This window comes from Eublepharis macularius, chromosome 5 (genome assembly GCF_028583425.1).
Source record: "Eublepharis macularius isolate TG4126 chromosome 5, MPM_Emac_v1.0, whole genome shotgun sequence".
Lineage (NCBI taxonomy): Eukaryota > Metazoa > Chordata > Lepidosauria > Squamata > Eublepharidae > Eublepharis > Eublepharis macularius.
This window is the reverse complement of record NC_072794.1, coordinates 20,946,686-21,017,678: the sequence shown is the minus strand read 5'-3', so window position 1 is coordinate 21,017,678 and position 70,993 is coordinate 20,946,686. Positions and strand designations below refer to the sequence as shown.

Here is a 70,993-nt window from a genome sequence, read left to right as displayed (position 1 = left end):
TTCTTCCAAGTTAATGAACGATGGATTACGGTGCTCCCATAAACTGCCAGCATGGCAAATTCCTTGCCAGACTTCTTGATTCAACAGTTCTTGATTTCTCGGTGCTGCAGCCTAATTGAGAGCCACCCTCCAAGCTCTAAATCTGCCCCCAGCTTTTCCAAAGGGGTAGTAGGTACCTGCATTCAGTCACTATATCTGGTGCAGCTACGGTTGCCAAGTCCAGGTTGGGAAATTCCTGGAGATTCGGAGGGTGGGGCTTGAAAAGAGTGGAGTTTGGGGAGGGGCAGGGCCTCAATGGGGTATAATGCCATAGAGTCTACTCTCCAAAGCAGCCATTTTCTCCAGGGGAACTGATCTCAGTGGCCTGGAGATCAGTTGTAATTCTGGGAGAGCTCCAGCCACCACCTGGAGGCTGGCAACCCTCAGTGCAGCTGCCAAAGTGCTACCTCAGCAGCTGTCAAGGGACAGCCAGTGTGGCTTAGTGGTTTAAGTGTTAGACACTCACTGTGAACCTTATTGGGTGATCTTGGGCCAGATCTTCCCACTCAGCCTAACCTACCTCTCAGGGTTGTTGTGAGGATACAGTGGAGGAGAGGCAAGAACCCCTGAGCGCCTTGGAAAGAGGGGATAAAAAAATAAATAAGATCAAAGTTTTCCCTCTTCTCTGGGGTCCTTCTCCAGAGAGGCAAACACTTATCTGGGGGTGGAGGAAAGAGTCTTTCTCTTTGTGGTGGAGATTGTGTCCCTCCTGCCCCATTTTATTCACCCACACAATTAAAGGAGTTATGGTGACTAAGGGTTAATCTCCCCCATTCCTCCTCCCCATATACGGGAAACTGGATATTCTCATAGTTACCTGCGTCCGTGAGCAGTGAACCGAGGGAAGGTATTCATTCCAGAGGAATTCAAACCAAGAACAACTAAAACCGAGAACAATGGTGTGAGCTTGTACACATGGCGACATGCCAGTGTTTCGGGATGCATCCTGTGCTGCGCTGTGAGAAAGGGCTTATGGAGATTAACTTCTCCCGCCAGTCCTATGTGAGGAAAGCAACCTGTAGATGAGGTCTTCTATTCCAGCGGTGCACTGGAGAGGCAATGGTGTCTCAAGAGGACTCGTGGTGGCTGCCTTCACATCAGCACTTGCCATCCACAGCATCTTTCAGTGTACAAAATGAAAGGCAAGAGCCAAAGGGCTCACAACCTGAGGCCCTGAGGGAACCAGTCCAGTGGATCCAGGATCAGCCCAAGGGGTTGGATCTCCAGTGCAATCCTAAGAACACTGTCCAGAAAGTAAACCCCACTGAGGAGACCTCAGGAGGATCCTGAGTAGACCTGCTTAGGAATGCATTATAAACGGGAAATTTTCACCAATTCTCCCCTTCCATGTCATTCCTCAGAGCCTCCTCAGAGCTCACTGGCTGCAGTAGGAAGGGAGGGCAGGAAACCGCCCTCCCACTGATGGAAAATGTAGTCTAGATCCAATCCAGTAGTTGGGAGACATGCTGCACATATTTTTCTTTGTTTATCCTATTTATAACATTCTGGCTTTTCATAAGTTGCTTTCGGTCCTCAGTGGAGAGAAAAGCAGGATAGTAAATAAATACGAATAAAGTTACTGGAGTGGGGGGAGCTGTGGCTCAGGGGTAGAGCACTGGCTTAGCATGCATGTTAGGTTATAGACAGGATGGCCAAATCTCCCACTATAACAGCAGACTTCTGCCCCTGGACCCCTGATTATTTGCTGCCACTAAACAGGGCAGTGGAAGTGGGGGAATGGGAGGATTTGACATTGTGCCGAAACCATGATGTGACTTCAGGTGTGAAATGGAAGTGACATCATGAGGTCAACATGACACTCTAGGACTCACCAAAAACTCTATGGTGGAGTTGAACTGTCGAGTTTGGGCGAATCCTAGAGCATTGTGCCAATATGATGACATTGCTTCCAGTTTGTGCCAAAAGTGGCGTCACAGCATCTGTATGTCACTGATCAAGTAGGTCCCCAACCCTGCAATCTCCCACCAGGTGCCAGCACTGGGCTGCCACCCTAGTAGTAGGTGATGAGAAAGATCTCTGTCTGAGACCCTGCAGAGCCAATGACAGTCAGAGTAGACAGTCCTTAACTTGACAGACCAAGGATCTGACTCTGTATATGTAACGCCAGTTAGATAGGTCTCATTAAGCAAGGCACTGTGGCTTGTTCAAGGCCATCTAGTAGTTAAGCAGGTATTTGGATTGGTTCTGTTTTTCTATGTATTGCCCCACTCCCAATGGGTTCTGTCCATGCAGGAGTAGAGCAGGAAGTTAAAATGGCCCAGAAGGAAGCCAGAATTAGCGGTCCCTGTGGCATAACAAGCTGGCAGTGGTCGGTGAAGCCAGTTATGGATATCAGTTCAGCCATTGCTTCCCCTTGCTGCTCTGTTAGTTGAACTGAGTAGACCCCGCACCACTACTGGCAGAGCTACGGTGGCTTAGTCCTTGGCTACCAGCCAGCCACCAGGGCAGTGTCCCATTGGGAACATTCCCTGTAAGTGAAACAGCCAACCTAGTCTAATGCCTTGAGAACATCTTTATGACTGCATATCCTTTATAGGTCCTTCTTCCTTCTTTGGTCTTTTAAGGTTATTTTTCCCCCTATGACTTTCAGAGGCAGGCCAAGAACATCACTAGCAATTGGCAAAGATGGAAACAATATAGAAACTAGCATCCACAATCAATACACGGTTTGGAGCACTCTGCGATCCCTCTGAGATTTGTTTCTTATTCGGCAACTACCTTTTCTGCAATCTTCAGAATAACATGAGACAGCAGAACTTGGAAAGCTAAGGCTTTGGCAGAAGAAAGCATACAATGGAAGAACACTTAAGTACGTGTTTCTATTTTTTTCTGCAAGTTTCCCAAAAATAGAGGCTGGTGGCTATTTAAGTCAACGGTGCCGGACAAAAGCAGACATAATAAGACAATTAGCAGTCTCTTCCCTTCCATCACCCCCCAACCCTTACTTTCTCGGACTTCTGTGCAGGATGCTGCAAAAAACGGTCTGACAGCTGTTGCAAAGATTGTCAGCTTCCTGTTCCATTCTTTCCGCTCATTATCTTTCTGTTTCCAACCTACACCCTGAGCAGCAGACTGAAAACAGAGGTTTTGTGGCAATTCTGGTTGCTATAAACATTCAGTCTTCAAAGCCCAAAAGTTTATAGCAACCAGAATTGCCACAAAATCCCTGAGGCAGTGACATGGCCAGAGTTTCCTACTCAGGCTCATGTGCCTGGTGTGATCTGTAAGTCTTTGCTTGGTAACGATATGCTGTGTTTGGGCTGTCGCTTCCTTCTGTGGCCCAGAGGAAGATCTCAGGGCTGAACTAGGCCTGGTGGGAGCTCCAGGCGTATTTTATGGTGCAATCCTATGCAGAATTATTCCAACTGGCTTAGTGGAGAGGTTAAAATGTTGAACTAGTTTATGAGAGATCCAGGTTTGAATTTGTGAAGTTTGATGAGAGATCATGGGACAGTCACCCTCAGCCTAACCTACCTCACAGGGTTGTTGTGAGGATAAACTTGGAGGGGGGGGTCTGATGTACATTGCCCTGAGCTCATTAGAGGAAGGAGAATGTAGATGATACCAGGGGTCATTTCGTAGAAAAAGAGCTGGAGGAACTCATTAGCATAATTCATTCACATATGCCACGCCCCTTTACATCACCAGAAGTGTGTCATTAGCATAGCTGATTTGCATATGCCACACCCCTTGACATCACCTATCCTGGCTGTTTTGGACCCAATCATGGCCATTCAGGGCCGAAATTGGGCCCAAAATGACAAAACGGGGCTGAAAATGGCTGAAAAGGGGCCCCAAATGGTCAGGATCGGGCCACTGCTGAGTGGGAGAGTGATCTACCACTTGTCAGAGGCCTGATCCGGGCCGTTTCAGCCCCAATCAAGGACGAAACAGGCCCAAAATGGCTGAGAATCAGGTGGGCGGGGCCACCTGACATGTGACCTCTTTGGAGAACTGCCAGAACTGCGTTCCTGTGCATTCCCCTTTGAAATGAGCCCTGGATTATACTAATTACAGAGGAATTAACTCTGTATAGGACTGCACTGTTATTCATTTGTCATGTATGAAGCAGGAAAAGCACATGGGAGGGAGGAGCTAAATCATCCCATTTTCCCTCCTAACACTCAAGCATTTGAGGCACTTTTTTGTGCAAACAGGCTAAGTTTTAATTAAACAATACATCCTATGCTTTCTGTGTGGACTCTTTGTTCAGCTGCCAACTTACTAAAATAAGACCCATCCAAAGAACATTTCACTATTGCCTGGTTTTAGTAACAGGCAAATTGATTTATTCTGTTAATGCATTGTCAAAACTTGAGGAGGCTGAAGGTTACACACAGTCCACAGATGGTTCCAAAACCCCAAAAGCACAATATGTGTTATTAAGACCAAGCAAAATATCACAAAATAGTGTTGCAAGTACTGGAATTCTCTAGAATTTTTCATAAGGCTGGGCGGCTGGAACAAAAGAAGGGAGGATTGAGGAGAGAGAAAATAAGTTGTTGGAAGGACCGTGGCAAAGCCCAACGTCTCCAGTTGCAGTCTTAAAAACGGAAAACAGGATGTGCTGAAGACTTGAGTTGGATTAGTTTCCAACGGTGCAGAGCGCAAAACGGGTTTTTAAATTACACAAAGTTACCAGAACAAAGGAGAAAGGGGAGAAATGGCATTCGCCGTTAGTGAATAATGAATGCCAACAGCTTATTGAATGTCTCTGTAGCCTTAAAGATCCCTTGTAAGATAAGAGAAAAAGAAAAACTGGGTGACTCTTATATCAACCAAGCTGGAGATTATTTTAAGGTATTGTACTAGCTAAAGAGGCATGAGGGCTTATAGGGGCCGCTTGGCTTCCATCAGCTAGATAGTACTACCAGTGTGTATAGTGGTTAGAGCATTAGACTAGGATCTGGGAAATCCAGGTTTGCATCCCCATGGCTGGGTGACCTTGGGCCAGGCACACACTCTCAGCCTAACCTGCCTCAAAGGGTTGTTGTGAGGATAAAATGGAGAAGGGGAAGTTATTGAAAAATGGTCTGTGTTATTATAACATCAAAGGGTCTTCAGTACAGAATTGAGACCTCCCCAAAACTTTTATAAATAAATTACGTTGAACATTTACGTCGTTGTCTTTGCTATCTTGGAACTGGCTATGGTATTGAAGAGGGGAAAAACCTCCAGCATGAAGATGGTTTGTGACGAAGTTAAGACCTTTTATTCGAATGTGAAATTATCGACATTACCAAAAAGAAAAGATGTTTCTCTGATAGATCTAACCTTGCAAGGCATTGTAAGTCATATTGAACAGATATTGTAAGAATGATCAGCTTTTTCACATTTTCTTTAAGTGTAAATAAAAGCATTAAAAATTACTAGAAAAAATAAAATGGAGACGGGGAGTATGTTTTGAGCCACTTTGACTCCCCATTGGGAGAAAAGTAGGGGTGTGAATGAAGTAAATATGTAAATATAATATTGGATGGAGACGTGGAACTAAAGGCTGTGTGAGCACTATGAAAATCAATGTCTCGCTTAAAAACTATCACGGGTCTTCAAGCTTCATTCAAGTTTCTTGAGCTTCCTTTAATTGACTCGTAACAAACATTCGGTCTACTTTTGTGGATTTACTTAGACATTAACATCTACATATATTTATTTACCGTACAGGATTAGCCAGTCGCTTCAAAGGCAAACAGGAAGTTTTTGGGATTGTCTTTGCTTCGCCATGAGAGTCCTTTTTTCACTTGTTTCATTAGAGACTTACTTAAATAGAGCTGGTTAGAGTAGACTGGTAACCAAGGTGGCACGTTAAGGGAGTGCTGGTGGTTAAGTTAGCTCAGTCAGCAATTACCCCTTGGCCTGATTATTTTCTCTCATCCCAAAATGGGGATAAAATGGAAGAGAGGAAAATGATAAAAGCTGCTTTGGGTCCCCACTATTGAGAAAGTTGGGGTAGAAATAAAAGATTTGGCTCCCATTAATTCTTCCTGCCAAAATGTCTTCCCTCCCCTGAGACATTTTCCCTCCAATGAAGCCTGAACTCATCTGGGAGAGGCCCTTCATTCCGTTTCTTCTCCTAAGAGAGGTTCTGTAAGACCCTGAGACTTATTCCTGTGTCTTCCTGACATCTTCTGTATTTTGAGGTAAAGAGAGCTGAATACCCCTCTGCGGGGCTTCCCTGAGGCACACCAGTCCTTCACACAGTTGAGGTGTATGTACTGCACTGGGCCTTCCATGTATGTTGTGGAGCAGGACGACATATCATAGGGGTGTGCCAGCATCACTGGATGCAGACGGGCTCTTTCCGTACATTGCTAACACAAGGGATTTGGCCCCTCACTCCACAATTGGTTGGACTCTGCCATGGCCTCTGATAGGCTTGCTCTGTTCCTTTAAAACTTTTTCTTCCTATTGTTTCTCTCATGGCAGAGATTAATGCTACACTCAAGCTACTCTGCCAATCTTTTGCACCCATGTTTATCATGTAAACATGCGACCGGAACACACGAGGGTGGAGGAAGCAATGGGGTGGGGAAGTTAAACAACAGGCCTTCTCTTTGGCAGAACAGATACTAAAGAAGGATGAACTCTCTGCTGAATGAAATGGTAGGCTGCAGGCTACTACCTGGCTTAGTAGAGAGAAGGAAACACAGTATGTGGGAAGGCTCTTTTCTTGGACAGGAGGGCAGTATTGTAGGGAGGGAGTCTCAAGATGTTTTGCTAATGATTTAGGAACCATAGACTTCATCATTATGTTGTCTTATATATTATCTGTTGCTTTAAATGTGTATTCCTATATACTGTCCGTGCTTCATGTTGTTTAATGCAAGTCCCAGAATTGATTATGTTCTGTTTCAGTAATTCTCCAGCCCCCATATTGGATCCTTGCTAATGCTCTGTCTTTGTAAACTTGTATTCACCCAATGACATTATGGAAATGTTCTCGATGCTGTATGGAAATGCCTGCCCTCGTCTCTGCTACTGATTGTACTAATCTCACACTATGTAATCCGCCTTGAGTTTCCGTGAGAAAGACAGACTATAATTTATATATATGTGTGTGTGTATATAAAAATAAGTAAAATTGCAGAAGCAAAAAGAATACACAAATGGCCCAGCCCACCAAGACGTTTCCCTAAATTACATATATGTTATTCAAGGTTATAAACTGCTTTGAAAAAGCCTCCAGTGTGGCATATGATATAATCCTTTCTGAGCAGACCGCTTCATGACTCTCGGGTTCAAAATTGCTGTACCAGAGCAAAAGAATTGCAAGAACCTGGCAGCAGAACTTCACATATACAAGAAATGTGTGCTAGTTGTGCTGTCACCTTAAAATGGTTTAGATACTCACCGTATGTTTTGTTTAACTCCAACTGGTTGCAGCTTTATAGGAACGATGATCAACCACTTATCCCTTGTAGGCCCATAACTCAGTTACAGTTTTGTCTCTCTTTTGAGCTGAAATGTGTGTCCACCTCGATCTATTTTCAATGCGGCTGGCTTAGCCTCCGAGAACCACTTTCACTATTGTTCAGAAGTGAACAATGACTAAGCTCTCCCTCCCACCCACCCCAAACCTTGCCAATTTCCACCCCCATTTTGAGTTACATTGAAAGCAATGCCCAGCGCGCAAAAAGAGGGCCATTGTGTACCAGAACCAGAAGATCAGCGAAGACCTGTAATATCTTGCTTAGGAGCAGGTGACGGCCTAACTCTGGGGATCCCCAACCTTGTTGGGCCAGTGGGATCTTGAAAAAAGGGGATTGGGCATCACCACAAAATGGCTGCCAATAGAGAGGCAACAGGGCCAATCACAAACTGTCAGTCCTGGGAGGTTCAGCTAAGCCTTTTCCTACAAGGGGAGCAGCTATTTCTGACTGAGTGCTCTCTGAAAGCCAAAGCTGACACTGCCTGGGGTCTTCTGAAGCACTTTCTACTCCAGTGAGATGGAGAAAATGCCAGGATTGGCTCTTTGAGAAAGAGGCACTCTTCGAAGAAGCAAATTTGTGCCAGGACACCCACTAGTAGGTACCATGGCATCCACAGACACCACACTGGGGATCAATGGCCAAACCCATGTCCTAGTCCGTGTATCAACTGGACTGAAATATGGCTACAGCATATCATTTGATTTCAGAATCTGAATGGAATTCTTAGCGGGGGGAAATGTGTAGGATCCTATCCATGTGAGAATCCTAAAGGGACTCCCGAGGCTTCGTTAGTGAGCTTCTAGGATGAAACAATCTCTTACGAACTAACCACAAATCTGCATGCCCTACTTGCTAACAAAACAGACCGCAGCCAGCATCTTTCATTCCAGCTTTAATACAGACACAGAATCACCATTGCTCGAGAATAGGGTCTAAAAGCAGGCTTGGGGTTTTTGGCTGGGATTCCTTATTTCCAGGAAGCTCAACGTTGTTATTATTAGCAAACTTGTCCGGTCTCAAGTAAGTGCAAATGCTTATCCACCCTGTCATGTTTTCCAACTGAAAAGGAAATCTTCCAGCCATTCAGCACGATTCGTCTTTGAAATGCCTTTTTTAAATGCTAGCTTGCTATGGGGGGAAATGCATTGTGGGTATAATGCCGCCTGTGAAGTTGCCAGGATCCATATAAAACCCCATCCTTCCCGCTCTAAAAAGAAAGAAAAGAGAATGCTGTGAGCAAGGAAGACTTAAGGACACCAGACTGTCTCTCGACAGGCACTCTGGACAGTCCATGTCTGAGATCCAGAGGAAGCTTTATTATTATTATTATTATTATTATTATTATTATTATTATTATTATTATTATTATTATTATTATTATTATTATTACCTGAGCTTCATTTGAATGTGTGGCTTTCAGCACCTCCACGGCCAAAACCTGAAAGACAGCCAAGATGCATATTAAATTCTACTCCTCACTGCTTCTATATATTAGGGGGGAAAACAGCGTAGGCACTGAAAAGACTACCATCATTTTGGTTTCTGATGAGGTCAAGTAAATTTAGGAAAGTCAACGTCACTTTCCTGCAAGTCCTAGCTTGGGATATTTGCTAAACAAAGGAGGTGAGCAGGGCGGTAGGAGTGTCTTGCTGGGTCCGATGAAGGTACAGGGGCTTCGCAGACAAGTCCAGAAAGGTTAAGCCTCACTCGGTAAGAAAGCACAGAGAGAAACTGATCTAGTCACTCCTGGCCTATTGTACGAAATATTTTGGTTCAACAGATGTGTTCTTAGGTGTGGTGTTACCATAGTCTCCCCTAACAAAATAACCCTTGGGTGACAAGAAGTATGTAACTTAACTTATGTTTACTCCAGAAAAAATTTACACTTGTCATCCTGATGAGCTAATTCCTTCCTCCACTCCTTGGCCGATTCCAGACGGCCCTCTCCATCCCGAAACGTCGCGCATTGTTGCGTGGAAAACGCGAAATATCGGTATTTCGCGTTTTCTGCGCAACGTTTCGGGATGGGGAGGCCCGTCTGGAATCGGCCCTTATATGGAACGTGTTTCAAACAAGGACATCCCCTCGGTCGCTCTTCTTCTCTACCCTGTAGTGCGGAGAAGTTCCTCAGCTTGGGAACCTCTCCACCTCTTCCCCAACCAATCCAGAGGCCTCACTTGAACCCCCCCCCCCCCACTTCTTTCCGAGCCTCGGAAATCCAAAATTCTCTTCCTTTTAAACGTCGGACCTGACACCGAGAGCTGCTATCATTACTCTAACCCGTGCTCAGCTTTGGATCTTGAGCCATTCCTGCTTTGTGTACTCTGAGTTTTTGCTGTGCCCAGTCCCTTTCCACATGCTGTCCTCTCTGGATCTCCTTTGGATTTCTACCTGAACTCAATGGTTACAGTGTGCAGTGCGAAGTTTTTCACGGCAGCCTATATAGTCCGCCAGTTAAGAAAGGTATAAAAGTAACTGATGAAATGCCAACATGGTATTTTTTAGTCTCGCATGTTATAATCATTTTTACTTTTGAGCTCCTGAATTTTATGACTGCTGTTATGTTTTATGCTGGTCTAGGACCATTTCAATAAGGATTGATTGCTACTTGAATCTCTGTTTGGAATCCAATATAGCTCCCTTATCAAGCTGTCCCTCCTGGATCATTTGGGAGCAAGAGGAGCATTGGCGTCACTGCACTCAGGGATAAACAAGATCATGCTTCTGGGTGATAATCCATACCCAGCATCACAACTTTTCCCTGCAAGATTCCTACCTTTCGGCCCAAACAACGCAGCGTAGCAAGGGTGGTTGCAGTAGGGCTTCCCATCATGCTGCAAAAATAAATACAAACAACTCAGGAGAAATATCAACCACAGGACCTCTTGGGTGGAGTACAGTCAGGGTTCTGAGAATCATAGTTATTAGCTAATGAAAACGAAGCAGACGCAAAACCACAGGTCAGCTCCATTGCACAAACTGGCAGGAGAAATAGATTTTGAACCCATGAAGCTGCCTTATCCCGAGTTAGACCCATTGTCAGGGCCCGTATCATCTGCTCTGAATGGCAGCTGGCTTCCTGGGTCTCAGGTCCAGGTCTTTCGCATCACCTACTACCTGGTTCTTTTAACTGGAGATGCTGGAGACTGAACCTGGGACCTTCTACTTACAAAGTGAACCCTCAGCCACTGAGCCACAGCCCCTCTTCTGAATCTCCCAACCAGCTTGCACCAGGAATAGAGCTAGCTTTTGTTCCACGGCCTGTGAGCTCATGCGCTGTCTCCTCCGCTAACATTACTGAAGTAGTCACAGAGGTGGGAGTATGCAGCCATTGCTGGCAGCCAAATAGCTGCTGGGGGAAACAATTCATGTGGGGCGTCCCGCTCAAGTGTGTGTGCCAATGTGATCTGCTAATAGTAAAAACTAAAAGCAGCAATAAAATATGATTACCAACTTGGGGTGGGGTAGGAGAATCAGCTATAAATTGCTTGTGTAAGTAAGTACAGTTAAGGACCGGGGGGAAAAGAGGCTTCTTAGTAGAGAAACATGAAAATTCCAAGTCTACAAGTAGATGTTGTCACACCAGTAAGAACATAAGAAGTGCCTTGCTGGATCACACCAGGGCCTGTCTAGTCCAGCACCCACAAACTGGCCAACCAGTTTCCACAGAATGTCAACAAACAGGCCACAGAAACCAAGGCCTACCCTAATGTTGCCCCTACCAGCAACTGACATTCAAAGGTAGAGTGCCTCTGAACATGGAGGTTCCATTTAGCTGTGAATGCTGATGGCCACTAACGTGCCTTGCCTCCCTGGAAAGTCGCGTAAGCATCAAAAAGAGGCGGTTGACCAGAAATCCTTGACTGAAGGTCAGTTCAGAAGCTGCCGTGCACACGGACCGCATCCTGCCGGTGGTTAATGGCTGCCTGCCACCAATAAGCACAAGTCGATTCGGCTTGTATCACTCAACCCACATGAGAATGATTTGTGCTAATGGCAAATGACTCCAAAGTATCTGATCAGGAGTGGAAAAAACGCTATCTGGATGTGTGACCATGAAAATAGGATCTAGGCGGCCGGGGGGGGGGGGGGGGGGCGGGAGTCTGCTGACATGGTATCAGTCTGTGTCCTGCTTTCATTCCTACCACCCTCTCCTGCTTGTGACACTATCCCACAGGGCGGTACGTTTATCAGCAGCCTGATAACGTGTTTTCTGGGTTACTGCCCTGGTTCTCTGGGATGAGCTACCCGAAGTGGTAAGGGCAACACCCTTCCTGCTGATTTTTGGACGGCAAAAGACCCAGCTTTATTTCAAAGGGATGTTGGATATTCTGATTTAGGGTTTGGTAACACAATGAGGCTTTGTTGTTGGAGATGCTTTACGTCATTTCTCATGGGCTGATGATACTATTCCTATTTTTATACATTTGCCTATATTTTGTAAGCCTCTCGGCCCCCCGTTTTGAGAAGAAGTGATAAATTTTCAGAAAACATGTGAGGAAAACTAGCATGAAACCGCTTTACACTGATTCAGCCCACTGGTCTACCAAGGTTAGTATTGTCAGCTCTGACCGGTAGTGACTCTCCATGGTCTTGGGTACAGGTCTTTCACATCACTTACTACCTGAGAATTTTCTTACCTGGAGACTGAACTTGGGACCTTCTGTATGCCAAACAGATGCTCTGCCAGAGTCCCTTGTTTCAGCTACCTTATCCTGAACCAGTCCCATGGTCTATCAGTGTCAGAATTACCCACTTTGACTGGCAGGGATTATCTAAGGTCTTGTGTAGAGGCCTTTCATATCACTTAGTACCTGAGCCTTTTAACTGGAAAATCCAGGGATCGAACCTGGGACCTTCCACATGCCAAGCGGATGCTCTGTAAGTGAGCCACGCCCACCTCAAGCCCTCAACGTACCTCTGCGTGGCCACCTGCAGTCAGGGTCTTGTTACATTTCTCACACTTCAAGCACGGCCGGTGCCAGTCTTTCCCCAGGGAGGTGACTTTTTCAGCTGCCATGACAAGAACACAAATAAGCGATGTGGATTAAAAGAGGTCAAATGCCCTAAAAACACATTCCCTTCTGGTCTCTCTGCTGTGCAGCAGTCTTATTTTAAAAACTTCATTTCATTTGTAGCCCTCCATTCCCCCCAGCGCAGACCCAAAGTGGCTCGCGTTGTTCTCCTGTCCTCTTTTTTTATGCGCACAACAGCCCTGTGCAGTGGATTATGCGGAGCGAGTGTGACAGGCCCAAACTCCCATGGGAAAGCAAGAATTTGAACCTGGACTCTCCCATATCCTAGTCCACTGCTTTAACCACTAAGCCGCACTTGAAGAGGGAAAGAGGAGCCTCCAATGTCCACTCAGTCCTGAAGCCCACCTACGCTGGCAAGTCTGTTCAGTGAGGGTCCGCAGCTCTCCTAGTAAGCAGCACAACAGTCATTGATTTTGTGAACTGGCACTCCACATAAACAAAGCTGCCTGCTATTTTTGTCCTGACAGATTGATCACTGCTTTGGCAGTAGCTCTTTGGCTTCTTGGGTAGTGGTCTCTCACATCACCAACCGCCTGACTCTTTAAACTGGAGGCGCCAGGGTCTGAACCCGAGCCCTTCTGCATGCAAAACCAGGGTTGCACCTACCTGTAACTGTTGTTCATCAAGTGTTCTTCTGGGCAGGCTCACATGGGAACTGTGCATGTGCAAATTGACCGGCACATGCGCAGTTCCCATGTGGGACTGCGCAGAAGACGTGACGATGAAGCAGATGTTTCACCACCGAGCCGCAGCCTCACTACTATCAAACTGAACACACAAAACTGCCTCCTGATTTAGATCTTTGATCTACCAAAGTCCACATCATCTACTCAGACTGGCAGCAGCTCCCCACAGTCTCAGGCAGAGATCTTTCCCGTCACTTATTACCTGACCCTTTAAACTGGAGATGCCAAAGATTGAATCAGAGACCTTCTACATGCACAGCAGATGTTTCACCACTGGGCCATTGCCTCATTGCTATCAGATCGAACACACAAAGCTTCAGATCGAACACACTATCAGATCTGCTATCAGATCGAACACACGTTGCTATCAGATCGAACACACATGGAATTCACTGCCACAGGAGGTGGTGGCAGCTTCAAGCTTAAACAGCTTCAAGAAGGGATTGGATAAACATATGGAGCAGAGGTCCCTCAGTGGCTATTAGCCACAAGGTATAGATGGAACTCTCTGTCTAGGGCAGTGACGCTCTGTATTCTTGGTGTTGGGGGGGGGGCAATCAGTGGGAGGGCTTCTAGTGTCCCTTCCCCACTGGCAGACCTCCTGATGACACCTGGTTTTTTGGCCACAGTGTGACACAGAGTGTTGGACTGGATGGGCCATTGGCCTGATCCAACATGGCTTCTCTTATGTTCTTCCTTCAACTAAGTCAAACCCTTGGTCCATCTAAGTCAGCATTGTCTACTCTGACCGGTTGCAGCTCTCCAGTCTCCAGCCTTTCAAGTTACTTTTTAACTGCAGATGCCAGGGTATAGAACCTAGGACTTTCTGGGGCTAGCGCGGATGCTCTTCCACTGAGCCACAGCTCCATTCTGCTTCGACAGCTGAAGAAAGATACCTGCATCTGCTTCATTCCCAGCTGAGAGTGCAAGCACGAACCAAACAACATAGGAATTTGCTGTGGCACGCCTGCCACAGCCGGAGCACCCCACTCACCCCCAACACACACACTACAACAGGCAAAAGCCAGAGACAGTGACTCAAAACAGCAGCCATACGATCCACTTGCTTTCCCACCGAGTTTTGGACACTCACAAACACTCGGTAATCTTGGTACAAAAGGCAAGATTACGAGCTGCCGTTTCTTTCAGGAGCCACAAATATTGACAAAAGGGATACGGTGAGCTTTTCACAGCAACGCCCAGGTCTCAATCTCTGACCCCCGCCCCCAATAAAAAAATAGCTGCCAACAGGCTGGTCAAACAGTGTCAAGTCTTTTAAAAATATTAACCTCATGACAGCTATAAAAATATAGTTAATCAACCGTAGGCTTATACTTATTCTAACTGCAAACCGATTTGTTCGCCATTACGGAAAAACAATGAAATTGAACGTGGCACCGGAAGGGACCCTCGCAAGCCAGGAAGGCTCGGCTTCCTGTTCCGTTCACAGCTCAGAATCACAGTGATTTGTTCACTGTGCTTTGACGGAGGATCTGAACAATGTAAAGGCCAGCATTTTCTGCAGTTTTTCCAGGCCTGATTTGTGGCAATTCCCCCCCCCCCCCCAACGTAGCATGGGAAGGCCAACTGACCAAACGGGAATGCTCATTGTGCTGCTGTGGCAGCCCAGGGCTCCTGCCCCTTTAAATATGCAGGCTTCGGTTTTCTTTCTGCAGCCCAATAATTCATTCACCTGGGCAGGGAGGCTTTGGTCACTCCTTTTCCCCTCCTTTGTAGCAAGTGAGATTGGTCCTTAATTTTTGTCTCCGAATCCTCACTGCACAACTGGGATATAACTATCGTGATTTTAAAAAAAAATTAAGATGCATGTTTTGCAGCTGAGAGAAATGCTGTAATTAAAGCCTCCCCTCCCTATACTCGAGGAACACCTAATTAAGCACCATGGAGAGTAAGAAACAGTTGGCCGGGGTGCCCTTCCTAGCAATCACAGGGAATAAACAGGTGAGCGAGCCAAGCCAGTTGTTCAAAACCTGTGCAAAGGGGCAGGAGGGAACGCAGATTTTAATGTAGCAAGAAGGGGAATGCGGAGCCCTGCCTTCAGAAACACATCCACGCCGTCTCCCCAACGACAGCTCCTCAATTGTTGGGCTGCCCTTGCTGAATTAGCAAAAGCGTTTGCAGCTCTGGATTGGGACTCAAGGAGAGGCGCAGGACTTTTTGGTCTCCCGCACTGTAGGCGGATGTGGAAGGTTTGATTCCCACCCAGTGTAGGAGGGGAGAAAGGACTGGGCATCCCATCGAGCTGGTCGCACCCTGCGAGCTGGACTCTGGTCGGTCCCTGGGCACCTGCGCAGAAGAGCATCAATCTGGTAAAAAGAAGCCTTGGACCCTGCCAAGGAGGAAGATGGCAAAGCTCCCCTTTGGCACAAAATAGAAAGAAGCTGCCCGAGAGATCACATTTCCCTTTGGAGCAGCCTGAGAACCACACCCAACAGCACTGTGCCCTGGGAAGCTGCCAGCAGTCCTGGAGCCAACATCAGTCATATATATATACAATACCAGGGCAAGAAGGATGGTGGTGAAAGGGTTGCCATCAGGTATAGCGTACCCAAGCCCCTCCCTGTTCAAGCCCTGCCTGAAGGTAGAAATCGGAAGGAATCCCAGCCACAGCTGAGGTTTTGCGCCATCAAACACACTCACATGGGATGAGCCGTATGTGCTGACTGGCCACCCCACACGCCCGTCCTCCTGGCTGGTGATCACCCACGCACCATTCCACTGCTGTGCCCTATCCACTCCCACCTATCACGGCAGCCTTTGCTCCCTCCCTCTCCTTCCCTGCCTGCCATTCAAAATGCTGGCCACCTGGTTTACAAGATTCCAGCAGGGACCAGGATGATCACACCTCCACCCTTTTGCTAGACCCCAACTATACAGAAAGTGGGGGAATCCCATATTGAAGACAGATGAGGTTTGGGGGGATCACAAACAAATCCTACTGGGCAAATGGGTGGTAGCCCACCCATTGCTGAAAGCAATTCAGATGGGTGGGTTTGCCAACTCTCTTATTCTCCCAAGGCTCTTGACAAATCGTGGGCAGAGCGGTTCTTCCCATCACTGCATGTGCATGAGACGAACAACTGTGCTGGCCCAACAACTGTCCATTAATCAACTTGCAATGATGCAGGAGCCAAGCTAGAACAGAAAAGCTGGCAATCCCACCTAGCTGTACAAAACTTCCGATTTCAGTTTTCAATTGTTTTTTTCTTAACTGGCAAAAACTAAGGTGGTAATCATCTGCAAACTGACTTGAGGGCTTTCAGCGAAGAGCGCAAGAGACAGAAATGAAATATATACTCACAATGTAATCCCATGCAGGGTTATTTCAGGCTAAGTCCATTGATCAATGGACTTAAACTGGAGTATCCCTGTTTAGGATTGCAGTGTTCAGCAGTTCATGCTTAGCATTAGATATGGTTGTAATGATTGTTCTAATCAAATAAAGGCAGTCATGATTTTTAAAAGTGTCACAAATATACCAAATTGTACAATTCTACTCAGCTATACAAAATACAGTTTGTGGCCTCCAAAACAGTAAAATTAAGCTTTCAAATTTCCACACACACACACACACCCATTTCCCCCCTTCTAATACAAAATTAGAGGAGTCAAGATGGGTCCCTTGCGGCTTCCAAGTTTCAAGAATTTTTACATTTCTACCCCGAATCATTCTGGTGAATTTCTTTCTGACCGTTCCCACATATGATGAAGTGGGAATTCTAATCTAGGAGAGTTATCAGGTAAAAAAAAACAGCCGAGAGCAATAATTATTCATGGATTATATTTACCACTCTCTGTTTCTTCTTTAAAAGGGGAAATATAAAATAGCAGCGCAAGAAAGCAGGCTGAAGGAGGGGGGCCTTGCTGCTAAGAAAGGTAGAAGCTGGGCCAGACAGGCTAGTGGAACTGGTCTCACTCTCTCCGACTGAGGAATTGCAGAATAGCTGACCATTGCTGGCATCCAGAGAGGGTCGAAGGGCTGGGCAGACTGCTGGAAGGAGGCGTTCTTCCGCTCTGCATTTAATAGCTCTTAATAGTTAACTGCCTGGGCCTAACCCAGGCTAGCCTGATCCCATCCGTTTTTGGAAGCTAAGCAGGGCTGGGACCTGGTTAGTACTTGAATGGGAGGCCACCAAGGAAGTCCAAGGTCGCTATGTAGAGGCAGACAATGGTAAACCATCTCTGAATGCCTCTCCTCTCGAAAATCCTACAGGGTCACCCGTAAACTGGCTGCAACTCGATGAAAAAGGTAACAGGTAATCCAAATGAGTTAGCATGCAACCTAACTGCAATCTTGCATCTGCAGCAAGGAAGTGTGAAGAAACCACTATTTACTGTTAATCCGAAATGACTAGCTGTGTTACACCTGCGCAACACTGTACAACAGGGTTCCCAGAGGCACCAGAAAGACTAATTAAATTTATCCCATTGTGCATTTTTGGTGAGTCATTGTTCACTTCACCAAATCCATAGAAGTGTGTATATTTCTTATCAATGTATACGCCACACCTCTGGTGACGTGAGCCCTGACTGACTCATGAAAACGCATGATGGAATGACGTTTTGTTAAGTCTTTAGGTTGTCACTGGATTTGTGCTTTATTTCAACACTGATGGGGGTAAGTTACACCGTTTTATCTCATTGTTCAGGTCAAGTGGCTCTGAAGCACATAAGAGGCATTCCACCAGCACAGACCAGTGGTCCACCACATGGCAGCATCCTGTTTCCCACAGTAGCTAAACCCGTTGCCCTGGAGAGTCAACAAACAGAGTAGAGAGGAATTCCTGAGGTGGCAGCTCCGTATCTGCCAGCCGTTTCAGCAGCTGGGGCCAAACTATGGCAACAGTTCACGGCAGGCATGGCTGTTCAAATGCGCTCCCGACAGGGAGGGCTCTCTCAGGCCGGACATGCGGAGCTTCTTACCTCAGAACACAGGACTGAGCCTCAGCTTCTAACCTTAAGTACGAAGTTGCAGAAGGTGGATCAGGCCTTAACCCAGTACACATGTCCATGTCAATTCCCTCTTCCTTCCAGCAACATGTGAACAAAACTGCAGCCTTGCCACTCACAACACTGTCCAAGGGAAGGGTGGGGGCCCAATTTTCCCATTTCTAGTTCATTTGCTTCGCAAACAGTAAAAGCAAGAGCTACCCTGGAGGAGACTGCCTGCACCTGCCTGCCTTACATCTTTGGCAAACACCAGCCATGTGTCGTTGGGGAGCAAAGTGGAGTTCATATACCTAAATAAAATACATTAACAAAACACGTAAGTGGCTAGGTCTTTCATGTCAAGCGTGGGTCTAGAAAATACAGATGAGCGGAGCTAAGCCCCGCTCTCACCCCACTTGATTTAACATTTTTTCTTGGCAACAGACCCACTTTCGTCCATCGTCCCACCGGGTGCCATTTTCAGACCTGTTTGTTCTCACTGCAAAAACAGGCAAGGGATGCAAATATATTTTTTCAGGTAGGTAGCTGATCAGCAGCAGAACAGTGAGATTTGAGTCCAGTGGCACCTTGGAAAAGAGCAAGATTTCCAGAGTATGAGATTTCAAGAATCAGAGCGTCTTGCTTCAGGTACAGGGAGGAGTGGATATTCCTGAGCCTTTATTGCCCACTATACAGGGATACATAATAAAGGTTCAAGGAGCTCCTCCCCTCCTCTCTGTATCTGAAGAAGGGAGCTCTGACTCTTGAAAGATAAACACCCTGAAAGCCTTGCTGGTCTCTTAAGGTGCCACTGAGCTCATATCCTGCTGTTCATTTCATCTGTATGCCCTCGGGGGCTCAGGGAGGCATAGCGGTTCTCTCTGCCTCCATGTTATGCTCACAACAACCCTGCGTGGCAGGTCAGTCTGAGAAGGAGCAACTCAATGGAATTCATGGGGTGGGGGGGCGCTCGATCCTCGGTTTCCCAAAGGCTAGTCTAACACTCAAACCCCTACACCCCACTGACATGGGGAAGTCCCTGATTAGGTTCCTCCTGAGATCTGTAGTCAGAAAGCCCCTGGACCGATGAGCCCGGAAGAGGGGAGAGAGGCGCGCCGAACCCGTCGCGTTCTGCAAGGGGCTTCTCTGGTAACGCAGGAAGAGGAGAACCGGGAGAGGCGCTCTGCGGCAGGAGCCCATCTCGAGGGGCAGCATGGTGCAGTGGTTAGAGTTTCGGGTTAGGGCTTGGAAGTTGCCGGTTCGCCTCAAAAAGAGGAGAATTGCTGGTGGGAGTGATGCTTGGCGCTCCGCGGGGAAGAAGTGGGAGCCTTTGCCCGGCTTCAGGCTGACGGATCAAAGGCGGCAGCCCCGGCCCGCCACCTCCAAAGCCTTCCCGGGGCAGAAGCGCCCTCGGGTCTCGCCTGCCCAGCCAGGAGAAGGATCCCGCCGGCCGGGCGCCCTCTCCCCAGCCCTGCTTACCGAAGTAGACCTCCTTCTCGCAGCGGGGACACTTGGGCATGGCGGCGGCAGCGAGGAGCGCGCAGTCAGTGCGGAAGGAAGGAAGAAACCGTTGTGCGGCCGGCGCGCCGATTCTCCCTCGCCTGGCCGCGGCCGCCCCACCCGCCGCCCTTGGCCACGCCCGCTCCCTCCCTGGCCCCAGGGACCCGGGCGGGCATCCTGCCGCCTCCGCACAGAGGGCGCGCCCCGAGGCGGCAGCTGGAGCTGGCGTGGCGGCGGCGGGGCTGCCCTGCCTTGCCCCTCTGGCCGGGCGGGAAGGGAACTGCGCGCAATGGGGACCGGAGGGCAGGATTCAATGGGGGGCTGTACAGCGCCTGGCACGCGGCTGCTTCCACGCTGCTTTCACTCTTCTTTTAATGCACTTTAGTGACCGTTTGCACGTAGATTTTCGTATCTGCTCGTCCAGTCTAGTTGCAAGGGGCACTGAAAGCGGGCGTTATGTGAAAGCGGCAGTATTTAGCGCAAGCGTTAATCAGCCCCGCAAGTCCCAATTTTTTTTTCAAAGTAATACTTTCAAGAAATAAAAACCTTTTAATACATAAAGCCTGGGTAGTAGTAGTAACGCAGAAGTTAGGACGTATCCAGTAAAGTGAATTCGGATGAGCGAGGTGGTGGGGATGAAAGAAATCAACCAAAAGCCAGAGAGAGAAATGTTTTTTGCTAGCACCCAGGTTTGTTTTTGGATAGCAAATCTATCTCCACCCTCCCAGGCCCAGCTGCCTAAACAACAACAGGCCGGACTCTTGCTTCCTCTCCATCCCTCAAGGAAAGTTGCGCTAGCAAAAAACTTGACTTTCCTCCCTGACTTTTCGTTGATTTCTTCCATCCAAGGCACAAGAAACCAAGACCTCTCCAGCTAGTCCATCCTGTGTGGCAGCTTTGGAGTCAGTCCCCATCCACAAACTTGCTTGAGCCTGCACGACCACCGACCCTACTCGTAGCTGCTCTGCAAGGATGCTGGAGATTAGCTCCCAAGTAGCAGAGGCTCCAGGGCTGGACTGCCTAGAAACATCTGGCCAGCCACTTCGGCTGCAAGTTGCCAGATGCACTTTATCAAGCGTTTGAGGTGGATTTTTTGTTCGGCACACAAAAAAATCCGTTCCAAATGATCTATGAAGAGGATTGGAAGCGCATCGCCCTCTCATATAGGGCTAGCTAGCGACACACAAGGATCTATCCGAAATTAAGGACTCAGGCTAGAACTTCCAGCGTTCCAAACCTTTGAAGTCCCTTGAATTGTAGCCGGGGAGTCTTTCCCGCGCCGCTCGCCAGCTTTTGGGCGGCGTCTGGCCACTAGCCGCTGTAGGAAAGGATGCGCTTGCATCGAACAGCCGCTTCTTGAGGTTTTAAACCGTGAAGCCAGGAGAGTTTCCTGGAGGGAGTTATAAAGCACTGATGAGGAGGGGAGCCTTGCGGGAATGTAAAGACTAAGAGGCTTCTTGCAGCAGGAATTGGAGGACTGCCCTTGCTGAATGAGCAAAAGCGTTTGCAGCTCTGGATTGGGACGCAGGGAGAGGCGCAGAACTTCTCAGTCTCGCCCTGTAGGCGGGAGTGGAAGGTTTGATTCCCACCCAGCGTTAGAGGGGAGAAAGGGCTGGGCGTCCCACCGAGCTGGTCGCACCCCGCGAGCTGGACTCTGGTCGGTCCCCGGGCACCTGTGCAGAAGGCTCGGCTCAAAGGTAATGGTTTGCACGTGCATTCGGCCAGGGCTCGGGTTTCACTTAATTTGGACACGCTCGTTTGTAGTTACTTGTTTCAGGCAGGATTTCTTTTTTTAAAGCATGCAAGCTGCAGCAGGTGCTTGCCGTCTGTGTTTACAGACTGTGGTCCAAATCAGAATCCCAAGCAAAGACAAAACCTTCTGCAGACACAAAACTGCCTGCAGGCTTCGGGGAGGGAGAACCACTAGACATCCGGAAAACCGGGGGAGGGGTGTTCTCCCCTGCCTTTTTAAATTTTACATTCTGCCCGATCAGAAGATCTGGAGAAGCTGGAAGCTTGCACAAAGTTTTGTGTAATTTCTGAGTTCTCCAGAACTCCTTTGCGTTCTCTAGAACTCTTTCTTCATCAGAGAGGAGTAAAACATTAGACCCCCTAAACACCAAAAGCATCGGTCTCTCCTCCCTTTCCTTTTAAAAATCTCCTAGCTGCTGAAGAGTTCTGGAAAACCTGAACGTTTGCAGTTTTGTGTCATGCTGGTAGACAGTATTATATGACCTTTTTGTCTCTGAAAATTCTAATTAAGTCTCCCTCCATGACTGATAGATGGGTGGGAAAAGTACCCAGCTGTATATCCTATTTTTACCCCATAGCAAGCAGGGCAGCATACAGCGTTCCCCCACATTTCTCACAACAACCCTGTAAGGTTGGTGAGGCTGAGAGTATGTGACTGGCTCAAGATCATCCAGTGAGTTTGTGGTGAAGCAAGGATTCGAACCCAGGCTCTTCCTGAAATCTAGTCCAACCCTCTCACCAAACTCTCGACTCCCAAGCTTGAAAATGTTGAGATAATTGTCTCTTTTGACTTTCCCTGCATGCCTGTTTCGCTTAAGAAGGTCAAGACGAGAGCATCTCAGAGCACGCACAGGGTGTGCTTTCCAAAACTGGAAGTGGACTCAGAACAAGTAGATTTATTTTTATTTATTTATGTTATTTATATCCCACCTTTCTCACTGAGACTCAAGGCGGATTACATAGTGTGAGATTAGTACAATCAGTGGCAAGGACAAGGGCAGGCATTTCCATACAGTGTCGAGAACATTTCCACAAACAATGTCATGGGGTAAAAGAATGTAAGTTTACAAAGATATAGTATTAACAAGGATCCAGTATGGGGTTGAGGAATTGCAGAAACAGAACATAATCAATTTTAGGACTTACAATGAACAACATAAAGCACAGGTAGGATATAGGAGTAAAGCAATAGAAAAAGCAACATAATGGTGAAATCTATGGTTTCTAACTCATTAGCGAAACATCTGGGATCCCTTTCCTACAATACCACCCTCTTAGCCGAGAAAAAAAGGTCTTTTTGAATAATTCAATTGTGGCAAGAGTGTATCAGACCATGAACAGAGGGCTTCCTTTGGTCCAGGCATTGTTTAAAACTCTCACAATGTGCAAATCTTCTTTTGGAGAAGGAAGAGCCTGAAAACATGTTTAGAAATAGATGATCATCGAAAGGAATTGTGTGGAGGGATAGGCCCGTGGACAAGAGAGTTACAGAAAGGGCTCTGTGTTGAAATGTTGTAGCAACCGCTCTACACTCAAAGTGGCTTTCATGGGGACAACATTCAGGAAAGCCTTTTCATAGTTAATGCTTAACTATGTTAACTGCGCCTAACAACTTGTCATTAAGAAGTCCCTGGCAGGAACAGACAAAGCGCCGCATTCTTTCTTTGCAAAAATCCCAGCGAGGAAGTCCCCTGGAAACCGTCCAGTGGTGGTCGCATGATATGGTGTGTGTGTGTCAAAATTGCACCTAAGCCATTTCCAAACAGTGAGAGCCTTTGTGCAAGATATAATGGCATCTTTCAAATGTGTGGCGCATGTTCTTCTTTGCTGAGCCCACATTGTCTGATTAAAGTGGAAGAGTATGCCAAGTTTTCTCCTGTGTATTTTTGAAGGGATCTCCGTTGTGTCATGCAAGGCAGCACAGCACAAGGAGCCGACGTGAACGGAGATGGCAGCATCTGTTTATTGTCAGGGACAGGGGAAGCCAGCCCAGTCCTCCAAATTATAGACGAATCTTGAATTGCCGAAACCTGTTCAGACAGGGAAGCTGGAGCAAGCCCTGAAAAATTAAGATCAGGCATCCTGGCCATTCATTGGCCAATGAGTGCTCCATTCCTAAAGTGTTTGCTGATTTTTTATTCAACACACACGTTGAGTAAGCGCTCTAAATAGGGAGCTCGAACTTGTACTCTTTGGTTTGGAACATCCAAACCATCCATCTCCGTGATGCAGACAACTGTCCCTATCATCGTCTCTTGTGCAGGTTTGGTTTTGTGCGTTATACTTCAACAAATGAAGCCTGCAGGTCAATAATGAGGAATAAAGGACATGAGGATTTGTATTCCCCTGCCCCTTCCAAGCTTTGGACCAAGCCAGATTGTTCATGCCACCACCAGGAGATGCCCCCTAAGAAATGTCTGACTGTACATCTAGACTAGAGATGGGCATGAACTGGGAAAACGGTGGCTTGCCACGTTTCATGAACTATGAACCAGCATGAAATTGCCCGGTTCATTTGGTTTGTGAATATGTCACTTCTGGGACAGCAGCAGGTCTGCAGAAAACCCATCCCTCTGTTGCCTAGGAAACTGGACCAGGCTGTCTGCAGTGATGAACCAAATGAACGGACCTAAGATTTGTCATGGTTCATCTGAAATGCCCTCCGACAAACCACCTGTTTGCGAACCAAAAAGCAGCCTGGTTCATGATGAACTTTGGTTTGTATTTCGGTTCATGCCCACCTCTAATCTAGACCAAAGCATACATTTGTGCTAACTGCTATTAAGTGTGATGCCTTCGTGTGAAGGAGGGGACATGGGCACATTGTGTTTGAAGGGGCTGTAGCCTAGGGCTAGAACATCTCCCTGGCATGCAGAAGGCTTTAGGTTCACATCTCTTGTTATATGGATCAGGTAGATGATGTGAAAGACCTGAGACCCTGGAGAGCCCTCGACTTTGATAGGCTATTAGTCTGACTCAGCAGAAGTCCGCTTCACGTGTTCAGTTACAGTGTTATGCTTGGATCACTTCAAGTAGCAAGAAGTTCCAGAGGCTGGCACTTGACCTGGGTTAGTTCCCTTTGGAGAAGAGACCACAGGCGGCTTTATAGTTTTGGCTTCATTTGCAAATATACACCTGTAGAGGGCACCTGATCTCCAGAGTTCTCATGCTACCAAGGTGCAAACAAGCTTCCAGAGGGTCCTTTCTGCCAGAATCTAAACTGCCATTTCTTCAAATATAGACACCCCTGCCCTCCCCGTCAGTTGGGGGGCGGGCGTGTTTCACCTCCTCCAAACCTTTGGATGCTTGAGGCTTCTACAGTGGTTAGAAGCATTACCATCCCTGATGTCCACAGCTGCTTGATCTTTGGGTATTAAAGAGGAAACTCTGCCACTTGACTTTTAAAGAATTATAATCATTTGTTTGGCCAGTTGTCTTTGGAGTACAGTACAGGAGGCTGTTTAAATTAATGTTCCCACTTCTACTTGGATTTTAGTTTATAGCAAGGCAGTATAAAATTTTGCTGTTTGACCTGTTTTCCAAAATATATCGGGGGCAGTTATCAGTCCAACCCCTAATGAATACTTGAAAAGGTCAAAAATGCAGTTTGTTTCTCATGTAAACCAAAACATGCCCTTCCTGCAGACCTAGAGGACAGCCGCATCAAATATTTTAGAACCTCTGTCAGTATTATTTCAGAGTACTTATGAAGAACCTACCTGAACTATGATCAGGTATGGCGAGTCGCCCACTGCTTCTGCTTGTAGCCTGCTCATTGGTTATGAACAGGAGTGGCCATCATTCACCAGGCTGTTCAGATGAATTCCAAATGAATTTGGATGTGTGTTAGCACAATTGCTTCCTCACACAGACATGGCTGTTTCTTCACGGCTGCCGACTGCTGTTAGCATCCAGTTTGTTAAAGTGACATCATTAGCAGGGGGAAACACTTGAGATCAGAGTTGAGACTTACTACTTGGATGCCTGTGTGCCTTTCGTGGCTGCCTATAAACCGACTAATCTTGCCATCACAAATAGATGGCACAGACTGCTCTGGTGCAAAACCCAGCCAATATATCCAGTGTTGGTCATTTAAAGAATGCATCTGACTACACGCAGACACAAAGGGGCTGAATTGTGCATGACTCCATGCTCCATACCCTGACCGTGGCCCATCATAGATGGGCCTCTAGTAATCAAAAAGATTTTGCTTACGGACTCTGCGAAGGGCAAAGCACCCACAAGCTGCAACTTGTTCATTACCAAGGCATGAACTGGCTAGTGCACAGGAATAGAGCTGCTAGAGACAAATTTCAACAGCTTATAGAAGCGAGCTGATAAGCAGGGCGGTATTAACCCATGGCCGGGCCCCTAGGCCTTCAGGTATTTCAGGCCCTTCAGTCTTTCACCCCACTACAGCTGACAGCCTGACCCTGGTACGGTAGGTATTAGACCGCAGTACATAGGCCTGTATCCATTTTGAGAGTCTCCTGAAGAATTCTATTCACATTAAAAAATATATTTTTATTGCACAAGTAGAACTGTTCAGGAAAGCACATAGGGGGCAGTATAATTGTTCAATACTGTAATATTTTGCAGTGAATAAAATTTTTATTATTAAAAATACATAATGCATGGATAATTGTTTAAATATAAAATTTGTTTCACTTCAATAAGGAAGCACTTAATTACCTTAATAGAAATTATATAAGAGAATCAATTTATGTGTGTGGGGGGTGCCTCAGCAAAAAAAAAAAAGAAATTGATGGGCCCCTAGTCCCTGCGGGGCTCCTAGGCATCAGCCTAATGAATAATACAGCCCTGCTGATCAGTAGTTTACAGCCAAGGATACACTCCAAGACACACACCAGCATTACACTGGCACAGGGCTTCCCGCCCGTTCCTAAGACACTGAGTGGTTCACAATTTCTCGGTCACAAATTCGGTCACAAATTCGGTCAGACCTTTCCTGATCTTTCAAATAGCACTAGATCAGACGAACAGGCCAGTCCCTATGGAAGAGAACAAACGGACATGACTCCGACATTGAAAATCACGACATTCAGAAACTAATGGGAGAACATCTTCCAAGTCATTCCATTGCTGACCCAAGACTGACAGTCCTCAGAGAAGCTTCAAGGGGAGATTATGAGATTGCTGAACTTGAGATCATTCATAAATTCGTACAATGCGCACACACCCCAAATCTGAATAGGGATCTAAGATTCTTATATATTCTTATACATGCTAATGTTCTGCATATACTACCCCCAAGCATTTCTCCCCTGCTCTAATAAACCTGATTACATTTTGCATTGTACCTTTGCGTCTTGATTGCAACACCCCTTCCACCTTCTGGCTGAGACGTAAGGGTTCAGGGATTTCCATTTCTACTTGTTAATTAATTAAAGGAGCTTTACTCTTAAAAGCTTATACCTTGGAAATCTTGTGGGTCTTCAAGCAGCCTTAAAGACTGCTGTTCTACTGCAGACCAACATGGCTATCCACCTGAAAATACCCAAATAGTCTGACCCTTAAGTGACATTACTCAGGCCACAGGCTCTGCCATCGCACAGACTTCCCAACCTGGCATCTTTCTTTCTGCCATCTCCCCCACCTCTAGCAGCTTCTCCTGAACTACTAGTCTACACCCTCCCACTCCCCAACCCAAATGGCTACACAGTAACTATTAAGAGCAATAGAAACAACAAATAGTTGCTACTGGTCCAATGGGTATATGTAGGGTCCTGTGGGACATCTCACTAGCAAGTCACTATTTACTATTCTTATTTGAACCACCATGTTTATCCCCGCACAGCCAGACTGCGAGGATGCAGTCTCATCTAAACCTCCACAGATGCTCTGCGGGTCATTTTAAGGCCCAAACAGCAGTAGCGCTGGTCACCTAGACCATCTGCCACCCCATCTGCCTCAATGGAGGTTTCTGGGCAATTTCTTCTGGACACGACACACAAGGGCCAGCTAAAATGCAAAACATTTATTGGTGTGTGTTGTACAAAAGGCTTCCAGTCATAAAATGTAAATTACAAATCATTTTTAAAAATACAAGACATTTGGCATGCATATTCATAAGGTTAAAAAAAAACCCTGCTGAAATGGAAAAGCCTAGATCACATTTTCTCACAAAGCCATGTGGCTGCCAACGTTTTCTCTGCCACCGCACCCTTTCCTATCCATCTTTTTAGATGGCTGTTAAGGGGCCCAGCAGTACATATCAGTGCTCTAATCACAGCTGTCCCTTGGTTTAAAAAAAAAAAAGTGAAAATGCACCATACACATAAAAGTATAGTTGCAACATGAAATGAGATTGTACAAAGTGGTGTGTCGTGATCTCCCCTCTACCCAGCTTATTGCTTATAAATTTAGTGTAACTCAACAGGGAAATTCAGTACCAGTGTTTCTCCTACAAAACAAGGCATGGTTTTGTCACTGATTTCCCTTCATTCAGTGTGTGTGGGACACCCATAATACACTGATTTGCAGTGAATCGTGGTTGCCCTTAGTGGATCACACCCAGAAGTTGAACATGTCAGTAGTGGAATGGACCTTTCATCTTAGGTATCAACAGGAAGATGAAAGGTGAGGGGAGGATGTAGCTTCAGTGGGAATCCAGTGCTTTGTGCAGCAATGAACAGTTCGTTCTCTAGACTTTAGCATTTCAGCACAGCGTTTAAACCTTTACAAGTAATATGTAGGAAAAATTGTACATTTTTTTTAAAAAAAAGATATAAAGCTAGGCATATTTCAAAGGGCAAAGAAAATTATGTTTCTCAGGTCACACCCAAAACATATCTGCTGTGCTCTCCTAACCCCGTTATCTTCTTCAACCTAAACTCTTATACCGGCAGCAAGATCTGAGTCCAGTAGCACCTTAAAGAACAAGATTTCCAGGTTATAAGCTTGCAAAGGTCAAAGCTCCCTTTAGGAAGCTTATACCATAAAATTGGTCATAAAGGTGCTACTAGACTTGAATCTTGGAGATCTACTGCAGACCAACATGGCTACCTATCTGCAACAAGAGAAGTGATCCTGCTTAAATCTGTGAAGATTAAAAAAAAATCAGGTGAAGAGCAGACTGGTTTCCTATTCAGGTACCAGGCTGCTACTGTCTTTCTGGTGGCAGGTTAAAATAGGACTGCTTAAAGGAAAGGGGATATAACATTCTACAGACCACAGCAAAGGGCCTCTCTCTCCCATCTAAATATATAGTGAATTTCCTAACAGCCCAAACCCTTAAGAAATAGCATGTTTGAGCTGGATCTAGGGGTGCCCCCAGGGCCAGCGCACCCATTGAGGCCAGGTAGGCAGTGGCCTCAGGGCGCAGGGTGCTGGAGGGGGCGGTGGAGGAGGTGCAGGGGGCAGGAGCGTGCACCACGGAGCTGCAGCCTCCTAGCCCTCCTGCGCTGCTGCCAGCACATGCCCCCAGCCAGGCGCAGCAGCTGCGGGCAGGCATCTGCGGCGGTGCAGGGCAACCGAGCAGAAGAGCTCGGAGGCTACCTGCGTGCCGTCCCAGCTGCTCGCTGCAGTGATCGGGCCGGCGGCACGCACGGGCGCCTGGGTCCACCGGCACCGAAAACTCTGGTGCCGCTGTTGGGTGCCCCTACAAGACTATGGGGTGTGTGTTTGGTGGGTGGGGAAATGGGGATGTCAGCAGCATTTGGCTATATGTAAACTAGCAGTTGAAGACATGCCCTGTTCATGCAAAGGCTGATACAACTCTAGGCCAGGTGGCCTGTGGGATAAAAAGCAGAGGGACAAATAGCCCTGGCAAGGACTGAAGAACTGGGACATGAACAGTAACGATACTGGGATTTCTGGCTTGGAAAACAACAGAAACATGAGCTTAGCTGCAAGACCGCAACAGAGAAAAAGCCAGCTTGGTGGCAATTAAAATGAGGTTGCGAGTAATCACTTGGGAGATATCTCATGATACAAAGTGTTACTGATAAACTTTCTGAATAGGGAAGATTTAAGAATGCAAAGCATTGGCCAGTAGCCCTTTTCACAAGTTAAGAGTGAACACATGTACATCCTGCATGTACATGGGTGCACCTTTTTGTAAGAAAGAAACATTGCACATTCACTTTACAAATGAAAATGAGGACCAGGTATCTGGATAAATGTGTGGCTGAACATGAGAACTACTCAACATGCGTATGAAGTAAAATCAAGGTGCACGCTGTACACAGACTGTCCATGCGTACACTGTAGCTACCAATTTCAGCTTGATCGAGACTTGTACATTCTGAAGTGTGGCAACAGAACTAAAAAGCGGGGGGGGGGGGGGGGGGGGACTCTACAAGGACAGAATTCCAGGGGCTGATGTCACCCTGTAGCTAGACAAGTCGTGATTTTTATATCTTTGGACTTGATTTGGGCACAATGGTAATTCTTGCCTGTGGCAAGTCACAGACAAAACTTTGGAATGGCTACTCCTAGTGGTAAGCAGCGGAACTGCACAAGAGCACCGGAGGGAGAAGCATTCGGAGACTAACAAATGGTAGTTCTCTCTTTTTCAGGCAATGATTCCTGCAGGGTCGGTAACCAGAGAACTGAAGTATTCGGAACTAAGTTTTGAAAAGTGGCAGCAAATTTTTAAATTGCTGTATCTGCGTCCCTCCAGAGATCCTCTTCCCTGAACTTGAATATACACAAAGCAGGCAGGCAATAGCTGGAGTCTGCAGAGATCTGTACACAGTGATGGAGATGGGCAAGATTGTGGCTCGGGGTGGGGTGGGGGGTCTACAGAACAGAGCTGAGTGCCTTGGAGGCGTCTGTTTGAGGGTGGGGAACGGCTCAGACTGCACTTGCTCAGCTGCCTGCTGAACTCGGCCTATTTTAAGTAGTATGTTTGCACCGAACTGCACATTCACATCTTCAGGACAATAAAAAAAAAATTCACAGGAATATGGGAATGACTGGCCAGAATCAAGGAATTCAAGCCTCCACAAATCTCACAGGAGATGTGTGGGGCTTGGAGAGGGAGGCAGGCTGCCTCCGGAAACAAAAAAAGGGAAAGCAGCTCCCCCCGCCCCCTCCCGGCAGGTTGTAAAGATGTAAGCTAAGCCGTTTCTGGTATGCCTGAGAAACACAATTTTAAGTCAAAGGATAAGCATGATCAACTACATATTCAGCCAACTATTCCAGCTGAGTGGGAAGATTACATAAGAAGGGAGAGACAGAAGTTACTCTGTCTCTCAGTTACTCTGTCTCTCTGTTTTTGTTCCAGGGCTTGTGCACAAATGGCTCAAATAAAAAAAAACTCATCGATCTCTAAACCTAAACACTTTTACAGTAATTCAACATTGGTAATCATCAATCCACCAGGCAGCATTGAAACATTTGCGGAAATTAGCACCTTTGATTTTTCTTTTAAAACAGGAAGGTTGACATTGTGTTTCCAAGCCACAGTAGTTCCCACCCAGCTTGCACTGCGCAAAAGCCATCAGAAGTAGCTGGTTATTTTCAGTCAGTCTAAATATTCTAGTATCGCAATATATCCAACCACCACCACCCTGTCCCCGCCCCCAGCCACACTGTGAAGCAAGCCAGAGCCGTCCCTGTGCCACAAGAGGGGTGTGCTCAGCATCACACAGGGGTCAAATGAATGGGGCAGAAGATGTCCCTTTGACGTCACCACAAAACAAGAGCCACTGCCTCCAGTCTGCTTACATCCCTACTTGCCCCCATTAACGCAAGGTGAAGCTCTCTGGAAATATGTTACAAGCTTCTCTCAGGGTCACCTGATTGCAAAAATCAAAGGATGACTTTCATGTCTGGAAACAATCAGCACAGATATGACGCACCACCATCATGGTGTTCTGTGGAGGCAACCGAGCTCTACTAAATTATGCGGTGTTGGGCAATGAGAGATGTACACATGTGTGAAGCACGCTTCACAAACCATGACATTTGCACAAAAATCTGAAAAAAACAGTAGCAGCCAGAAGCAGCCCTGAGTGAGTTTTAACACCAGTGTCCAAAAAGAGGAGGGACAATGCCGCACACAAAACTTAGATCTTACTGCCCACTGAAGAACTGTAAAAACAAATTAAAATTTAATTGGAGAATGCGCAACTACTCAGATTTCACATTTGCAAGCAGGAATCAGAGTTTCAAAATCTTCCCCATTAGAATGGGCAGGATTCACATTTGGAGGGGATTAACTTAAACTTCAGTGTATTACTGATGGACTCAGATTTTCAACTAAAAAAGGCCAGGTGTCAGGGTTGGCAAACTGAATTTCAACACAGGATTCTCTTTCAATAGTCTTCCCCCTATCTTTCTGCGAGTCACTCCATTAGGTTTCAAAAGCCTGCTTTGCCTTTCCTTTCTTTGTTGTAAACAGTGCAGCTAAGATGATGCACGGCATTTTACAAACAGGTATAAAAGCTTATTATTCCCCAGCTGCGTTCAGGAGCCGCGGCAAGGACCTGCCCGGAGGGAAGTTCCCATATCCCATTTAACACAAAAGAGCATTTCAGAACTCCGCATGTAGGTGTCAAACGAGTGTCAATGCTGACTTTGGTGCACAATTTTTGAGACGCTGGATCTATGTCCAATCAGGGAACACCTGCTTGAAGTGCAGCATAAAGTTTGCCGGAGGGTCGCTATGTAGTGCTTCCAGATTAAAATCTACTGCAACAAAAAGAAGCTCTGCAGCCAAGATTCTCCATCTCAGCCAGGTAACCCTGCCAAAGTGCAGAGCTGCACTGGTATGTGGGGGGGGGGGCAGGGGGCAAAGTTACAAGCATGGGACACGGTGCTTCCCCATTCATTCCTCTGCTGTTTCGCCCACCCGTGGCACATGCAGCTGCGGAAGAATGTGATGGTCAAAAGTAGATGGGGGGGAGGGAGGGAAAAGCCACCTAGAATGATGCAAGCTGCAAGACTGATAAGGTGCAGCAGTTATTCAACAGATTAATCTATTCAGGCCAGAGCTAGACATATAAGTGATACTTCCTTCTGGTAAGACACGGGTATCCGATTTATCTGTTAAAGAACTATGTCATCTTAAATCAGCATTGCACCTTGCAGGACAAGGGCACCAACAAGAGCAAGCGCCTCAGTGAGGGAGGCCCACCTGCTTAACTTCACTTCTGCAGCATTAGCCTATGCAGAGTTGCTGTCAGTCCCTTCTCCAAAGCACCTGGCTGGCCACAGCTAGAGAGATGGAATGCCAGGACAGACGGATCCTGATCCGATCCGTCACAAGTCCCTGATTACGCTACATACTTTGGGTATACGTAGCCTGACATAGCGAAAGACCTGCTATTATTGATGGACCTTCAAATGGGGACAGGGGGTAGTGAAGTGTCCATTCACTGCTGAAGATTCTGAAGCCATTTCAGGGTCAAGGGGCGACAGCATCAGCATGTGCTCACGGGTCTTTTTTTCTCTTCTAGGAAAAATGTGAATGTTTTAAAAAATGGAAAATCACGTAGCACCGGGGGAGCGGGGGGGGGGGGGAGGAAGGAAAGGAGAAAAAGATCTCAGGAGACCATGGCCGTTCTGGCCAATTACATTTCCTTTAAAATTAAGACCACAGAATCAATTCTGCTTTTTTTTAAAAAAAAAAACCTATGAGACATATAAAAATAGTTCTCAGTGGCTCTGGACAAAACCCAAAAAAAATAAGAGCAAAAAGAAAAAAGGAGAGAAGAAAAATGGTTAATGAAGGTGTTTCCTTTCACATGACTCTGCATCCTCTGGAGGTCGTCCTGGGATCCCCCTAAAACGAAAGGAAAAGGAGCTGAGTTTGGAAAAGGGTCCTGAGCCTCAGCTGCTCCCCTGGCTTGGGAGGAGCCCCAGGGGCCAAGGAAGGGTGAGAGGGGCTGCTGCTGATCTGGAGAGCTCTCAACCACTTTTTACGGTTCCAGCTGTTTTAAAGAGAGGGGGGAACATAGAGCCACCAGCCAACCACTCCCCCTCAATTGAACAGTTCGAGCTGGAATCTGGTTTGCACCCCAGGGCTCAAAGCCCCCCCCCCCCCACTTTGTACAGCCTCTGATTCTCCCTGTACTTGAAACGCCGACCTTTCTGCTTCTATGCAAAGTACTGGGCTTTGCCGTGTACAGCTTAACAGAGTTCACCAGGCAAAAACCCTGGTGGAGATACAGCCTGAGGCTATGCTGGCATAGGTAAGAGAATCTCTAACATGGCCCAGGACCAAGTGGCAGAGGACGGTGCTGCACAGCAGAGGCCAAAAAGGTAGTACCGAAGATTAAACGGGAAATTCACAATCACAGGCAGACAGAGGCTCATAGCTGCAGTACCAGCTGCTTTTGTTAAAGGGGGGAAGGGACATACAACCCCCACCCCCTTTCCTGCTTCCATAGCTGCAGAAATATTACCCTGATCCTTGCCTTTTTAGAGGCCTGGTCTCTGCAAGGTAGGCAGATAGTTCGCCTCCTCTGCGTCTGGCAAAGAACGCTCAGAAGCAGGCTGCTATTTTGGTGTGGAAAAGCAAAACACCTTTGGACGCTACCTGCTGGTGAAAGAGGTCTTCCTCTCCAAACTCTGCCTCGTCTTCTTCCTCATTCTCCCGCAGAACAGTGGACTGTGTCAAGCTCCTCACAGCCACTTCCTAAGAATGAGACACACACGACTTGTATAGCCACAAAAGACAAGCAGATTCAACAGTCTGCAGCATTATCATGAAACCTGTGGACTTTCACAAGCTTACTCAGAAAAACAAAAAAAAACCCACAACACTTGATTTTTATTACCACGTCCGAGGGTAACATTTTTCAACCACTCATAGGTTTGGAGGCCCTTCCAGAAGGACAAAATTCAACAGGAAAAGTTTCTTCATTATGTCAGAAACACCAGTAGAGAAAAATCTTACACAACCAAGTTCAAGATTTGAGCCGATTGCTTTCAGAACAAGGAAGACGCACACTTTAAATTAATGATCTGTGAAGGGATCAGAAACTAAAGATTGTGTCTCGGGGTGGTAATGGGACTTTGTCTGCCCCTTCCCCATAGCAGCTACATTTTACCTTTCCCTTTACAGCTTTCTCCGTCTCTCTCCAACCCTGGCTCCTAAATCTGCATCCTGCTTTACCATTTACCCCAAAGCTGGCTTCTGTCCTAACTCTCCCAAAACCACACTCACACACAATTCTGCAGTCAAGACAAAAGGTCCCAAGCAAAATCTGCACAAATTGCATCGTCTTTTGTTGGAAATTCCCAGACTTTTATTGCAGAGGAAAAAAGTTAGATCCAGGAAGTTATCAAGCAGCTTTAGGGATAAAGGAATCCACTTCCTTTCTGTTTCTGTTCAGAGACACACAACACCAATAATTCATCGGCAACTCTGTGCCCAGTCCCTCTTTGCTCTCAGGTGACTCTACCATAGCGACCTACCTCTCCATCAGAGTTCACGAGGTAAGTGCGGATGTTGGCTCCAGTGCCCCAGCTTCCTTGGTTCTTCCACACAAGGACCGATGGTGGACTGTGGGCCACTCCAGCATCAGCAGCCCAGATCTAGAAAGGGGGGAAAAAACAGGCATTCCCAGGGGGTTCTTTTTGCAGTTTTCCAGAAAAACTGCAAATACCTTGTCTCAAGTCAAATAAAGGCCATTTCCCGTTGCTGCAAGGGTGATCAGCTCAAACTGAAATGCTCGATACCTTATGAAGCCAGTGTTGCTCTCTCTCAAATGGGTGTGCAAAGATCGTACACATTCTACTGCCTACAGGGAAGTTAAGGCTCCAGGCTTCCTACTGAGACAGTTGCCGATTAAATGGCCTTGAAGTTGTGAAGGAACGACCAGGCGCTACACAAAAAGGTTCACGTTACATCAGGCTCACAAGACCTAGTGAAATTGCAGGGTGGTGGTGGTTAATGCCCGCAAGAAAACCTCACTGGCCTAACATAGCAGTAATCGTAAGTCATACACCTTCACACCCATTTCCTCACGTTCAACAGCAAGTCCTTATCAACAAACACCTAACTGCGAGTTTAACAGAGCCCTGACTTACCGTAACAGTCTGTCCAGCTCTGAGAACATACTTTGGAGTAAACTTGTAAGCAATCTCTTCTCCATCTCCAATCCTCCTCTTCAGTCTCCAGTTACCAAGAGACTGGTCCTGATGCAGGAGAAATAAGACAAAAAGGAATGTTGCAGCAGCAACAGATGACCCGGTTTGGCTCAGTCCTTCAAAAGTGACCAAGCTAGGCCAGACCACTGGGAGTCCACCCCACCAGCACACCTCAGCTGGCCAGAAGTACCAACGCACCCTTTAGCAACTGTATGTGACATTCCCAAGTTACTCTTCTCTCTCTCACCAGAACAAGCGTACCTTGTCGGAGCGATTCTTCAGCTGAACATACTTTCCTTCTGGGTCTACGTCCTCAATGCTGACACTCCCTTTGGCTGAACCCTGCTGGGAAACCTGGAAGGCGCTGCTGGCGGTGCTGCTGCTGCTCCCGGTCCCAATCCCACTGGAGCTGCTGCCGGACAGCTCCTCTGCCTCAATGCGCTTGCGCTTCCCTCGGGATGAACGAGCAACGGAAGTGCTGCTGCTGCTGCTGCTGGAGGTGGCCCGGGAGACAGTAATGTGGGGGGGAGGGCTGGGAGACAGCTTCAACCTAACACGGAAAGGCAGAGAGACCATGTCACACGCTTGAGATCGGACACGATGGCATAGGATTATTCCTGTGAATTATGTGCAACTGTCAGTCATGGAAGTGGAGGCGCTGGCGCGACAGTCACGCCACAGGTCACAACGTCTGGTTCCTGATGCAGTCACGAAACGCATTTATGAGAGTGTCTTTAGCCCCCCGCTTAGCATGTTCTTTGCTCCAGGAGCAGAAAGGGTCTGGCTGTGCCAGGGCAAGACATTCATTGTATCTTCCTCTCAGACACCACACCCAATTCCCTCCACAAAACACTACGTAACCCCTAGGACAAAAGAAGACCCTATTCTACAACACACAGCCTGATTAGAGCCTCTTCGAAGATTTCAGAGTTGATTCATTCATACACGGTCAATCTGAGCTTCAAGTTTGTCTTAACCACTTGAATGCCATTGATGTACTCAGCTTTAAACCCTTTGTACAGAGTTTTATCTTGTCTAAAAGCCCATGAGCTGTAGAGACAAACCTGTTAATAAATGGAATGCAGAACAAGTTGATCTGACTAGAGGGGAGAATGTGACCAAGAGAAGGCAGTTTTTAAAAAATATCAGATTGAGGGGATTGATTACTCTGGTCTGGAACTTGTTTGCATCTGGCCTCTTTGTAACATTCCCCTGCCCTGTTTTCAGTCTTTAAAAATACACTGGCCCAATGCATGAACACCTTACGCATCTGACCCACAAAAGCTCTTCATGGAATGACTTTTCAACATGCCACTGGACTTCTTTTATTTTGCTGCTACAGACTAACACAGCTGTCCATCTGTTTTTGCCTTGTTAGCTTAACCAAAAAAGGCTGTGCATGTGGTCACCTCTACAGTACTTTGAGAATGAGCCATGGCACGTTCAAGAAGTATCGGTCACTCTTCACTCATGGAAGAGCAACCATTTCTCAGGAGAGAGGGAAGGCCACCCCTCCCCCCACACTTGGAGGAGCGATGAAAGCAGTCTAGTTGTAATCTGCGTTAACATGCAATGCCCCCTTCAATGCCCTTGTACCAACATTTTCTGTTTTGAACTTTTAAAGGGAGTCCCACCCTTTAGCTAAAGCTAAGCAACAAATATAAGGCTCTCAAGATTGAACCAACAGACCCTGAAGACCTTCCGCTGAGGTTCTTATCTGACTGACCGGGGAGACGGCTCGCACTTTCCTAGAGGGGTTCCTGCCTACCTCTCCTCTTCTCCTTCCAGAAGCTTCCGGTAAGCACTGATCTCCATGTCCAGAGCTAGCTTGACATCCAGGAGCTCCTGGTACTCCAAGAGCTGGTGCTGCATCTGGTCCCGCATTTCCGTCATCTCCCGTTCCTTAGCATCCAGCATCTTCCGGAACTTCTCTCGCTCATTGGCCATCAGCTCTTCCAGCTCCCGGATTCGTTCTTCTGCAACATTCGCCTGCCATGGGAGGGAGGAAGCGAGTACTCAATGGGAGGAGCTTGACTGGGGCCTAGGGGGAGTAAGTTCGGGGGGGGGAGGGAACTGGCCTTAATTTCTACAGCAAGAGGTACTGGAGCACCATGAACCATGAAGGGAGGGGAGGAGAGGAGAAACTCGGCTGACTCAACAACCTGATGCAGGGCCACAGGTGTAGAGGTATCACAGAATTATTTAGCGATGAGAACATTCTGAATGCTCCAACAGCAGTGGCAGGAAAACAATAAGACAAAAAGCTTAGCAGCATGATCTGAGCCTCTCCTCCAAATGCAGAGAGTTGGGTCCTGATGACTCACTGTTATATCCAACAAGTTCTCAAGGGCAGTTATGCAGAAGTTACGGATTTCCCAGGCATCCTAATCTTCCATTCCTCTGGACTATTGTGGACTTACCATGCAGCCATGGGACATGAAGAAACCCCCTCATTGGAGTAAACCCAAAGGAAAAGGGAGGGAGGAGATGGGAGACTGTGATAGAAGCAGCTGAGCAGAGAGAAAAAGAAATGCCTATTCCCGCCCATCCCACACACACAGACACACCTGCTTTTGCAGGCCGGAGAGCTGGTAGCTGAGAGAATCTATCCTCATGCGGGCCTCCTTCAGCTCTTCCCGTGCGGCGCTGGCAGCCTTGTCGTTCTGATCGGAGCAGAGCTTGGCATTCTCCAGCTGGAACAATGGGGACACCACACAAGTCATCCTTCAGGCCTTTGGTCTAATTTTAAAAGCTTTTTTTAAAACACAAAGTTGTATTACCTACCCACCGTCTCTAAAAGTGGGACTTAATAAATCTAAATGGGCACATAAAAACCAGAGCTGGGAGGGGGGAACCAAAGTGTAGACTGGCCTTGAGGGAATAAAGCAAGAGGATTTCTGAAGCACAAAGAGAAAACTGCAGAAATACCACATCTGGGAAGACAGTTTGAATTGGCTGAGACACATCCAAGACTGCGCTGGCACACACCCCTCCCATCCATGGTGCAGGCAGCCTCTCAAGTATCCCATTTTACAGCCGAAAGACTGACCTCTCCATGCTTCACAGACCAGACTCTTGGGAGACAAGGAGCCTTTGCCTGCAGGTCAGTGAGAGGACTCACCTTGGCCTGGTAAGTCTGCTCCAACTCCAGCTTGTAGAGTCGGACCTGCTCGTCATGCTGGCTGCGCAAATCCTCCAGGGCCTGGGCCATCTTGGTCTGGTAGTCCTGCTTCTGGCCGCTGTCCACTTCCACTAGCTGGCGCTCATGCCGCTTCCGGGTCTCCCTCACTTCCTAAGCACACCCAATTCAGACACAGTACCAGGTTAAGGGGCTCAAAAAGGAAAGCACCAAAGGTGGGCTAGGCTCCAAAGTGAGGCAGCTGAGCCCAACCAAAGCCTGTCCACCCCATCCACCAGAACTTTCTAAGGGGATATGCGGAGGCACCACGTCCAAAGCTAGAACGCCAGTGCGTGCTTCCCTGCCTGTCAGGACTCAAGAGCCTCCTCTGGAAATTCAGCCTAAACACCTACCTCCAAGAAACTTGACCTCCACATGAAAGCTAATCACAATGGACTGTGAGCATCCTATTATGCTATCCCTACCTCCTCCTATTTCATCCAACATAGCAGGTTGTGAGCCAACAAAACAGACGGTCTCTCCATGGCCACAGAAGGCACCCCACTTCCTTCTCATGTTAATCCAGATCCCCACAACGGGGGCCCTGCATGCCTGCTGGTGACTTTGGAAACCCGCTTGCCAGGATGCTATAGGATAACCTCCCTGCAGGAGCCTTCCAGGCTGATCCAACCTACTTCCTCAAAAATGCTCTTCCTGAAGTCAAGTTCCTCCTGCAGGCTCTGGCAGCGATTCTCCAGGTCCACCCTCATCAGTGTCTCCTTCTCCAGCTGCTTCTTGGCCACCGCATGGGCATCTTCTGACTGGGTGGGAAGACGTCAGAGTCAGGGAGGAAAGGTAGGAAGAAACAGCCACACAGAGAACCATTAGGCATTTCATTAGCGAGCTAATCATTTGTATTTGTTGCCCACATCTCTCTCCAAGCATGGAAATTGTGTCTGTTGGTCCATCAGAACGGACACGCCCTAACAGAAAACTGTCCCCCAGAAACCACTCCAGGCCCCTACACTCTGGGGGTGTCAGATAAAGCTACGTGCCTATCAGATCTGATGAGAAAAGAGACAATATGCTCTAGGTTCCCTCCCACTCTCTCCCCATTCCAGTGTTCCCACTCCACTCTTGTACTCCAGCGTATGTAGCGATCAATCTCAAGCAAAAGCACAGAGCTAATCCTAGACTACCTGCCGTTCACTTATTGTAACTCTCCCAAAAACCTCCGCCCAGAAGCTCTTCCCCACCACACCTTTTTCTGGGAAGCAGCTTGATTTTCATTTTTTGTAGTATAAGCCAAGATGGCTGAAAACAGTTAACAGAAGGGAAAGAATTCAAGCCCACCCAAAAGTGTGCTTCATGTATGCCACCCTGAATTTACGTACAAGATGTACTCTGTGGCTTCGGTGATTTTTGATTTTGTGCATTTATACGTATGTTTTTTAAAAGCCAGTTTCATCCCCTTAGAGAAGAAGGGTGCCCCTGCGATGAAGTCCCCAAATCAGGCAGTGTGGTCAGAGGGTGCACAGCAGGAGCGTAGAGTACTCTCCACTGGGGACTGCAGGGCACAAGCATCCACACAGCACTTTAGCAAGCACCCCTCTAACCCACCACTGTAATTTCCAGTGCTAAAGATTACCTTCTAAGCCTATTTTGCATGCTTTAATAATGCCTCAGTGTGTGAAGAGTTGAGAGGTGCTGGGGGAGGGAGAGGGAGGAGAGGAGGGTTGTCCCTGCGTATGGGTACAGACTATGCATGGACAAGAAAGACCTGGCATATGTCTCAGAGAGAAACTACCCCTGCTAAATAAAATGAGGAATTCGTGGTACACTACCACCATCTACTGGTCACTGGTGGAAACATCAGAACATATTCCAGAGTCTGAAAATTTATTTTTAAAAAAATTATAGGCTGCTTGCCAACAATTCCAAAGCAGTATACAGAAAAAAAAATACACAAACAAGAACAGCATAAGCAGTAAGATAAGGAATCCTATAGCAGCAAAAAGATCTAAGGCTGTGCAATCAAGACCCAAAGAGACATCACTTGAAAGGCACATTTAACTCTGATCCAGAGAAGGAACTAGGCTCCCACACACCCCTGAGAACGCCAGGCTGCCCAAAGTGCCAACCCATATACACACTCCCCAGAACACGAGTCCCAGGTTGCAACTGAGTGTTCTGGGAGGAGCACTAGGGACCCCTGCCAAGATCAGGCTATACGCAGGGCTGAAGCTTCTACCCTTCCCAGAAGAGGCGTGGGCGAGGCGCACACACTCAAAACAGGAAAGCTGTATGCTGTGCAGATCTTGCCCTGCCTGTGCAATGCCAAACACTCAACTTTAAAGGTAACAATGAATAATAAACTGGGTGCGCATTTTCTGTAAACCACCCCTGAATTTTGCATTATCAATCCAACAGAACAGCCTGTGAGAGATCAACAGAGATCTGTTTTCTAACAACCTAAATGAGAAGACTGTAGGCATCTGGAACCGTGAAGAGGGAATTCTGGTGATTTTCATATTGCAGAAACCAGGTGTGTTTGAGCATGACCATACATGTTACATTTCCAACTTATGTTCTATGATAAGATCTAGATTAAGGAACACGGCATCTTGTTACTCATTGAAGAAAGCAACGCTGTAGATTCCAGGAGGTAAACCATATGAAAACACCCTCCCCACCCCCAACACTGTGTCCCGCCTGTTAAGACTGCCGTTTCCAAATCTAACCAGCGCCCCAGCATTTCACATCCAAGTCTCACCACCGCTACTGAAGCCTGCACCGGCACCACTGTAGTTTTACCTTAGCCAGTTGGGAACGCAAATCTGCCACCTCTGCCTCCAGGTTGCGCTTGTCAGTCAGGGTGGCTGTGAGTTCTGCTTCACTTCTGTGGAAGAGGACTTCAAGCTCTTTGATGCGACCCTGAGATGTGGACCATTCGCCATCTTTCTTTTTATAGCTAGGGAAACCAACAAGAGAAACATCAGCTGCTCTCTCTCTGGCCATTGGGGGTCTTACTGGGTGCAGCTACAAGCCAGCAGCTGTCACTGGGAGGCACGGACCCATGCAAAGCCCCGGAAAGTAAAACTCACTGTGCGTTCCCATTCTCATCCAAGAAATGAAAATTTCTGTTGGAGCAGCAGATCAGGTTATACATCACAAGTTTTGTGAGTAAAGGCTTCATTTATGAATAAATAAACTCATGCTATGTGCCCTGACCTGGATAGCCTAGGTGAGCCCGATCTCATCAGCGCCCGGAAGCTAAGCAGGGTCAGCCTTGGCTAGTAATTGGCTGGGAAACCTCTAATGAAGAACAAGGTTGCAGAGGCAGGCAATGGCAAACCACCTCTCTTAGCCTCTTGCCATGAAAGCCCCACCAGGTGTCACCAAAAGTTAGCTATGACTTGATGGCAGTCTCCACCACCCCCTTACCACATCTAACTATTCTTATAGCCAAATACATTTGTTGGTTGTTTTTGTGGAGAAACACCCTTCATCCAAGAATTCAGCCCAATGTGTCAATTATTGTGACCACTCTCTGTCCACAGACACCAGCCCTGCTGCAGAATGAGAGTAGTCACAAGGGAGGGGGAGCCGTCAAGGTCCCAGCGCACAGCACTCAACTCTTCCTTTCATCCCAAAGTGTGTACGGAGGGGAGAGAAAGGTTATAAAAAAACTGGACACGTGAGAGCGGGGTTTAATCCATTTTGGGCAGCTGTTCTGAGAGCACAAGCCATGATGGACAAAGCTCACAGCTTCAGGACTCCGACTTGTCCACAAGGCAGGGGACAATGGAGAGGAGTCCCAACCTGGAGATTTAAGGTAATGACAAACTCCAACATACTGAAACTCCAAGTAAAGCCAACCTGTCCTAAAATTCATCAAGGAAGTATCTAGTATAGAGACAGAAGATGGTGCATTCTTTTCTCTGTTTCCTTGCCAAGCTAATCTGCTTGAACAGAACACGTGTATTCTTTTACTCGTTTATTAAACTTCCTTATATTGTAAATGCTCTAAGTCTGAACTCTGCAAAACCACTACCCCTATTCAGTCTTGCTACCTAAAGTGCGATATTGGGGGACAGGCAGCAAAGAAGCTCTCCGTCCCTGCAGCACGATAGCTCTGAAGTGTGAAGGTGTGACAGACTGGGCCCATGTTTGTTTGTAGAAGCGTTGTGGGAGGCAGAGCAACTAGGCAGGGCCTCTAAATGGCAAGGCAGGTACAGAGTGCTTAGATGTATGATTCCACCTGGCAGGAGAGACTCCTTGGTGGTTGGTGGTGGAGAGTGCCCTCAAGTCATAGCTGACTTATCATAACCCCTGCTGGAGTTTTCACAGCAAGAGACTAAAAGAGGTGATTTGCCATTATCTGCCTCTGCAACTCTGGTCTTCACTGGAGGTCTCCCATCCAACTACTAACCAAGGCTGACCCAGGTTAGCTTCTGCCATCTACCGAGATCAGCCTCACCTGGGCCATCCAGGTCAGGCCACTCCTTGGTGGTTACCCAGGTTGTAAAGGGCACCCCAGGGGAGCGAGGGAAAGGGGCACATCGCCAGGTGGAAACTCAGTGCAGCCACGGGGTTCTTCTGACCTCCTGGGGGTCCAACCAGAAGGAAAAGGGAAAGGGTTATGAGCCCATTCCTTCAAAATTTTATTTAGAAACATTATACACTGCCTTTCCAGACTTGCTGGAGGAGGCCACAAGTAAAAAGGAGAAAAATCCTAACTTATCAATATTATAAGCAAGCCATTAAAACAAGAGAGGTGCCTAAGAGCAGCTTAAACGGATAGTCGGAGAACAGTCCTCCGGTTAGAAGCAGATCGTGAGAACAGCTAATGAACTAGACAACTTCTCAGTTCTGGGTTAAAAAAAAAAAAGGTTTTAGTCAGGTGACTGTAAAGTAAGTGCCAGGAGGGAGGGGGCATGCCAAAAGTGAGACGCCACCACTGAAAAAGCCCTGCCTTCAGCTGAGAGAAGTCTCCTTTCTGCAGGCAGGGCCCGGAGAGCAAGCAGGGCTTCAGAAGAGGACCTTAACTGGTGGGCTGGAGGAACAGAGAAGGCAGTACTTTCAGACAAGAGGCCCTGAGATGAGTTCAGCAGAGCCTGACCATAGCTAGCAAAAGCTCCTACAACAGTCCAGCAACGACCTTCAGATCAACAGATTGGTCTAAGGAGGAAAACAAAGCTGCCAAGAGATGCAGACCCCAGGATGTCCTCTTTCTCGCTTTTAAAATGCTAACAAAGCAGGGAGTCCGACTTCAAATAGTGAAACCCAGTGGAGGTTGAAGAGTTAAACCAATCTGAGGCCGCAGGAGCCTGCAATTTGTAATTTATCTACTGATCTTCATCTCCTCTGTTGGAGCCCTAAATGTTGCTGAATTCCCAACAGCCAATCCCCGATGAAGGCATGGGGTGGAGGGCCTGGTGTTGTTGTCATACATTTCACAATGCAGCCCAGCTTAGTTCCAATCAAGGTCAACTCTGGGCCACGCAACCCCAGCTACAGAGGAAGGACTGCTGTTTTGCAAACATAAACTCTTCCAGAGTGGGCACGTTATCACTGCCCCTTGTTGGCTGGCTAATTTTGACTTCTGTGCTCACACATACTGGCCAACCCCTCTGCCTGCACACCCTCAGCATGAACTAGGCCCCTGCTAGGAAGGACTGCAAAACCGAGGCAAGGAGTCATCCCTGGTCCTTTTCCAGCAGCTCTTCTGTGCTTTCTATCAGACAAGAGTATCATCACACCAGACAAGAAGGAGAGCCTACAGTCTAGGAAGATTGTATTTCAGAGAACCTGGAGCAGTATCTAAATGATCAACACGAACTGCTGGAAGGCTGCTGACCTTTCCCCACTGAAAGAGAGCCCACCCCAAGTGGTTCCTGTGCTAAGTGTAGCAACCAGCCACCAGCACCAACTGCTATATTTTAGCTGCCATGTACAGGGGTGGAATTTTTCAACACAGAGTTTAAATTTTTGCTGGACAGGAGGAAGCAAAAGAAGTGAACGCAGTGGGAACAAGAGTGCAGAGGTGATGCGGAGGGGGGGGGGGGGTCCACAAGGAAGGATTTGTCAGTGAAAATCTTACTCCACGTGGCCCCAGCCTGGTTTGCAAACCACATGTCACATCCTCTAAAAGTTACTCCATGCTAAATTAGTCTATGCATTTCACTTTACTGAAAACATCACCTGACTTTATTTATGTACCCCGTCTTTCTCCCCAAGGGGGACCCAAAGCAGCTTACAGCATTCTCTTCTCCTCTGTTTTATCCTCACAACAACCCTGTGAGGTAGGCTAGACTGAGAGGGTTTCACTGGCCCAAAATCTCCCAGTAAGCTTCCTTGGCAGACTGATGATTGAAAACTGAGTTTCCCAGGTTGTAGTTCGACACTTAACCACTACACTACATACTTTGCAACAGCTCAGAAAACCAGTCTTAAACAGTCACAATCATCCAGGATCTTCAGTTGAAAATTCATTCAAAGCAAGACACTGCAATGTGAGAATTCTGGAATTCCTGAGCGATAATGTTCAAGGACAAAATATGAAAACGAGCACAAGTTAAAAGCAGAATTTTTTGGAAAAACTTTCTGGAAACAGCTCCACTGGCATAAGCACCAGGCAGACCCAGACAGTGCAAGGCAGAGGGTAGAATATTTGGCATATTTCGTTTCAGTCTGCAGAAATTAAGGTTTTGGTATGCTAACAATCTGGCATTCAGCCAAAGAAGAAATGCCTCTTCAGACACAGTAGCAAGTCATCAAATGCAAATGTATTAAACAGGACATAATCAAAGGCCTTTTTTTAAAAAAAGTGTTAGAAACTGTGCTTGCAGGTTAAGGTGGCTGTCAAGACAGCTTATCTGGACAGGCTTTTAAAAGTTAGCATAAATGCTCTTGAAAAAGTGCAGGAAGGTAGGATTGAAGGAGTGTGAACGTAGACACAAGCTAAAGAGAGATGTTAGTAATTTCAGCTTTGTAACACATATTTGTACACAGACAATCTAAGTGAGATTTCTTTGCTTCAAACAGTTCTTGGCTTCAGATTACTCGAATGAGCCCTCAATGAAATTAATTTTAAAAAATGCTCTACCAACAAATTCCACCAGCAAGAAATACTGATTAATACGTTACAGACAACTAGGGTCATAAACGATCTGGAATTGGGGGTAAACAGGGTCGTTTGCTGACGATACCAAATTATTCAAGTCGGGGAAAATAAGGCAGATGGTGAAGAGCTCCAGGAAGCTCTCTCTCGATTGGGTGAGTAGTGGCAAATGAAGCCAAGTGCAATGTGATGAATGAATGGATTTATTTATTTGTGGTCAGAGACCATAACAATGGCAATACATCCTTAGCAATCAATAGAATAGTTAAATCCAGCGTAAAAATGTAAAGGACACAGAAAAATACATTTAGCATTTAAAATCTTATCTTAAAATGTATATAGTTCTCTGGGAACTGCAGTAATTCTAATATTTAAAACACTGACATTAAAACAGTTAAAATCATAAAAAGAGCAGGACAGACTAAGTATGGCTATGTTTTTTATTATGGAATTTAACCAAACAGAGACAGAATTTGGCTATTTGCCCGGAGATAGTTGGATTTTCATCAGTTAGGAGTTTCTCCAGGCAGGCCTTATTGGCCTCTGCAATTGGTCTGTCTAAGAGTGGGGGAATAAACTGGCCCCTGTAGACTCGATGGAAAGGACAGCGAAAGAACATATGAATAAGTGATTCCACTTCACCAATGGAGCAATGGTAGCGTCTGTCCTCATATGAGATCTTTCTATATTTCCCTTCAATGACCATTGAAGGGATAACTTCACATCGGGCCAGGGTGAAAGCTCTTCTATAAGATGGGACATCCAAATGAGTGAGATATCTGGCCATACCCATAACGTATCTAGGGGCCATAAAATGAGGAGATTGAGCTAAATCTTGTTGGCGCTCTGTCTCCCTCACCCTTTGTTTAACAATACTTTTTGCCTGGTCACTGCCCTGAGTCAGTCGGTTCTCAGGCGAGAGTCCCAATCTTTCTAGGTTGCTCTTAGCCATCTGCATCCACCTAGGCTGGTAAGGATCTTGGTTTATTAGAGGAAGAAGGCCTTTTTGATTGTTATATATATACTGAGCCACTGATAAACAGAAGATAGCAATATTCTGGCTTCAATTCTCATTTGGCCTGTTTCTAACCACAGGAGGGCATTTGGCATTCCTGGGGGTACCTGTAAGACGGCACGGATAAATTTGGACTGAATCTTCTCGAGAACTCGCAAATTATCAGTGGATATGCCCAAATTAATACCATATAGGAGCTGCGCAAGGGCTTTAGCTTGATGCAGCTTCAGTGCTGCCGGGACATATAAGCCCCCCCTTAGATCTCAATGTGATGCAGTCTGGACAAAAATAACCTGAACTTTAAATATATGCTGATAGTTCTGAATGGGCCAAGGCTGAAAAGGAAAGAGATCTTCTGGTTGTAGTGGATAGCTCAATGAAACTGTACACTTAATGTATGACAATGATTAAGAAGATGGGGCACCTCTCCCACGAGGAAAGGAGGCAGGGTGTGGGGGAATACAGGTTGTTTATAAAATTATGCACTTAGTGCAGAAAGCGTATACAGAGAACAAAAATCTCCCTCTCCCGTAATACTGGAACTCAAGGACACCCAATGAAGTTGATGGGCAATATATGCAGGATGGACAAAAGGAAGGACTTCTTCATTGAACAAGTAATTACACTGTGACATTCCCCTACCAGCAGCTGGAGCGATGGCCACGAGCACAGAATAAAGGGGTATTAGATAGATTCATGGCTACTAAACCAAGATGATTTTAGGGAACCTCCATGTCCACAGGCAGTAAGGCTCTGAATACCAGTGCCAGGGGACGTCAGGAGATAGTTTGGGTCCCTGAGCCCCGTCCAGAGAACTGGTTAACAGAATGTGAAACAGAACGCCTGACTTGGTGGACCACTGGCGCGACTGATCAAAGCACTTCATATATTCTTAGGAACCCAAACACACCATTCTCTGCCTGGAGAAACAAAACATTTTTGCAACCCAGATTTAGGAAGGAAACTGTACTGATCCCCCTTACCTCTTATTGAGTTCATCGAGCTCTGCTCTTAGTTTTCCTATTTCGATCTGGAGCTTTGCCCTCTCTCTTGCTGTCTCATCGAGAACTCTACGGGCATCTGCCAGCTCTGACTCATACAGCGCCTTAATCCCAGTTACCTGTATTTGGAAAAGGAAGGATCAATTGTCAGAACAGGACCCCTCTAGCTGACACAACTGCTTACCAGACCAACACAGATGGTACAAAGGATACTGCAGATGAGCTCAAGCCTGCTAAACAGATAGAGGAGGGCTTCAAATCTCCTCTTCCGACTGCTCTGTAGAGACCCAACAATTTTCAACATGCGCTCACAAATGCCGCTCACTGCCAACTTTTACACCAAGTGTGAGAAGGCTGCCCTTACTCCAGCTGTAGAGATGGAGAGAGGCAGCCAAAAGGTTAAGTCGAAGTCACAAAGTCAATGGCTAGTGTAATATCATGGTTAGAGTGTTGGATTAGGATCTGAGAGACCCAAGTGTGAATCCCCTTTCTGCCATGGAAGCTTTACTGGGTGAAGTTGGGCCTCTCTCTCTCTCTCTGTTTACCGTACCTCACAGGGTTGTTGTGAGCATAAGATGGAGGACAGATTGATGTGGGCTGCTTTGGGTCCCCACTGGGAAGACTGGCAGGGTATAAATGAAGTAAATAATAAATAGTGTGTTAATATATAATTAATCAGCAGCAGCAACAACAACAGGTGCTCTGTTCAAAGGGCTAAGTCTCCTGAATCCAGCTGCAGGGCTAAGTCACTATACTGACCCCTATCACCCAACGTTACCTGCAATCCTTGCATAATCCTGATTATCAGTCTGGCTTCCTTACTAAGGCATTCAAAGCACTTCGCATGAATTATCTCAGGAAACACTGCAACCACTCTGACGAGGGGCCAGCATTCTCCTCCTCATCCCCATCTGGGGCTGCAGAAGAGAATGGAATTTCTCGGTTAAGTAACACCAGTTCTCTTTGGTCCCTACCTCCCACATGAGAGGATACTCATCCATTCAAAACTAATCCAGAACACCTGAGCATCTGCAACAAGCTAACGCTGGAAAAGGTTGAGCTTTGTGAAAAAATGTGCAACTTGTCAGTAAACAGACCACAGGACCAGAAGGAAGTCAATGGAATGACAGCCTTGTCATTCCATTGGGGGAATTAGAAGGAAATAAAAAGGGAGTTAGAAGGAAATAAGCAAATTACAGACTTATCAGTGCCAGGCAAATGGATTAACTCTTCTCAGACAAGAATTGTTAAAGCATACTGAAGAACAAGCTTTGTTAAGATTACAAAAAGAAGTCTTGCCTCAAAAACAGGCTCAAATGTTCTGGCACATAAACAAGGTTAGTAGCAGCCACTGTAGCAGGGCTAATTTGGTAGACATACAGCGCAATCCCAAACAGAGTTACACCCTTCTAATTCCACCTAAATTTAATGGTCTTAGAAACACATGATTCCGTTTAGGACTACACTGATAAGAAACTAACGTTTTAATACCGATTTAATGTTTTTAACATTAGTAATTTATAAGATATTTCTTGTGATCTTATAGCATTGTTTTTACTTGTGAGCTGCCACGAGTAGCTGTTTGGAGAAGCGGCATACAAATTCCCTAAATAAAAATGCCAAAATATTTCAACAAATTCCCTCACTAAAGCTCATAAGCATCCCTGGATGACAGGATTCGCTTATGAGTGAGTAACTGGTTAAACAAGAAGCAGCAATGGGGAAGGAGTCAGAGGGCACTCCACATGATGAAAAGCTAACAGTAGGCTATACTGGAATGGATGTTTAGTTCATAAGTGAACCTGAGCCAGAAGGGGAAAGCAAAGTGGGACAATTTGAAGACAACAGTGAACGTTGTTGTTATTTCTTCAGGATGGTGGGATCCCTATCAGGCTGCACAGAGTTCCTAAAGGAGCGCTCTCTCCAGACTGGGTGAATGAACGAGCGATAAAAAGGCAAATGAGATTCAATATAAGTCAGAGCAAAAACCAGAAAAACTTGCTTCACATACAGGCCAACAGTTTTGCTTCAGCAGTGGTCTAGAGTGCTATTGCTTAGCTCAAACTGACCGACATACCCACCATCTGAATGGTCTCAAAATGAAGGCATATAATCTCTTTTGACCTCCCGTCCCTCCACCCCATGTTTTAGGATCTGCCAATGAAGCCATACTCTGGGTACTGTCTTTTTTTAATGTGGTATCCACCAGAAGCAGAGGGCTTTCCGTGAGCGACCTGAGTGATGTTCCGGAATGCTTTCTGCATGCCTCTTTTGAGAAGATGCCAAGAACACATATGTCCCACCAGCCTTTTGAGAAGGTGGCTTCAGTGTTACTTGTTTTATTTTGCTGTTTTGGGTTTTTTAAAAATTGGTTTTAATGTTAAGTTGAAGCAATTACAGTCTCTATCATTTCAAGTTACAGGCTGGTTCGAAAACTGCCGTTGAAATGCAGCCACACAAATCGAGCTTATGAATTTGACTGCTCATGAAAAAATCTCTTCGAGTTGTGCTCAATGAAAAGGATCATGACCAAGCAAGTTTAATTACAGAAGTTTGGGTTAGGTGGGAATTAAAAGTCATTTTGTCATGGATTGGATCCAGACTGTGTTTCCCGCTAACAAAAGGGGTGGGGAAATGTCTACCAATTTCTCCTTCTTGCTACGGACCCCTATTTGCCTCTCCTGCTGTTCCTGAGGGACCCCTGTCCCCCGAAGCAGCACTGGTGGCCCAAATGAGGGCTGAAAAGCACTGTACACATTTTGTAGATAATTATCAGGGAGATCAGTGGACTGCAGATATGGCGGAAGAAGCAATCCGTTCCGCCGATGGAAGTGCCTTGTGTGAGTGGAATATTTAGTTTGGATCCAACTCCGTATTTGATATATTGCCTATGTGTTGGTCACCCCATTTTAGAAAGCAAAAACTCCAGAAAAGGGCCAAGAAAATGATCCAGGGACGGTAGCATCTTCCATTCTCCCAGAGGATGAGATGGTAGGGCTATGGTTCAGTGCTAGAGCATCTACTTCGAATGCAAAATTTATTTACTTCATTTATACCCCACCATTTTCCCCAGTGGGGACCCAAAGGAGCTCACATCATTCTCTTCCATTTTATCGTCCCAATAGCCCTGTGAGGCAGGTTAGGGGTGAGAGTGTAATTGGCCCAAGGTCACTCAGTAAGCTTCCATGGCAGAGCGAGGATTCGAACTTGGGTCTCCCAAATCCTGGTCCTGACACTTTAACCACACTGGTTCCCAGGTTCAGGCTAGACATACCGAGAGAATCTGACTCAGTAAAAGGCACTGTCAGGCATATACAATATCACAAATAGCATGGAGTTAATAGAAAACATACTTTACTCGCAATGAAGCTTATAGAGAGATAAAAGGATGTTCCTTCACACAATGCATAATTAACTGCACGAATTTATTATCGCAGTACGTGGTGAGAGCCAGGCTTTTTATTTTTAAATTAGAAAAGTATTAGTTAAATTTCTCCAAGTGGGACCGATCAATGAGCATTTGCCATAAGAAGCTGGCCAGGCAGTGCTGGGAAACAAAATACTGGACTGGTCTGATCTCTTGGTCTGGTTCCCACCCCCCCTGGGGCCAGGCAATGTGTGTGTGTTTTATGACTTTGTTAGCCAGCTCCTACAACTAAAAATAAAGCCTGAATTTTCCACACTCACCATACAAGTAAGACTCCCAGGAACTGTAAAGTAAGAGCTCTTAATTACACCTCATGAATTCTTTATCGACTGGCTCTGCTCTGTTTCCCTGATATTACTGCCATTAGCACATGGGCTGTGCAATTCTTTCTGCACTACAAAGGCCATGAGGAAGTCCCCTCTGACACCTCGAGGCTCAGGACCCCTTGCTTGACTCGCAGCCTTCTCAAAAACTCTTGGTTCAAAATGCTGAAATCCAATCTTGCTTTTCTGTAAGGTTTCTCACAAATGGATAGCACCAGTAGAAGCACCACTCTTGACTGACACTTTTATACAAGACCGCAGCTCCATTTCAGTACAGGCAGGCCCTGCTCTGCTTGCCATCTGCTTGATGGTCACCACTACCCCTGAGACCTGGCCCTCTGGCCCAGAGACCCTGAGATCAGCAACCCAGACAGAAAACCCTGCCCCACAGCCTTCCTAATAACCGGTCTATAAAGATGGTCATTTCATATTTTCAAACAAGCCGCTTGAACACCAGGGAGTGCTCCAGTTCCACTGGCTAAGGGCCAAACTCCATTCACTTTCTTACCACAGACAGGCGACTAGACAAATAAGGGCTGGGTTAGTAAAGCATGGATTTGAAACATGCTTCCTGGCAGCTACAACTTATGCATCTCTAAAGATTTGCGTACCAGATAAAACGCCTTTACAGCACTAAGTTTGAGTTTTGGCAGCCATAGCTCCAATACAGACACACCCTTGGGTGCTTTGGAGCTCTCCGCCCAGGCAATGTCAAATTCCAGCAACCGTTACTAGACTTCCTACAAAGATCTTTTAGCTGTCTTATCACACAAAGCCTGCAATTCCAAATATGTTGACCTGGGGAACGTATTTCACTGAAATCTGTGGGATTCATCTGAAGTCTGAGGACAGAGGATAAATATCATGGTGCTGCCCGCCTCAAAGAGCACGCTAGTTTGCAACAATGCCACTCTCTGCCCAGCTATTTATTCCAGAACATGAAATTTAATGGGATATTCCTCATTTCCCACATGGCAGGAATTGCATGCTCATCTCCTTGCAGGCAAGTGAGTGAAATGAACAACCAAGGCACATAAACACATAGGTACAAATGCAGGCATGGCATAGAGGCATGGGGGCCACAACAGCTAGGGCAGGCACTGGCTATCCAAAGAGACGTACTGGCAAAAGGGCAGAACATCTAACACCTTACAGTATTCCAAAACAGCACTGAAATCAAGGTCAGCCAGTGTATGCTTATGTAGTATGGGAGCTCGGCAGTCTTACATTACTGTGCTCGAGGGGACTTCCCAAAAGACAACGTCTCTTCCCCTCTTTCTCCCCAACTGATTCCTTCTAATGCCCTTTTGGGGACTCTTCCCCACAAACCCTCTTTGTGCTGCCACAACAGACACCATGTAACTGAAAAGTCCAATCAACTCCACAGGGGTTTTGAAAAGTTACTGTGGGTTACGTGAACAGAGAAGACCAACTAGACCAGTCTGTTTACTGCTGAGAAATAAGAGCTTTGGGTAAGTGGCCCAATTAAAAATGTTAAATGAAGTAACAGCAATGTGTTGATGTGGAATTTGATCCAAGGGTCAGGTGCTCCTCGATCGATGGAGCTAAGTCGAGTGCCAGCGCTGGTGGAATGGTTACTTCCAGCGGAGTTTCTGTCAGAGATGGGCATGCACACCCACACATCTGCCTCATTCAAACATATACTCCCTTCAGGAAAAGTACCTCAAAGTCTTGTATTTGTGTGTTAGGGTGGAGATCTGTAGCTCGCTGACTGAACCTCAGCCTACTCTGCCTGCCAGTTATTTCAGCCAAGGCACAGAAATACCCAAGAACAGGTAAGCACATGCAGGCATACTAGGCTTTTACAACAATCCTGTGTGGGATGAAGGGGAGCAGATTGGAGACCTTTGTGCTTTTTAGAACAAAGAAGCCCCACCCTAATTTCATCCCCTCTTTAGCAGGGAGCAGGAAAGGCCTTTTGTCCCATCCGCAAATGTTCACCAGGCTATGAATCATTGTTCAGTCACCCTCTACTTGAAGGACACAACACACGAAGCCGGGCAAAGAAGACTGCAACAGGAAATGCCTCGACTAGAAAAAGAGCATGCTTCTGTGCTTTCCTCTGCATTTCAACTTCACATTCACAAAACCAAACACAATGAGCTTTTTGTAAAAGATATATTTGCAACGGCTCTTACAACCCAGCTCCATTCATGTGAACATTCTACGGGACAAAGAGCGGGACCAGCAGTTTCCCAGAGAGGCGACAAATAGAGGCACACTGTTTTGTCCCTGCAGCCCAGCATCTAACCCTCAGGGAGAGGCTGCTCCTATACATGGAGGTTCTACTTAATCATCGCAAACTCTGCTGCTCCTTTCAGAATCTGCCCCCTTCCCATAAAAAAACATGCAAGAGAAGCCCTTGCTGGATCAGACCAATAGCGTCCATCCATATCAGGTCAGCCAAGAGCCCCAGACGAGAGCCCTGCAAAGTAGACCCAGCTGAGAGAGCCCACCCCACGACAAGGACAAATCCTAGCCGCAAAACCCTATCCCGCACAAGCCTCCGAGTCCCGAGGCAATCAATCCCCCCACTAATTGGGAAGGAGCAAGCAGCTAGTTCCCAACGGGAGCCGCTATGAAATACCAACCCCTTGCGAGCCTCCACCCGCAGAAGCAGTCTACCCACCAACAGACAGCAGTAGCCATCCTCTTCTCAGCGGGCAGACTATCTCTGCGCAGGGAGGCTCAACAGGGGGGACTAGCACTTTGGCAGCACAACAAAAGCCCCCCACCGGCCCTACTAGGTAGGCACACAGGCGCGCTCACCCACCTCGCGCGTGACCACCTCCTCCCTCTCCGAGACGCGCAAGAGCAGGCGATCGTTCTCGAGCTCGAGGGCGCGCACGCGCTCGATATAGTGGGCCAGGCGGTCATTGAGATGCCTCAGCTCCTCCTTCTCCTGCAGCCGCGAGATGCGCGTTGGAGAGAGCGGCGTCGAGGGTGAGGAGCCAGGCGGCAGGCCTGCGCCGCGAGGGGTGCCCGACATGACGGCGGCTGCAGCGGCGAGGAAAGGCCGTTCTCATTCAATCCGCCCGGCACAGGGGCTAGTGGGCGGGCGGGAAGGAAAGAGGCACAAAATGGCGGCGGCCGTTGGGCGCAAGCGGCGCCGACGCCTCGCGCAAGGTGCCACGGGAAATGGAGTCCGTCCCGCCCCTTGCCCGCGTTATCCAATCACAGAAGCCAGAGCCCTTCGGCTGGCCGTCTTGCCGACTTCCTAAATAGCTGGGAAATGTAGTTCTTTTGGCGCGTCCTCCATTTTGTAAACAAGTAGGAGGCTAAGCCTGAAGCCTTAGTACTGCAGATAGTGGTGCAGCAGGCTACAGTACCGTTCTGGACAGAGGGGACTAGGTTGTGAAAGCAATCAGATACATCTTCTGTGGACACGGCGTGGGCGTGGGGGTGGGGGTGGGGGTGGGGGGAGCAAGGAGCTGTCTTAGGACACGGCTAAATCTCAAGATCAAAAGTCATAAGAAACCTTTTGTTAGGACCAACAAAAATACACTATCAAAAAAAGTGCAAATTTTCAAGTATTCCAGCACTCTTGGTCAGGTTGGATGCTTAGTAAAACAACAAAAAAGAGGGGGGAGGTCATGCTTTGAGGCATGTGCGGTACAATACGGATTAGAATTGGGCCCCTCAAGTGGATGGTCACAGGACAGTGGCTTAAAATGGCAAATGCCCAGAGCTTGCCAAACACATTGATTAGGAACACCTCTTTGTGCCCCCTCCCCAGTCCCCAAAGGCCCAGAAGTATGGGTATTGCTGAAGGAACCCTCTTTACTGAAAAAATGCAAAGACTTTTTAAAAACAGCTAAAATGGTGCAATAACGGATCTCAGAAAACTCATCCTAAATAAGTCTGCTTTGGGTTCCCCTTCCTCCTTCCTCAGGATACAGATGGTCATTTGGGCAAACCCCTTGTGTCCCTACTGCAATCTGGGTTATACTGGGTGCTCATTGGAATACTTAAATCGGTTTTCACAGAATCACAGAGCTGGAAGGGGCCATACAGACCTCCTAATCCAACCCCCTGCCCAATGCAAGATTAGCCTAAAGCATCTCTGACCAATATTCATCCAGCCTCTTCATGAAAACAGCCAGTGAAGGGGAGCTTACCACCTCCCTAGGCAGCTGATTCCACCTCTGAACTACTCTGACAGTGAAAAAGCTTTTTCTAATATCCAGCCAGCATAGGGCTGCCAGCCTCCAGGTAGTGGCTGGAGATTTCCAGGAATTATAACTGGACTCCAGGCCACAGAGTTCAGTTCACCTGGAGAAAATGGCTACTTTGGGGGGTGGACTCTATGGAATTATGCCATGCCAAGGTCCTTTCCCTTCCCAAATCCCACTTTCTCCAGGTTTCTCTAGGTTTTACCCCTCAGATCGCCAGGTATTTCCCAACTTGGAGCTGGCAACCCTAAGCCGGCACCTTTCTGCATGTAATTTAAGCCCATTGTTTTGGGTCCTATCCTCTGTTGCCAACTGGAACAGGTCCTTGCCCTCCTCCAAATGACAGCCTTTCAAATATTTAAAGAGAGTAATCATGTCCCCCCTCAATCTCCTGTTCTCCAAACTTAACATTCCAAAGGCCCTCAGCCTTTCCTCATAGGGCTCAGTCTCCAGACCCCTGATCATCCTCATCGCTCTCTTCTGCATCCTCTCGATTCTGTCCACATCCTTTTTGAAGTGGGGCCTCCAGAACTGCGCTCAGTACTCCAGGTATGGCCTGACCAAGGCAGTATAAAGAGGGACTATGACCTGCAATTTCGATGCAATGGGCCTTTTGATACAACCCAAGATTGAATTTGCCTTTTTTGCCACCACACCACACTGACTGCTCATATTTAGTTTACAGTCCACTCTTACCCCAAGATCTCTTTCGCATACACTACCACCCAGAAGCGTATCCCCCATCCAGTATTTGTGCTTCACATTTTTGTGGCCCAGATGTAATACTGTGCACTTATCTATGTTGAATTGCATCCTGTTCACAACCACCCACTTCTCCAGAGTATTCAGGTCTTGTTGAATTTTAACTCTGTCTTCTTGCGTGTGTCACTCCTCCAAATTTGGTATCATCAGCAAATTTAATGAGTAGCCTGTTTACCTCTTCATCCAAAGCAGGTTGGTCTGACAAGATCTGTTGGGGACAAAACCATGTCGACTTCCCCGGATCACTAAGCCGTCCTTCAGATGCTTACAGATCGAGCCCTTTAAAATCTGTTCTAGTATCTTCCCAGCAACAGAAGTCAGACTGACCGGCCTGTAGTTTCCTGGGTCATCCTTTTTCTCTTTCTTAAAGATTGGGATAACATTCGCTCTTCTCCAATCTTGTGGCACATCCCCAGTCCTTCAGGACACCTTGAAGATGATGGACAGAGACTCTGCAGGCTCTCTAGAAAGTTCTTTGAGCACTCTTGGGTGCACATCATCTGGCCCAGGGGATTTGTATTCATCCAGTGCAGCCAGGTACCTCTCCACAACCTCTCTGTCAATGTCAACTAGCCGCCCAGGTGTCCTGTCATGTCTACTACCATCTCTAGATGGGCTCGAGTTCTTCAGGGAGAAAATAAAGGCAAAAAAGTCATTAAGCCTGCCTGTTTTTTCTCTGTCCTCCATCAGAGTTTCTCCTTCTACTCCTAACAGAGGTCTGATTGCCTCTTTTACCTTGTGTTTGCTTCTCACATATCTGTAGAAGTTTTTCTTATTGTAGCGAGCCCCCTGGCCAGACCCAGCTCATACTGAACTTTGGTTTCTCTGATGGCTGATCTGCAGTACCTAGTAACCCTCATATATTCCTCTTTAGAGGTCTGTCCTTCTCTCCATTTCCTGAACATTTCCTTTTTCTCACTTAGCTTATTCTGGAGCACTCTGTTCATCTACATTGGTTTCTTGGAGCCCTTACCATGTTTTCGTCTTGCTAGAATAGTGAAGGCTTGAGCTTGCAAAAGCTCATGTTTGAGAAGAGCCCACCCTTCACTTGCTCCTTTCCCTTCCAGCACACTCCCCCATGGAATGACTCATCAAGCCTCTAAGTTCATTGAAGTCGGCCCTACAAAAATCTAACCTACGAGTCTGGCTACGAACTTCCTTGCCCCGCCCCCCGCCCAGCAACTGGAATTCAAGGAGCACATGGTCACTTCCCCTTAAAGTCCCCACCACCTCATCTACCAATCCTTCCCTGTTGGTTAATATTACGTCTAGTATGGCCGAGCCCCTTGTAGCTTCCTCCACCATTTGAAAAAGGAAGTTATCGGCAAGGCAGGTCAGGAAGTTGCGTGATTCTTGTCACTTTGCTGAGCTTGTCTCCCAGCACACATCGGAGAAGTTGAAGTCACCCATAATTAAAAGGTTCTGATGTCTGAATACTCTACCAATCTGTTCAAGGAGGGCAGCATCCATTTCCTCTCCCTTGTCAGGCAGTTGTAGCAGACTCCAACAACAATACCCTTTGACTTTCCTTATTTCCACCCATATACTTTCCACTGGGCTGTCAACCACATTCTCCAGAACTTCCCGACAATCAAGCCCTTTCCTCACATACAATGGCACTCCGCCTCCTCTTCTACCCTTCCGGTTTTTCTTGAAAAACTCTTACCCATTCACTACCACATTCCAGTCATGGGAATCATCCCACCAAGTCTCAGTAATTCCTACTATATTATAGTGCTCTATTTGCAAGAGAAGCTCAAGCTCTTCCTTCTTATTGCCCTTATTTCAGGCATTGGTATATAGGCACTTGTAGGTGCTCAAGGAACAGGTTTCACACCTCTGTAGGGCTATTTCCTCTTCCTTCACCCTGTTTTTGCAATTCCCTTCTGGGACTCAGGGTTCCTCTTAGCACTAGGATGGCCCTCAATAGATGACCAAGCAAAGAGGATGAAAGTCCTCAAAAGAAGAGGAAAAGAGAGGACAACATTTGCACATTGCATTCACAGTACATGCAAACTTAAACATTTCTGTCATTTAACTAGAAATACAGCTCACGGTAGTGCCAACTTTGCCCACAATATCAAGCAGAGCTCAGCTCCTTAAGTAAAAACCTACCACTCAAATGTCTACAAACAGCTACTTGGGGCAGGAGAGTCAGCCACTTCACTAAGAAAGAAGGAGAACCAGATAGAGAGAGAGAAAGAGACCCAGCCACCCTACTTAATAGAGGCTACTTTGACCTTGCCTATCTGCCTTGACTGGGCTGGACGTGCTTCACCTCTGGCTATAGCCCCCTGGCACAGCAGTCCACGTTGGCTTTCTAAGCCAGCTGTATTGGCCTTCATAGCCATTCTCACACTGTGGCCACTCTCTTGGGACTGCAGGTCAAATTTTGCCTGCATCTTGGTTGTTTTTTTGCAGCTTCGCGCCTTTTCCCATTGCTTTGTTTGGTCCCAACGAGGAAAGACTGGACAGAACCACTACAGTCTCTTGGCACTTGCAACCTTCTCGTTTGCACCTGCTGAAAAGAGGGCAGCTGAAAGAGAACTGAATGGGATCCTTTGACTTGGAAACTCAAGTGCTTTCTCCAGCCAAGAGGCCACTTGTCAGCTCAGACCTTCAGCTCATCATCCAAATGGTTGCTGTGCTTCTCTTTCCCTATGCTGCATCTTTATGATGTCTGTTCAAAAGTATATTTCCAAACATTCCTAAGCTTTCATGCAGAAATTTTGTGTGCATGCAATATGCTAGTGCAGGGGTCCCCAGTTTGCTGCCCATGGGTATCATGGCACCCTCTGGCACCTTTCCTGGTGCCTACAAAGCATTTTTAAAAGTGGGTGGAGCCATGTGGGAATCTTGCCTCTCAGCGTTTCTGATTGGCTGCTGGAAATCTGATTGAATGAGCAGATTAAAATGATGTTTCAGTGACAGCTGCCACCATAGTATTGGTTTTATTCCCTCTCACTCCTCCTCCTCAGTGTATTTTTTAAATTACCCCTCTTGTCACCAGGATTTGAGTGCCAGGTCCCTTACCCTCTCGGCTGGAGGGGGGATCGGGCATTTACCTTGGGGATCTTCTCAGCATGTGTAAAACATGCACACTGTCCCGGCAGGGTGCAATGATATCACTTTTGGAAGTGACATCATCACACCCAGCGCATGGGCATACTCCTGCACTTCATAGGGGCTTGATGACAGCCTCCAGAAGTGACATCATCACACCTGGTAGGAGCATGCCCCTAGCGTGCTGGCCTGGGAGGTTTTTTGCCTCCCAGGCCTGTTCCCCAGGCCTTTTCTTCCTGCTGGCCAAGTAAGTGGCGGCAGGAGGGGGAAGAGGCTAGGCACAGGGGCTCCCCCACCTCCACCAGGGGACTGGCAGCCCTACCAGTGGCACCTTAGAGACCAACAAGATTTTCAGAGCGTAAATTCTCAAGAGTCAGAGTTCCCTTCTTCAGACACCAGGAGGGAGCTCTGACTCTTGAATGCAGAGAAGTTAGCCGTGTTAGTCTGTGGTAGCAAAATCAAAAAGAGTCCAGTAGCACCTTTAAGACTAACCAATTTTATTTTAGCATAAGCTTTCGAGAATCAAGTTCTCTTCGTCAGATGCCTGATACAGATCAGGCATCTGACGAAGAGAACTTGATTCTCGAAAGCTTATGCTAAAATAAAATTGGTTAGTCTTAAAGGTGCTACTGACTCTTGAAAGCTCACATCCTGAAAATCTTGTTGGTCTCTAAGGTGCCACTGGACTCAGATCCTGCTGTTCTACTGTGGGACAACACATCTACCCATCTAAACTACCCTCTTCTCACCTGCGCTCGGTCTTCCTCTATGTGTGTAACTTTGCCTCCTGTGGCAGCCATTTTGTGGTTGGCTCCACCTCCTGCAGCAGCCATTTTTGTGGTTGGTCCCACCACAGTGTGTCAGAATTCGAAAGCGCCCACAGGGTCAAAAAGGCGGAGGACTTCTGTGCTAGTCTTTATTGGACTAATAATAGCACCTGGAAACTGAATATGAAGTAGATGTTGTCTCTTTCCTGCTTCACCCCACTCAATGGGCTTGCTTTACAGATCGCTGCATTGAGGAGAGGACCGTCTACTCCCTTACAAACTCACCCAACCACTGTGATCATATTAAAGGCCCTTATTTGGGTGCCCTCTGCTCTCTGAGCTGGGTGGGTGGCAACCTGAGAGAGGACCTTCTTGGTCATGGCACCTAAACTTGGGAACTGTCTCCCAAAGGATGTCCTCTTCTGGCTAGTCTTCAAGGTGATACTGGACTCTTTACCATTTTGCTACTACAGACTAACACGGCTAACTCCTCTGGTTCTATGACCTCTTCAGTTGCTACTGTCCATCAGCAGATGAAGACTTTTTGCTTCATCTGGTGTTCCCTCAGTGACCCCTCCTTCCTGCTCAACATTTTAATGTGTATTTTAGCTCTGGCTTTAATTGTTTTTGTGATTATGGGTGTTTTGTGGGTTTTAAAGGTTATGAGGTTTGTTTTTAATTTGTCAGGTGTCTTGGTGGCCCTTATGAGGGCAGAAAAGCAGGGTATGGGTTTTGAAAATATTAATAATAGTGATAATAATAATAATGTGAATATGTTTTTAATATACATTTGTTTTGTTTTCATTGCGTTTATCCTAGGAGTTTTATAAATTCATAGACATCTGTGGAAAAGAGCAAGAGTCTAGCACCTATAAGAGTAACAAAATTAGTGGTAGGGTATGAGCTTTTGTGAGCCATAGCTCACTTCAGATAGAAGTGAGCCATAGCTTACTTCAGATAGACGTGAGCTATGGCTCACAAAAGCTCATACCCTGCCACAGATTTTGTTAGTCTTATAGGTGCTACTGGTCTCTTGCTCTTTCCCACTGCTATAGACAGACTAACACGGCTACCCATCTAGACATTTTTTTGTTAGAGCTGCCACCGGGAACAGGTTTTCCCCTTTCACAGGATGTCTATACTTACATGCATCCCCATAAATTCCTTTAATTTTTTACTGTTTTGGAATTTAAACAATTGCTTAACATGGACCACAGCTATGGTTTTCTAACGGTCAAGATCTCGTTTTCTTCTTCAGGCACTTTTCTTCATTGTACTTCCAGACTTCACCAGTGATCAAATGCCAATTGTGCACCACCCTTCCTTTCTTTCATCGCTTGTAGAGCTTTTAGTTAACAGCCTGTTTCTAGAAACCTTTTGTGGCGGGGGGGGGGGGGGGATGGGTGGCTCCTGTTTTGCCAAGTTATATTTTTCTGCATAACTGGGAAGTTTTTGGCTCTCCCCCACCCCTCTCCAGTATGCAGAAACCGCTCCCCATTCTAATCTGGAGTGATTAATCTCATACATTCCAGAGAAAACTCCTTAATTTACAGTTATTGTTAAAAAGTTATTTTCTTGTATGTAACATTGTCAATTTTTAATACTTTAAAAAAGCCTTAATTTCCAATTGATCTGGCTTCCTGCTCCTATGCTTCAAAGTGACTGGTTTGTGGACGATGTCTGTTCTTTTGCTAGGTCCCTAGGGTTTCACGGACTAATTCACCATATATGTTTGCAGGTAGCAGCTCTGCATGCTTGCTTTTAAGGGGACTGTAACACCTCCCCCAAGGATCCCTTGACCAGTAGATTTGAGCAACAGCCAGCCTTGAAATACATTTAGAAGAATGTGCCTTTGAGCATGTGCAGATGGCTCAGATGCGGTCTTTCTTTTACAGCTGTGTAAGATGGAGTGATGAAAACTGACTGGAGCCTCCAAATCCAGGAGCAGCCTACCTCCGAGTGGCAGTAAAGGGCATCAGCTAGAGCATTCCTGCCCTGCTTGTAAGTTTTTCACTGGAATCTGTAGCTGGCAGCATTTGAGAAAGGACTGCGGGACTAGACCCCAGTCGATTCGACCCAGCAAGGCTGTGATAGGCAGAGAGACTTTTGCCATGAAGCTCTATTTCCTGCCCATCCTCCTGGGAAGATCGGGGAAGGCAGGAACTACCGCTCCCAGCATGCTCCGGGATCTCAGGCGGCTGGGTCCTCTCCCACGCAACTTTTTCAAACTTAGAGCGACTTTTGAATTTTGGCGCCGGCGAAAGGCTGCGACGGAGGGAAGCGCTGCTGGCTAGGATCCAGCGCCGAGCTCCGGCCCGCCCATGGCTAGCTGAATCCGCAAGGCCCCCGCACTGACCTCTCCCTTCTGAGCACGATAAGCAACTTGCAACCCAAACGATGCTGCATGAATGAATGAACGGAGCGAGGCACGAGAGCCTGGGGTCTCGTTTCGTGTGTTTTTCCCGAGCGTTGGAACAGGAAAATGCTGCCATTGTTGAGTGTTGACGGAAAGCATGTCCCAAGCTGCGGGCATGGAACGTGCAGCTGTTGACTTTCTGTCAAATTGAATGCATAGAGGAGGGGGGGAACAGCACGTAAAAGTCGTGTTTGCTCTCAGAGGTCCGTGGAGTCTTGGATAGGGGCGTGTGTGCATTCGTGCGTCTGGAAAAAATGGTTTTAGACAAGGCGAAGAGAAAGTCTTGAATGGGTCATATGGAGGGGGCGCCCTGGGTAGGAATTCTGGCCACAGAACAGCTGCAAGTGGGATATGCAGTTGTGCAACCAGCTTGTGTTTCCCTGGGGCAGGTTATATCCTGCCTCTTGGGAGATGCAGACCCTGGCATTATCCCCCCAAATCCTAATGTAATCAAGGGTCCCATTCTTGCCCATGGACATTTGGTGCCTCTATCAAATGGGAAAAACAGCTGCTGGGCTGGCACCTGTTAGGGGTACCAGGAGGGTTGCTTTTTCTCCCATCCCCCACCCCTATTTTTCTTTCCAGCAGCTGCAAGCGCGGGCGGGAACCTGCAGAGTTCACAAGAAGCAAAGTTGCACTTGTCTGTGTAGAATCTTTTCCAACACTGGGAAAAATCTTATAATCTGGAAACCTTCCTTTACCTCCCTTCTAGATCTGAGGGTTGTTTGTGGAACAGAGAATTAAGGTTTGGTCCTGTTTAACATGTCCTGAACCCGTTTCCTCAGTCTCTTTCCCAGTTGTCATTGTGTATTAAAACTGTACCTGCCACCTGGCTTTTACTCCACCAATGCTGTTTAATACATTTGCCAGCATCTAATGAATTCTGAAGTTTTGAGAAACGTTAGAAAAACTGAAATCTATTGGATAGGCTTGCTAACCTCCAGGTGGGGCCTGAAGAGCTGGAATTACATCTCCAGGCTATAGAGATCAGTTCGCCTGGAGAAAAATGGCAGCCCTATGAAACGACATCCTTGCTGAACACGGCCCCCCAGGCTCTAACCCCAGTTCTCCAGGAATTTCCCATCCTGGAGCTGGCAACCCTAGCATTGGATCAAACAAACCCCAAACCCCGCTCTCACTTCAACAGCTGATTTATTCCAGCTATTTCAGAGATAAGTTGCAACGGTCACAGTGGTTCTTTACTCACCTTACATTCTTGGCAAAGATCAAGCAAATCAGTAGCTCTTGTACACTCATCAAGGGAGACACACACGTCATCTTCATACATGATGCCGTTCACTAGTGGACGCTTCTCCCCTCCACCACTTTTAACTCTGGATTCAAGATTTTCTGTCTTCCCCCAAATAATTGATGCTTAGACTGATGTTCACAATTCAGAAATAGTGCTGATTAAATTACCAGGAAGGAGAAAAACAAGTATCTTACAGCCTCTTCCCACCCAACCAGAGTTTTCCAGGTGAAGCACAAGGCTTTACTTTATGAAGCATTTTCAAGTTATCTGACCGTTGGCATTCAGTCAGGGGCCTGCACATGGCAGAAAGGACCTCAGCAGTTATAATTTGCATCTCTCTTTGTTCTGGTCCTTCTTCACAGTGAATTATCCCCACAGGAGGGCACCCTTGTCTTGCTGGGAAAACTACTACAGAGACTGAATGAACTTTTCTGTCCAGGGAAGAGAAACGTAACAGCACACAACCTCTTGAGAAGCATGCTTGGAACATATCCAAGCCCAGGAGTCTCTAACAAATAGCTTGTGACTAGTAGTTTGCTAGCTGCTGCAGAGCAGCTCATACATCCTCTAGAAGAGTCAGAAAAAGATCTCTATCCTTTTTTTAAAATAAAAGCTTTTAACCCGTAGGATTTTTCTCTGTCCTGAGAGCTTCATTTTTGGTTTGTGTTTGGTGATCTCCAGCCAAGCCTGTTAATCTTTACATGTATGCAGACAAAGATAATGCATTCAACTGCATGCTCTTTTTGCTCTGCTAGAAAGAGAGAGACCAGTGGCCGTTTGCAGGAGTTGCTAGCTGGGGTGCAAAATTAGCATGACCCTAACTGAACCCTGGTTCTGTATCCATTTCATATCTGTTTGCTTCACTTTAATAGGTACGAAAATAACAAACACCACACAGGAGACACAGCTTTATGTATATAGATATATATCACTATATTGTTCATGCGTTGGTACATATAAAAATGTGCAGGATCTGTGAAAACAAGACCTCCCAGATCCTGGCGGTTAAAATTTCCCAACTTCCACATCCAAGTACTGTAACAAAAGTCAGCATGCAGAACACCCCCCTCACCCCCCCACTCCAAGTCTGTGGCTGGTTCTAAACATAACTGGGTTCTCGTTTCAAGTTCTGGTGCAAGGGATTTGGTTGTTCTATAGGTGTGGTTTCTGTTAACCTGTAATTTTTCTCCCCCTTTCCAGCTATTAGGGAATTAATAGCAGCTGCCTTGCCAAAGGTTAAACAAGCTCCCTTCTATGTAATCACTTCCTAAGGAATCCAAGATGATGTGGATGTGATTGATCTTTTATAGAACACTTCATTCACAAAGCATGTTATAATCTTGGGGGGGGGCTTGCCCTTCCAGAAGGTCAGAGAGTTCATTTACGGGTGGACTGACTCCCACAGCGACACAACGGGAAGATGGCCCAAGATATTCCAGATGCATTTACTGGTCTGGGTTTAATCCCAGCCATACTGACCTTTCCCTCCCTCCTCACAGAACTTGCACTGCATTAACCCTTCAGTACTGACATCTTCCTCTCTTTAGCATTCAGCCTATTCGAGGGCATTCCATGACACAGCACAAGATGGCTGAACAGATCACATAAGTCCTGTGGCCAGAGATATATGTTAGCCTCTTGTATATATCTAGTGCACAAGGTGTGGCCCTAGAACCATCTCAAGCTGTCTGTGGAGACCAGGATGTCTGTTTTCCCCACAGTAAAAAGGAGTCATGCAGCATCTGAAAAGCTACTGAACCACCTATTACAAAGTCCTCCATATTCACCACAACCACAACGACTTCTAATCAGATGTGTTGTAAGAGTCCTGTGCTCAGAACTTAAATCTCAGATGTGCGGAGACCCGATTTGGATCAGGACTGCTGGAAGAGAGGGCTTAAGCCTTCCCTCCCCCTGTGATGTTTTTCCAAACTGGAAATGGTCCGGGGAGGGGGGGCACTTTGCCCAGTTAGGGAAACTTGCCCTAATGGCTTAAGTTTTCCAAAATGGGACAACCAGGAGGAAGTGAGAGGACCTCTTCCTGCATGCTGTAGTGCTGCTCCAAATTAGGCCTACACATACCTGGGAATTAAGATCTGAGCATGATCAGCGTACAGTAGCACCTTAAAGACCAACTGGATTTCCAAGGTATGGTCTATTAGACCCAAATCTTACTCTTTGATTACAGACCAACATGGCTACCCATCTAAAACCCAAATCTGAGTATGGAAGTGCCACGCACATCTGACTGTGAAGTCCTTGTAGGGGCTACGTGGAAGACACAAGGACCATGTCACATGCGACTCAGTCCTAACAAGATTTTATTCCAGCATAATCTTCTTGGACAGATCAGACACAATAAGTAGACTCTAGTCCACAAAAAAGTACGCTGGAATAAAATCTTGTTCATCTTCCAGGCGCTGCAAGGCTCCAGTTTATTATCTGCTGCAATCAACTAACGCGGCAACCATCTGCAATTATAGGCTCTCTCACCAGCCACGCACGTGAAAACACCCTTGGAAGTCTCAACGCTGAACTGCTCCCCTCATCAGAACCTGGAAATGCATGGAGTGGATCACAGCGATTGCGGGGGCGCCTTTCAAGAGACGGTGGTCTAGAAACTGTCATAAAGATTACGGAGCCTAAAAGCAAGTGAAGGACAGAAAACACTGAATGGGAAGGTGGGTTGAGCAAATGAACTGGTTGGGGAAATGCCTTTGTGCCACTTCAAGGCAAGTCCCGCCATGACTGGGAGGGGTGGGGTAGAGCTGAGGAAAGGGCGACTGAGGTAAAAACAAGTTGCTACTAGGGATGGAGCAGACAGGCAAGAGAGCTGCAATTCTGCTGATTAAAAGTCATCTGTTACATGGTTATCGTGTGGCTTTGCATTTATGACCCTCTGCATAGCCATCGGCGTCCACTGACACTGTCACAAAATCTCTGCCGTGCACTAACCTTTCAGGACAGAGCTCTGGTGCGGGGGTGGTGGTAAGCGCAGGGGGTGCATCTTGAATTCATTTTATTAGCATTGATTCGACAGTTTTGCGGAGCTAAAGGCTGTTAGAACGCCCACACCTCCTTTCTTGAAGGTAAACACCAAATCCAATCAGATCTGTGCCGAATGCTCGGTTCTCTGTCTCCCCCGCCAGCCTCGTATCTCATTAAAACAGTAATTTCCTGTTCGGAAGATACCCGTCTTGCACGGCAGTTGGTGTTTTCATTCGAAACCAAAACAGATGCCAGAAAATATGGCAACTGAAACCTCGGGTAGCACAAACAAATATTCTCAATGAGAATAACCTTCCAGCAGATGCATGGATGTGTGCCCCACATACAACATTTCAACAGAGCCCCATGGTGTCACTCAGCCAGTGGCTTCATATCTACAGGGGAAAAGGGATCTGGTGAGAGAGGACATACCGATATTTTGCTATAGTTTCAATTACTGCACATTTCTGAATCTCATTCAGTGGCTCCTGGGTGCTTGAGAGTTATACTCGGTATTTTTGCAACTAAGATCTTTATTGTTTGTCAAGGACCATGGAAAGATGATGGCTGGGGAAGGACATATGTGTGATATCCGTGTTAAGGACTGGTCAAAGGCAAGACAGCTAGCCACTACCCTTGCAAGGACACCCTGTGAAAGAGGTGTGCTTCACTTCACTTGTGTCACAGGGTTGTGGAGATGGCAGGAACTGGAGCCCTGTGGCAGTTTATCACATATCCCTTGTAAATGACCATTCTGTTTGGTAAAGCCATGCAGCCCCTGTGCTGGCCTGCTCTGTTTTCTAAAGTTCGTAGCCAGCCTGCCATTGGCATGGGGGGCTCATATACAACACAAACAATTCTGTGAATTCTAATTCCCTTAGGGCATGCTTGGGAGTGTCTCGGGAGCCAGACTTAAATCTAGTCCTTTAGTATGCCCATGAGCGCAAGGAAGAGTCATGGGTCAATGGGCTCCCTCCCCTCCTCTATGTTTACTGTAAAACAGAAATGCAGCTTGCTGTACTAACAAAACAGGGCACAGGAAGGACATGCAGTCTCCTATTCAACTCCTATTCAGCTCGGGCTGCTTTCACACACATAATGCACTTTCTATGTGCTTTAGCAATTGTTTGCAACCGTGTTTCACACAGGAAAATGCAGTTGCAAACAATTGCTAAAGTACACTGAGACTGCATTATCCAACATCTGAAAGCAGCATCAGCGGGGCTTCTGCAATCTTGGTGGATTGTAAACCATCACTATCCCAATTGTAAACCTTCCTTATAAAAAGCTCTCCTTAAAAAAATTTGCACATGCAAATCCTGTTCTTTTCCTTTGCACTAAACCAAAAATACAATCTTTCAACCTGACCCTTGCCTTGCCAGGTCCACCAGTGTCAATGGGGTTTACTTCAGAGCAAGTGTATACTCTTTGCAGGCTTACCCACAATGGACAGAAGGAGCAAATGTTCTTCCAGTGTCTTCATTCCATTTGGGTCACTGATACTAGAAGAGTTCCCCCGTCCCTGTGAACTCCCACGTCCAAGCCCTTGTTTTCAACTCAACGTGTCTGCAGGTTATTGCTTTGGGCAGGGAGGGCAAACGTTTGTTGGAAAACCTTATTAAAAAGACTAGAAAGGACTAAAAGGCACTACATCTCCCCTGCAAGCCTTCACATCACTGGATTGCATTCAAAGGGACAGGTAGACGGGCCGAGACAAAGCAATCATATGGGCCTGCTGCTCTGGAATCCTCGACTACACAGGAAGACGTCTGGCAGGAGTGCATATAAAACGGTTTAAAAAGGAACCCATACACTAAATCAAAATTTTTGAAATAGTTACTAAAAAAGACAACAATATGAGGTTCTTCAAAGCCCAACCATAATGGATGCTCTCATTATTTGAGAAATGCATAGTTGATACAAAAACAAAAAAACAAAGCTACAGTGTGAGGACTTCAAAATCACAAGTTGTGTGTGCATGCCTCATTGGTACTAGGGAATTCGGGGCAATGGAAGCACAGTTATTGTGTAGTTCAGAGAGCACAAGAGACGTATCCGTAATAGGACAGAAACCTCCAGGAAGACAGCCAAGGCTATCCCTGGGGAATGCTTCTGCTACGCAAATTTCTCTGGCAAGATCAGGGAGGTGAACCTGCAAGTTCACTGCTCACCTCTAAGCCCTTGAAGTTGAACTGAATAGATGGCGGAACAGCATCCCCCGTGGTCACTCGTTCTTATCCAAATTAGCCCCAGCAGGAAAAAATCCATAGTAACCCTAAGTGGTTACTAAAATGTCCCCTCTGCAAAAAACACACACCATAACACTGCTTCATTAGCAGTGGACTGCACATTAAGAGCCTATTCTGCTCCCACCCGTCCCCAGATCTTTAAATCATCTTCATATTGAACTTCCTGGCGCCCCCCTGTCCCGTTGTTGTGGTCGGGCCATCCACCTTGCGGAAGGAGTATTCCACAGAGAAGTTATTCTTATGCTGCCCGCGGCCTCTGCTCCAGACAAAAAGGAGGAGGAAACAAAAGAGGACCACGCCCAGAAAGGTGATGCAGCCCATGGCTGTGGACACCAAGATGGTTTTGAGGTCCAAAGTAAACTTTAAGAAAACGTGCGTGTCATTGTGGAAAGTTTCATTGAACTCACTGAGGTACAAGGTCCGATTTGCATAGAGGGAGCCATCGACGGAGTGCCCTTTGACCGTCAGTGTGGCAAAATACGTGTCGTTGCCCCCCGCGTTACTGGCAATGCAAATGTAGGTACCACTGTCTTGTACCTGGGCATAGCGGATTTCTAATGTCCCACTAGGCAAGACGGTGGCTCGCCCAACACTCTTGGTGGTGATCATCTTGCGCTGAGGGGACACCCAGATAATCGATGGAATGGGGTCTCCATCTGCCCGACAGAGAAAGGACACAGACTGCCCTTCATAAGCTGTGATATGCTGGAGCTTTCGGTCCCTTATTTGGGGCTTTTGGCAGGTGAAGTACTCAAAGAGGACAGAGTCTGGGAAATCTTGCAGGGCATCACCCTGTATCTCAGTCGGCGAGGAGCACATTGGCGGCTGTCCGTCAAAATTCAGTGTCTTGCGGCGCTGAAGGATCCAGAGGAGACGGCAGTCACAGACCAAAGGGTTCCGGTCTACTCTGAGAGTTTCCAGCGTGTTTACAGAGTGGAAGGTGCTCTCTTCCAAAGTGGACAAGAAATTATTGGATAGGTTGACAAGGCGAAGTTGCCTCAAGCCAAACAGGGCCTGAGGTTCTACCAAGACCAAAAGGGCACCTACCATGTGAAGCTCTCTAAGCCGTATGAGGTCCTTGAAGGCTCCCTTGGGCACAGTGCTGATGGGGTTGTAGGATAAATTAAGGTACATGAGATGCACCAGGTTCCTCAAGGCAGCTGTGGGCACCACTGTGATATTAGTGTAAGTGATGGAGAGGAATGTGAGGTTTAATCCTTGGAAGCCATTTGGTGAAATGTCCTCCAGGAGAGGCCAGTTTTCAATTTCCAGCTGCCAAAGGTTATAAAGCTTCTTAAAGTTTTGCTCGTCCACTGAGGCAATGCTGAGGTGTCGGAGGCGGAGGACCTCTAAGTTTTGGAGGCGTGAGAGGGATTCTGCTGAGATGCCAGTCAGGTTACATTTTTCTATGGTCAGCTGCTGGAGGCCGACAAGACCAGAGAAAGCCTTTCGGGAAATATACACCAAATCATTGTCTCCCACCTCCAGGTTCTTCAGATTCCTCAGGTCTTGAAATGTGTAGTCCAAAAGGATGACCAGTTTGTTCTCACTTATGTCTAGAAGCGTCAGATTGGACAGTTTGTTGAAGACACCAAGAGGGATCAGTTTGAGCTGATTGCCACGTAACCGCAAGGTTTGGAGGTTTAGGAGGTTACTGAAAGCCCCTGGTTCCACATTCGTGATGATGTTCTCACTGAAATCCAGCTCTTCCAGCAGAGGATACGGGGACAAGTCCCCCGAATTCAGGCAGCGTATGCGGTTCTTGTTGAGCTCCAGGATCTTCGTTTCTGTAGGTATCCCCTCAGGTATGGAGGTGAA

The 70,993-nt window shown here is 46.9% G+C and overlaps 3 protein-coding genes across 3 annotated transcripts in view; all 3 read right to left on the bottom strand.

Annotated features, from left to right (window-relative positions):
• Positions 1–8,373: 8,373 nt before the first annotated feature.
• On the bottom strand, positions 8,374–19,785 carry CRIP1 (cysteine rich protein 1). Its single transcript, XM_054981789.1, has 5 exons — positions 19,642–19,785; positions 12,409–12,503; positions 10,267–10,324; positions 8,881–8,928; positions 8,374–8,697 (listed from the first exon to the last, which is right to left on the bottom strand). Exons 1-4 carry the CDS (start codon positions 19,679–19,681, stop codon positions 8,888–8,890), a joined length of 234 nt encoding a protein of 77 aa, XP_054837764.1. The 5' UTR covers positions 19,682–19,785; the 3' UTR covers positions 8,374–8,697; positions 8,881–8,887.
• A 9,935-nt stretch (positions 19,786–29,720) lies between these two features.
• On the bottom strand, positions 29,721–54,586 carry LMNB2 (lamin B2). The gene is made up of 12 exons (XM_054979728.1): positions 54,280–54,586; positions 47,718–47,854; positions 41,411–41,567; positions 39,292–39,417; positions 38,600–38,770; positions 38,046–38,171; positions 37,247–37,467; positions 35,740–36,028; positions 35,419–35,526; positions 34,804–34,923; positions 33,923–34,021; positions 29,721–33,166 (listed from the first exon to the last, which is right to left on the bottom strand). The coding sequence occupies exons 1-12, from the start codon at positions 54,493–54,495 to the stop codon at positions 33,125–33,127; spliced, it is 1,812 nt and encodes a 603-aa protein (XP_054835703.1). The 5' UTR covers positions 54,496–54,586; the 3' UTR covers positions 29,721–33,124.
• A 14,727-nt stretch (positions 54,587–69,313) lies between these two features.
• Positions 69,314–70,993, bottom strand: part of LINGO3 (leucine rich repeat and Ig domain containing 3) — a 1,818-nt gene continuing 138 nt past the window's right edge. Inside the window, exon 1 of the mRNA XM_054981551.1 lies at positions 69,314–70,993. This exon is cut by the window's right edge and continues 138 nt beyond it. Coding sequence (XP_054837526.1) covers positions 69,314–70,993 — 1,680 coding nt within the window.

Coding starts and splice junctions, on each gene's coding strand:
- CRIP1 (XM_054981789.1), bottom strand. CDS start 19,681: ATGCCCAAGTGTCCCCGCTGCGAGAAGGAGGTCTACTTCG. Junction 12,504..19,641: donor CGAGAAGGAGGTCTACTTCG/GTAAGCAGGGCT, acceptor TTGTCATGGCAG/CTGAAAAAGTCACCTCCCTG. Junction 10,325..12,408: donor CTGCAGGTGGCCACGCAGAG/GTACGTTGAGGG, acceptor TTATTTTTGCAG/CATGATGGGAAGCCCTACTG.
- LMNB2 (XM_054979728.1), bottom strand. CDS start 54,495: ATGTCGGGCACCCCTCGCGGCGCAGGCCTGCCGCCTGGCTCCTCACCC. Junction 47,855..54,279: donor AGGAGGTGGTCACGCGCGAG/GTGGGTGAGCGC, acceptor TTCCAAATACAG/GTAACTGGGATTAAGGCGCT. Junction 33,167..33,922: donor AAGACCTCTTTCACCAGCAG/GTAGCGTCCAAA, acceptor CTTTCGTTTTAG/GGGGATCCCAGGACGACCTC.